This window comes from Telmatherina bonti (assembly GCF_933228915.1).
Source record: "Telmatherina bonti genome assembly, chromosome: 15".
Taxonomy (NCBI): domain Eukaryota; kingdom Metazoa; phylum Chordata; class Actinopteri; order Atheriniformes; family Telmatherinidae; genus Telmatherina; species Telmatherina bonti.
This window is the reverse complement of record NC_136613.1, coordinates 7,755,238-7,827,326: the sequence shown is the minus strand read 5'-3', so window position 1 is coordinate 7,827,326 and position 72,089 is coordinate 7,755,238. Positions and strand designations below refer to the sequence as shown.

The 72,089-nt window shown below is 41.1% G+C and overlaps 2 protein-coding genes across 2 annotated transcripts; both read right to left on the bottom strand.

Annotated features, from left to right (window-relative positions):
* Positions 1-16,104: 16,104 nt before the first annotated feature.
* LOC306766204 (ADP-ribosylation factor-like protein 4C) lies at positions 16,105-17,324 on the bottom strand. The gene has a single exon (XM_079253837.1). It carries the CDS (start codon positions 17,309-17,311, stop codon positions 16,733-16,735), a length of 579 nt encoding a protein of 192 aa, XP_079109963.1. The 5' UTR covers positions 17,312-17,324; the 3' UTR covers positions 16,105-16,732.
* A 32,554-nt stretch (positions 17,325-49,878) lies between these two features.
* On the bottom strand, positions 49,879-71,764 carry LOC306766166 (SH3 domain-binding protein 4; the record flags this gene model as incomplete). Its single annotated transcript, XM_079253795.1, has 4 exons — positions 49,879-50,152; positions 51,877-52,065; positions 68,497-70,856; positions 71,641-71,764. 4 exons carry the CDS (start codon positions 71,762-71,764, stop codon positions 49,928-49,930), a joined length of 2,898 nt encoding a protein of 965 aa, XP_079109921.1. The 3' UTR covers positions 49,879-49,927.
* Positions 71,765-72,089: the final 325 nt, after the last annotated feature.

The following is a 72,089-nucleotide window of genomic DNA, read 5'->3' as shown; positions in this document are numbered from 1 at the left end:
TTCTTCTTTGGTTTTTATGACAGTGACATCCAATCAGAGCAGCAGAAGATCAGCGTGAGTTTAAATAGTTATCTTCTAGAATCAAAAGCAAAGTAATAAATAAAGAGTTTGTTGTTGTTGTTGTTTTTTTTAAAGTAATGCAAAAACCAGGCAGGTCCAGCAGTTCGTCCCCTGGAAGTGTGAGATGTGTGATGAAGCCTCTGTTTTGTTCCAGACAGAAACTGTTTCCAAGAGTGACTCAAGAAGTGAGAGGAAAAGCTGATGGAAAAGTAATTGTAAATAGTTTTAGTTGTGTTTATGTCAAAATGTTGGGATATTTTTCTCCTGATAGCCAAAGCCTGATGAAACACATTTATAAATGAAAAAGCTCCACATTGTTAATCTGTCTTTTTTTTTATTATTATTAAATTCACTGACATTCAGTTTCTGTTTTGTTTGGGTTTTTTTTTTGTTTTTTTTGTTTTTATACTCATCATAACTATTGATCCATCCATGTGGCATCATTTTAGAATACATATTATGATTGCTCAGGTTGTCCTGGAAAAAAAAGTTTATTACTTGACTGGGTGTTAAAGGGCTTAGATTATACATGCATTAATAGACAGAGAGGTCAGGCGGACATAAAATAGCAATAAACGGCTTGGAGCTTCAAGGGTTAAATCAGGGGTGTCCAAAGTTGGTCCTCAAGGGAACTTTGTCCTGCAGGTTTTCCATGTATCCCTGCTCCAACACACCTGACTTCCATTAAATGGATCCAACAGCCAATCAGTTCTGCCCAATGACTGATTAATTTGAGTCAGGTGTGTTGGAGCAGGGATACACAGAAAACGGGCAGGATTGTGGCCCTGGAGGACCAGCGCTGGACCCCCCTGGCTTAAATTAAAAAAGATGTACTCCTTTATATTTAAATACACAGAGTAACATAAATAACAACAAACATCTCAATCTATGTCTCTAACTACTATAAAACTAGATCTTCACACAAATTAATAAAACATCAGAATATTTAGCTACAAATTTAAGCAAATGATTGAAACATTGTCCTGATTGTCTCCACCTGCCTGCTCAGCTGTACTTGGTTGGTTAATTAGCTCCTCTGAGTATTTGACGGGCGTCCTTCGGTCCTGCTCTGTTTGACTCTTACCTGTGGCATGAAGTCTGCACGCTGATGCTCTGTTTCCTGACTAGCAATGAGCTCAAGCTCCTCTGCTTTACCTGTGTTGAGTTTTAGGTTTTACAGAAGTGACCTCATATATAAAGCTGCACTATTAGCATTTAGGATGATGGATGTCCCATGGCAGCCTCACTGAGCTGCTGTTTGATTATGCACAGTCCGACGGGCCTCTTTTGTCATCAGATAAAATGCATAATTCATCCACACTTTACTAAGCAGGAAGCAAAAAGAATAGATTGTTGTTTCCTCTGTGTGTGTGTGTGTGTGTGTTGCACTGGAGAGGGACACGCTGGTGCCAAGATGAATAGTCTGGTCTGGTTACAGCAGAGGCTGCAGGAGCCTGTGTGTCCCTGAAGGCCTTGTCTCCATATAGAGGCATGTTTCTGCTCTTAGACTAAACTGCAGCAGCATGGCGACACATTCATCAGTCTGCTGCAGAGCACATCGCAGCCCTGAGGGGAATAAAAGCAACACATACTGCGTGGAAAGCCTCCAGTATCTCATTCGCTGCCTCTCTTTACTCTCACATGATACATGTGTGATCAAATGAAAAGTACCACACACTTAGTACAGACATGTCTTTTCTTACTTGGAGGTGATCTGTCCTGAAGATGAAGCGCTCTGTATGAAACAGCTGAGAGTCGTGCAGGAGAAGTTGGCGTTACTACTTACTGTACTTAGTATCGGAACAAATGCAGGAATTGTGCTTAAATTTGCATATTTAACATGAATTATAGAAACATGTCTTCTCTTATTGGTTTCATGTGTTCATTGGATGTTTAAAAACCAAATTTCTACAATTTTAAAAGGAAAATATCAGCAACTCCTGCTGACACAAAGTATTGAGGCGTCCTATTAAATCAGGGGTTCAGTCCTCGAGATGCAACCCTTGTTCAACACACCTCAGTCACATTAATGTCTCTTTACCAGGCCTCTGCAGAGCTGGATGATGTGGGCACAATATACCAGCATCCCCTGAATGTCAAAGAAAACAAACCCACTTTAATTCACAGATTAACTAAACAAGCTGATGTGTGCGTCCACAAAGTATTACAGCATGAAGACAGATGTTTAGTGTGGCACATTGAAATGTTTCAGACATCTTCCTTTTTATTAAATTATGTCAGGGGAAAGTCATGTCATTGTAGGACCCTTCAAAAGAAGACAGTGACACAAAGACATTTTAAAATAAATAGTAAAATTTTACCAAAAAGGAAAATATCCAAAGATGATCTGTTATATTTGGGAATCTAATGAAAAGTCATGTTTTTAAAATGAAAATCTGATACAGATGAAGCTTCTCCATCGCGCAGCAGCCGCAATGTTAATGAGCAGATGTATGTTTTATTAAATGGAGTCTTTCCTTCATAGTCACCCACTAAAAATGTCCACATGGTGCTGTCTGAATGCACAGAAACTTTGTAAAACCCCATTACAGGTCAAACCAAACGCGATCAATCTAGCCCCGCCTCTTGAGCCACATCAACCAATCAGAAGCCTGGAAAAATATAACTGCTTCCAGCAGCAAACTGTGAATTTATATGAAAGCAATTCACTTTCCAGCATTACCATCAGCGAATTATCGGCTACGTCTGCATTGCTGCGATATGACGGTTTACAGACAGAGGGGAAAACATGATGAAGGCCAATTCATAACAGCCTATATAAGGAAACCAACAGATTGAGTTGAGTCCAACTCAATCTCCCATCCTGAGCAAGCACACTGGCGACAGTGGGAAGGAAAAAACTCCCTTTTAACAGGAAGGAAACCTCCGGCAGAACCCGGCTCAGGACAGGCAGCCATCTGCCTCTGCTGTGTGGGGGGAAGAGGACAGAAAGACAACAGACAACAGGAACTGCTACTCCCGGCCAGAGAGACCTGCTGAGACAGGAGACATACATGTTAATGATGCAACACTGTTATGGGGGGGGGGTAAAAGAAAGAGATAAAGAGAAAAAGAAAGAAGCTCAGTGTATCAGGAAATGTCCCTCAGCAGTCTAAACCTATAGCAGCATAACTAAGGGATGCTAACCATCCCTAGCTATAGGACTTATCAAAAAGATAAGTCTTCAGCCTAGTCTTAAAGGTGGGGAGGGTGTCTGCTTCCCTAACACTAACTGGGAGCTTATTTCATAAGAGAGGGGCCTGATAACCAAAGGCTCTGCCTCCTGCTCGGCTCTTTGAGACTCTAGGAACCACAAGTAAGCCTGCAGTCTGCGAACGAAGTACTCTGCTTGGTATATAAGGAACTATGAGGTCTTTGATATATAGTGGTGCCTGGTTGTGGAGGGCTTTATATGTAAGGAGAAGGATTTTAAATTCTATTCTAGATTCAACAGGCAGCCAATGAAGAGAGGCTAAAACTGGAGAAATATGATCTCTCCTGCTGGTTCTGGTCAGGACTCTGGCTGCAGAATTCTGGATCAGCTGAAGGGTTTTTTCTGGTTAAATAGAAATATTTTTTTTAAAAAGCAAACAAATAAGATAATTTATTACATATTACATCAGTCATAAAGTAATATTTAGTTGAACAATCCTTTAATGTTTCCGCTCCAGTCAGGTGTTTTCTGTTCCTCTCAGTCAGACTTCTGCACCTGTTGACAGGTATTTTGTCCCACTGTTCAACAGAAAAGTGCTCTAATTTGTCCAGGACACATTTGTTTGGTGTTTTTTTTTTTTTTTCTTTCTTCAACTCAATTAAATGAAAAAACAGTGTCTTATATTACTAAATTATATTTTTACAAATTTTTTGTTATTGTTCCTTTTTTAATTCTCCAGTTATTTGAGTGACTGTTGTAAATTCAGCCTTTTCTTTAATGAAAGGGGATGAAAACATATGAACACAGCTGTACATGATAGCAGAGTGTGAGGTGATAATAATTCCACTGGATGTTACCAAATGTTTCACACGGGAGCTTTTAATGACCAAAGTTAGAAAAATCAAACTACAGTATTACATTATTTTACATCACATTACAGCATGTATATTTAATGCATCAGACCGAGCACTGGAACGTGTGCTGCATGCTGTGATGTTCAGGCACATCCTCACAATACTGTCTTGTTTTTTCCGCTTGCAGAGACGGTTACCGAGTGACGGCAGCCTCATCCCAACAGATGAAGAGGAGCTCGCCCTGCTCTTGTATATTGTTTAGAAAATGGTGACACGTACCCACACATGCAGCACATGCAGAGCTCCGAGGAGGCAGAACAATAAGAGCATGACCTATATATGCCAGGGATGCCCGAACAATGCTGGCTTATCAACCCTCAGAACAGAGTAACAGCTGCAAGAGCAAGAAAGAGCTGATCCACCAGGGACAGAAGCTTTCTCAGATAAACCTCCTACACAAAGTCCAAATGTGTTTTCATATAAGCAGCGGGGTGAACGCAGCCTTTCTCTCTCGCTCATCAGTAGACTGGCACGTAATTCTGATCCGGGATTTTTTCAGATAAATGTGCTTCACTGTGGAAGTATTACAAGAGATCTACAATAAGATGCTTTTTGTTTTTAAAGTTCACATGTAGCTTATGGGCGAAACTGCCAGTCTGAGGTCGACGGCTTCTACAGTTTCAGCTTATTATCTTCTCATTTCTGCAGCGACTGAAGCAGCACAAAGACTCTGCTCTGTAATCAGCAGTTTGTTTTGCAACAGCACACAGTTCTGCTCCTGCTTTAAGTAGATAATTGAAGAGCTGAAGAAGATAACAAAGACCAGAGAGGAGGAGGGGAAACGTATAGAGCCGACGTGGAAGCTGTGAGGAAAGAAGAGGAACGACTCGTCTTCTGCAACGTTACAAACGACTCACCTGACAGATGCACGTTGTTTTCCAGCTAACTGTAATGCAGCATCTTAATCCTGGGAAGCAACACCAGCTAGCTTTCCAGCAGTTATGTGAACACATCAGGCCAAAGGCTCGACTTCATATGAATTCATGAAAATGTTTTGTTCTCCAACTCCTGAATGAATCTTTTTACAGAAATAGTGGCATCATGGCAGCATAAAACTGCAGAAGATGAAACCACGTTGCCACCTCTAGCATGCTGATATTCAGTATAAGTCCAGTTAAAAGGCTCATTTATGCTCCTTTTACAGAGTTAAATGTCTAAATCTGTCAGACTTTAACGTTGGTGTCGTAGTACTCCCATGTGTACTCTGTTGACATCAAGCGGAAACTTCTGACGGTTAAAAGTGCGGAAGCGGCAAGTTTTCATCTACTTGAGGCTACAAAAAAGAGTCAATCCCCATTTGACCCCCACATTAAATGTAGTTTCTAGGGGCATTTTGCAGGTTGCCATGCATTTATTGCATGCAAACCATCCCAACTTGTTTAGGGAGTTGCGTTAGCTTTGGTCTGTAGCCGTTTAGCTTCAATTAGCCACATTTAGCTTTCACTAAGCAGATGAAATAATTAAAGACAGACGTATACTGCAACCTCCTGTAGCTCATCAGGCACTTACTGCCATTGTTTTGAATGAATGCTGGCTGAAAGCTGTAAAAAGGTTAATCACCTTTAGATATGTTTGCACAACAGGCAGAGCGCTAACTCAGCAGTCTGATAATACTGAAGCTAAAAGAGTGTGTGTTTTACATCCACAATGTCACAATGTTCTTTCATCAGAGTCCAACAGAGAGTCCAACAAGATATTTCTTCAAGGCTGACACAGTTTTATTTATAAAGCACATGTAAACACAGTATTTCCTGACCAGAGTGCTTTACAGACTTAAAAGTATCATAAAAAGAAAAGAAAAAGAACCCAAACAACTAAAAATGCAAAAAAAAAACAAAAAAAAAAACCACATACTCAAATGAACAGAAATGTATTTAATATGTGGGGAAAGCCAGGGAGTCGAGGTGAGTTTCTAGCCGGGGTTTAAAGGCTGAAATGGGGGGAGGTTGTATCTGATATCAGTTCGTAGCTAGTTCCGCAGGCGTGGGGCAGCCAAAGCTAAAGCTTGTCCCTTTTAACCGTGGCTGTGGAACATGTGAAAGCCTTGTGTCTGAGCAGTCTGCTGTAGACAATCCAGCAGTAACTGAATTGAGTCACTAGATTTTTGGGGTGGGTACAGTTGAGAATCATCTGCATGGCAATGAAAGAAACTTTGTTCCCTAATGATGTCACCAAGCGGGACCGTGTATAAGTTGGAGTAGAAGAACCAAGATGGATCCCTGCGGAACCCCGTAGAGCAGGGGTGTCAAGCTCAAGTCCTCGAGGGCCGGTATCTGGCAGGTCTTTGTTGTTTCCCTCTACCAACACACCTGATTCAAATCAAATGAATCCAGCAGCTTCTTGTCAACCTGTTTATTAATATCAGTCAGGTTTGTTGGAGCATGGAGACAACAAAAACCTGCAGGATACCGACCCTCCAGGATTGGACTTGGACACCCCTGCCGTAGAGAATAGGAGCAGAAGAGGAGGAAAACTGGCCAAAGCAAAGTGAGAAAGTTCTCTGCCGAAACAAACAGCAAAGTAGAAAGCTAATGGACAGTACTGGATCTGGTGGGACTTAAATGTGGTTCTTTTGGACGAGACAAACATGTGCAACATAATCATTCAGCCACTGTGAAATTTTATATCAGACTGTTTCACATAAACAAAAATGACCAACGCAAAAGCAGAGATGTGTAAAGTTTTTGGAGCTCTGAAGATTTCTATCCGTTGTGGGAGGCAGCGGAGAGATGTCGCCCTACACCGAGGAGGGAATTGGGTCAGTTGAAACCCAAGTGAGAGACGACTCAATTAGTGTCGTTTTGGTCTCTTCTACTCTGCAGCTACTCCTGACGAGTCGGGCCTCTCCTCTGGAGACGATGAAGCTTTCAGCATGACAAAGACCATGTTCCCTGAAGCCTGTTTGGAGCTTCATTTGCTGCTCCACACATGTGACTATGAAGATCTGAGCTGCAGCTTCAGCACGTCTCAGACTGACATATGGGTCAAATGAAGAGTTCTGACATCAAACCTGCTCCAGACAGCTGGAGTAAATTACTCCTGCTGTTATTCCTTACATTGGTAACTATATAATTAAAGATTTATATCTACAAAAACCATTTGCTTGCAGAAACATTGTGAATATTCAGTGGGAACCACAAGGTATGTAATGGCCTTAAAATGACATGCAGCACTTCAAAGACCTGAACTTTAGAAAAACCTCGCTGGTGAAGACTTCCCTCTCTGCTTAGGCAAGGCAGGTTTATTTATATGGCACCTTTCATGTACAAGACAACGCAAAGTGCTTTACATAAAACAAAAGTATTTCAGAGAGTGTAAGAAAAAAGAAAAGAATAAAAGACAACACGTCTTTAACTTCCTGCTGGATTGCTGCTGTATGAACCAGCGATCAGATTAGAGGCTAGTGGAGATGACTTCATGAAGATAACTCAGGAAAAATATGCTCTACATGCATTTTAAACGCTGAGAGAATTTTCCTTTTTCCTTTTCAGATGCTTGATTAACAAAAATGCAGATATAATCAGCAGGATGCAGGAAAAGCCGTTTTTTTTTTTTGCCCACATATTTAGTTAGTGTCACAGATAATCTGCCATTTGTCAGAAGAATAAATAAAAGGCCAGAAAATATGTAGAATATTCCCGGTTTTCTTATCTTAGATTCTTCCACCGTGCAAGATGCACGCAGAGGAAGTGAAAGAAGCAGAGGTGACAAAGCATTTCATATAATTTGGTTCCCTGCTTCTGAGATTCAGTTAAATATTGTGAGACAGCTTTTAGGTGATGTGGAAGTCTGCAGCCTTGCTGGTGACTGGCACGTCCACCAGCATCTTTCTTCACTTTTAACCTCACTGTAAAATCTAGTTCAATATAAAATACTTACATATCCCCTCACAGTTTCCCCTCATCTTATTCTATTTATCTTACAGTTTGGTGTCAAACACAACCAGATCCGTTCCCAGAGATCCTACCCCCTGGTGATTCCTGGAAATTTTAGGACTAAAATGGGAGGCAGAGCCGTCTCTTATGCAACCAGTTGCCAATTTTAGATCCAGCACAGAAACTCTTTCAGGTAAAAAAGACTCTAAATAATGTGTTTATTCATTTACCTGCTCTCTGGTACGATGATCCACAGGCTGTCAAACTGGGGGTCGAGGCCCCCATGAGGGGGGTGCCAGATAAATGAGAAGATTAATGGTCTGGATTTGTTATGAACTTGGATTGTTATCAGGACTGTTAAAAGCTGCGTTTCTGTCTCATTTTTTGCCAAATAAAAGCGATATTTGTAAGTTTCAACAAACAACAACTGCGATTTGCGGGTGTTTCCATTGAACAGGGTTTAGCGCATCAGCCTCAAGTCTCAGAAAATCTTGTTACTCATGTAACATTAAAAAAAAAAAAAAAAAAGAAAACGGACTATTTAAGGGATTATTTTAACAATAAAATTATAATTGTAAAGGAAGCAGGAACACATAGCATTGCTTCATCCTGCTCCTTTTCCTTTTTTAACCTGTTGATTAAATTGTGTTATTTTGTCTGAAATGAAGAAATATCTAATCTAATGTGAGATTTCATGAAATTTGCGGTTTATGCAAAGTAGGCACATGCTGTATTTTGGGGTTTTCTACTTGCTGCGGAAAATTTGTCACAGATTTTCAGAGCTTTTCTCCCTCATTTTCATTTCTAAAACTGAAATTCGCTGTTTGTTCCGCACTGCACCATCTTTACCGGAAATGAACTGGTCACGACCCCCACGTCATGTCTGAAGGAAAAAGTGTATTCGTTACCGTTTTGCGATGTTTTTATATCGAAACGTCTGAAAAACCACCTCATGAAAGCGTAAAAACGTTTTATCAATTTTTGAGACTTTTTTTTTTTTTTTTAACCCATTAGCATTTTTTTTTTTTTTTTTTTTTTTTTTTTTTTAGTTTGTGTGCAGTTCTAGGTGTAATGGAAACGCACCTTGTGAGATAAGAACCACGGCTTTCATAGCTGGATCCCAGTTTGTGAAAAGGGAAGCAGAGCCTTCAGTTTTCAGACCCCTCTCATGGAATCTGCTCTTAGTCTGAGTTCAGCTGGAAACATTTCTCTTCTTTTCCTCTTTATTCTCCATGTAGAAATAAGACATTGTTGTCTTAAGCACCAGGTCCAGATAACATACTGGCAGTGTACTGGTAAACTGGCAGGTGTCCTGATCATTAACACCCCCATCCCCCATTACATGGATGCCAATTGGGATGAAGTATGAGGTACTTGTAATACTACTACTTCACTATGGTTGAATAATCTTTACTCAACAATGCAATTAATCTAATAAAATCATGTAATTTAATCCTAACTTAAAATGGAACCATTGTGCAGCATTGATCATGTCCCTAAAGACATCACATGTGGAAAATATAAAAGCAAAGATACTCTGATCTGGCCACCTCTCTCCTCTCAGTCAAATTCAGCGAGCAAAATCCCCTGAACTATATGTGGCTGCCAGATATTTCCAAGTTACATGCAGGAAAAGGGAGGTGAGAGGACGCGAGGAGTTTAAAATTAGGCAAACAAGATGACCCCATTCGCTGTTCATTAACCAGCGAGGCTTCTGTGCACTAAAATAACCGAGGTGGGTGTGTGAAGTCTACGGTCGGCCTAAAGACTGCGATAACGGGAACACATGCAGCGTGAAAAACACCTGCAGACACACGACATACAAAGGCTCTGCCAGTCTTTTAATATTTAATATTTGTTATTCTTCCTCAAGGAGTTGAGATAATGCATTCAAAGTAATGGGTATCAATAAGTAGGGTCGCAACAGACATGGCACTTTAGTTTTAATTATTTGAACCCATGCTTGTTAATTTTAAATGAGACCCCTGGCTGTGAGGCTGATCTGCACGAAATGAAGTACAAGATGGAATATGTGGAATATGTCTAACGCTGCAGGCAGAATGTGCCGCGTCTCTTAATATTTAACTCCGTGTAAACATAGTATAGCTTCAAAGCCGAGCCGCAACAAGATAATACAGAATATTTAAAGCTGTGGAAAAGTCTGAAGGGGTTTTATTTCCGTGTTTAGATGTATGTTGGGGGCAAATCAACTGACAAAGACGTAATTTCTGTCTTCTTGTCAGAATATAAGAAGACGTTAACACTGAAGACATAACCAAGAAGGAGCGTCGTCTCTTTTCTGTCTGTCTGGAACCGCTGAAGATGCACTGGCTTGCTTGTTCTGTGCTGTTTCCATGGTGATGGTGGTCCTGAGATGATGGCTTCTTTTTTTTTTTTTTTTTTTTTTTTTTTTTGTGGGTAACCACACTGTTTTTAGAGCAGCATCAATCAAGCTGAAAGATAGATTTCATGAAACGCCATCTATTGTCTATTTGAAGCTTTTTTCTGTGGCTTAAATGAGAACAAGGAAGGATTCTCACTGAAAGTTTAAGGTCCTAATTCCCAGTGTTACCAAACGTCTGCTTCTGATTAAAACATGGTTTATTCCTGGGCTGATAGACCCACCAATACAGCACAGACCACTTATAAGTAAAAATGATAATTTGGTGTCAAGGAAATGGGAAAGTTTGCAACATATTGGCTCGTTTTTTAAATTGGTTTCTTTGTTTTCATCTATAAATGTTAGACAGAATTGTAGATTACATTTTGTATTTGTGTTTTTGTTTTCTTTTTTGAGAAATGGCTGCTTTCTAAGAAGTTATTTTTGTATTATATTTTAGTATATTAGGTTATATTACACACAGATTTTAATTTAAAGTCTGTTATTTAGCTTTTTGATGTGTGAGAACGATGAGGGAGGAAAGGTTATTTATGTCACGTCCGGGGGAAATCAGTGTCAGGTGGTGTGAGACAGGATGAAAGGATTTTTTGACCACTTTTAAGCATTTTGTTGGTTTTTTGTTAACTGGAACAAATATATGTAATGATCCACCTTTATTTTATTTTGTTTGTGGAAAAATAAATCATTTTATAATTTTCTAAATCCTTTTCCTTTTATTTTATTTGGGTTTTGGAAGTGCGTACACAACTCTGACAATCCCCGCTGCCACCGTGGAAGAGGCTGCTACCGTTATGTTAAACACAAAATCAAAAGTGAAATAGTTTGAGTGAAATCAGATGAAAGCTTTGTGCACTTTCAGGAAGTTTAGTTCCTTTTAAAACAGTTTTTTCTCCTGAAACACAAATAAAAATTCAGAAACAATCATTCAGTCATTCATTATCCAAACCGCTTAATCCAATGAAGGGTTGCAGGAATCTGGAGCCTATCCCAGCTGTCTTTGCTCACGACAAGTCTGGTTAAAGATAAAATGTTTTTCTAGTTTTTTCCAGTCATGTGACCTGGAAGTTGTCTCTGCTCTTTGACTACATGTCGTTTGATCCTGATGAATCCATACAAAATATTTCCCTTTTTCTTGCATGTGCATTTAGAAACCAAAATGATTTCATGTGTTGGAGAATTATTGTTTCTACCAAAAACAAAGTAACTGGACTGGTGGGTTATTGATCGGCAAACATTTTGCACGATGAGCTCGCTGTTCTTTTAGAAATGAGTTGAATCCCATTTATCTTGAGCAATTTTTCTTTTTAATCCATCTGTAAGAAGTAAGTCTGCCAAGACATCATGACAAGCATCCAATAGGACTTATTACTATCGTCTTGGTAGAAACACTCCGACTCCATCAGATGTTTATCCACAGCCTGGCTGGGAAGTGTTTTTCAGTGACATGAGGTGGTTTTAATGTTGTGGCTCATCCGTCAACATAAAACAGATTTATTCCTCTGCAGTGGCAGTAAATGCACCATAAAGAAATGCAGATAACTGTGTGTGCAGTTAGATTTTCAAGGTAACCATTCAGCTACATGCTGGCAGCAGCGCTGTCTCAGAAAGACCCATTTGGGCTCCGACGTCCCAGCAGACCGCCTGTACAGCACAACAGATTTATGTTTGAATGCACAGACAGTGAATGCACTGAAGAGAAACTATTGTTTCAGAAACCAAATGTGGCTCTTCAATTTCCAGCCGTTCAGTCAGCAGAGTTGCCTGTAATGATGAAAAGTAATTTTCCATCCATGCAGACGACAATGAAAAGCCGCCTTGTTTACGCGGCAGATTTATGGTGCTCTGACAGGTGACACAATCAGCGGAAACGTGCTGATTGCTCAACAAAAGTTGGTATAAATAAGCATTTTATTTATGAGACCAACATTTCTAACTGAATCTGAAAATATTTTCTACATTTCAAACTGATTCCTTTCACTCCTTCCACTCGTCGCTGATTCAGGCCTACCTCGTTGGACCCAATTTTCTTCAGAACTGCCTGCATTCTAATAGATTCAACAAGGTGTTGCATGTTGACATGAAGCATCACATTTGCTGCACATCATGATGATGATCTCTGGTTCCACCACGTCCCAAAGCTGCTCTGTTGGATGTAGATCTGGTGACTGTGGAGGCCGTTGGAGGACAGTGAACTCATGGTGGAGATGATGTGAGCTTCATGGTGCATCATCCCACTGGAAGTTTCCATCAGAAGATGCTCAGAAAGCAACGATCCCCAACTTCCCTACCCTGAAGGTGTTAGATGTTCCCCTGCTGCAACACACCTGATTCAAAGGAAAAGGATCTCTGAGAAGCTCTGAACAACTGAGCCATTCATCTGAGTCAGTTGTGTTGAAGGCGGGAAACACTGAAAGTCTGCAGGACAGTGGTTCCCAGAGGGCCAGAGTTGGGGATCCCAGCCACAAAGGAACAGACGCTGTCAGCAGCAACACTCTGAACCAACATGGCATGGTTTAACCACAACCTAACAGGCCCAACATGCCAAGGAGACCCTGCTCCACAGCGTTTGACCACCTACAGCCTGAACCACGGTACGATGGATCCATGCTTTCATGTTGGCTCCATTTCTGACCTCTTTCATCTGAAGGCTGCAGCTGAGATGGAGACTCATCCGTACCTGTTAAGTATCCCGTTTTGGTCCATCTTTCCTCCATCTTTCCCGCAGCATTCCTGCATTATTTCTCCCTAAATCTCCCAGATTATGATACGGGGAGAAAATAAACCAACATAAGGAGACAACCTCCCACCCCCACCCCCAGAACAATAAATATGTAGCAACCATAACCCTTCCATCATCCAGTCACACAGCAACCAAAGCAACTCCTCACCGATCGACCAGAGGAGAGGAACCAGTGTGAACTGGAGACTGGTCTGGCACCGAGGGACCGGTTGCCAGAGAACTTCCCTTATTGTAAAACCCAGAACTGGACCAGTATGGACTCCTCAGACCTTCCAGGCTGGACGAGTTGTGTGTTCAGAGATGATAATCTGCATATCATGGATGGAACCAGTGCTGATTGACTTCCAGTTGCCTTTCTGCCATGTCCAACCAGTCTGACCATTCTGCTGACATCAACAGGACATTTCGGACCAGATATGTTGCTCGCTGGATGTCTTCAGATGGTTCCGTGTGAAAATCCCAGTAAAACACGCCACATTCAAAGTCATTCACATCTCCGTTTTTCCTCTTTCTGGTGCTCAGTTTAAACTTCAGGAAGTCGTCTTCATCATGTCGACATGACTGATGCACTGAGTTGCTGCCGTGTGATTGGCTGATTATGCTGCCGTGTGATTGGCTGATTATGCTGCCGTGTGATTGGCTGATTATGCTGCCGTGTGATTGGCTGATTATGCTGCTGTGTATATGCTGCCGTGTGATTGGCTCATTATGCTGCCATGTGATTGGCTGATTATGCTGCCGTGTGATTGGCTGATTATGCTGCCGTGTGATTGGCTCATTATGCTGCCGTGTGATTGGCTCATTATGCTGCCGTGTGATTGGCTGATTAGATATTTGTGTCAATAAGAACGTGAACAGATGAACTGATCGAGTAGCTGCTACTAAATTCACATTAAGTTTCTTTAAGAATTTCTGAGCCTATAAAAACAAGCTAATTTAATTTAAAATCAAATTTCAGCTTCTGTTGGTAAAACATCATTTACAAACATTTATAAACAATACATTTATATTTATGATGAATTCTGGGTCTCAAACAGCAGAATATGTCCAGGTTTTATCCAAGTTCATCCTCCAGATGATTTATCAGGAGATTCCAGGTAACACTAGTTATGTGGCAAAACGTGACTCACTTCCTCTGAAGAGTTTTCTAAGGAAAAACAAAGTTATGCAATAAAACATGTAAAAATACAGCAGCTTACAAAAACATATGCATACTTCAAGACAAGTTTGTCCTCAGTGGGGTTAAAACAGTTTCTTCTTTTACATCTGCTGGTATTTTTATGTGGTGAAATGACCAAAAAGATTAATAATCTCCAAAAATATGTTTTCCAGTCCTCAAAAAGTCATTAAAAGAAACCAAATAAAAGATTTTCAGATGTAGAAAACCTATGTTAAGTTCATTTAATTTAATCGAAAATAATAGGTTTTTTTTTTTTTCTTTTTTTTTTTTTTTTTTTTGGTTTATTTATGAAGTGATGAAAGCAGTTTAATTTCTGCTTTTGAACATATTTCACCAAACGACACAGGAAGCAAATTTCATTGTGAAACACTGAGGATGTCAAACACATCTCATCTTGGTTCAGACTCACAACAAGCTGCTCCTGTTTGTGTCCAGGAAATGATGGAGCCTTGTTAGGGCTTTAATTCTTCATTAAAAACACAAATTCCTCTCCTGAATGACAAACCTGAGGTCTCTTAAGCTGCATGATTCTTTTTCTGTGTCGTTTTATGGAACTTCATGTATTTTTCTGAAGGTTTCTGGTTAAAGAAGTGTTGCAAGCAGGATTATTATTAAACAGTTCCCAACCTCGGCTCAGACTCTGAGCCTCACCTGCTGACTGATGGAGTCATGAGATGATGCTTAATGGCAGCAGAATGAGATGAGAACAGTTTTAACCTTGTTGCATCCTCTTACCCACCAGTAAATCCTCTCTGCATCACTGGGCTCCTTATCTCAGCTGATAAACTCCACGGCGGAGTGTATGTGAAAAGGTGGGTCACCACTCAGAAGGGTGCAGCTCTATCTTTGTATCTTTACTGCTTCACTGCAGAAACCGTCTCCCCAGTGTGCTCTGGTCTCATTTAAACGCAGTATTTCAGGTGTTGGGGGACAGGATCTTGTCCAGATGCAGCGGGGACACATTGGCTCCTACACAAGCTGCAAAAAGCTGCAGCTCTGTAACTTCATCTTAAGATTTACTTTCTACCTGCAGGAAGAAGGTTTAGGAATAAATATTACTGTGTTGATTTTCTTCATTTTACACAGTAAATCTAAATTTTTCTCTAAATTTTGTTTGATGTTTTATTTTACTTTATTTTAGAAGAAATCAGTGACTGCCTTCGGTTGAGACTATAAAAGTCCCAGCAGTGAAACATGATTGAACATCTTCACTACATATATCCTGATCTGTAGGAGTGAAGAAATAATCGCCTGATCAGTAAATTCTGCAGCTGCCAGACATGAAGTCAGATTCAGCATTTTTCCTCACCTGACAAGGGGAGACTACGTAATCACATGTGCTGAATAAGAATTCATGCTACAGGATAGACATCTACAACCTACAGGCCTCATTTCAGCTGCAGCTGCTGCTGGAAACAAAACACTGCAATGCAGATCCATAAATTTCACAAACGGACTCCAGCTTTGCTCTAAACGTCGTCTTCCTGTGCAGATGATGCAACTGACCTGCGTTGAAGCCTTTTACTGCACCACACCCCCCATTAATCCCCTGTGTGATCTGCGACCCTTTTGACCCTCGCCTGAGACTGGATCCAGGACCAGTCTGGTCCCTAAAGAGCTTTTTTTTTTTTTATTTTTTTTTTTTTTTATTTTGCCTTTTCATCCCACTTCCAGCTTCATCACAAGAAAAAGGAAGACCAGTCACCCAAAGCATGCATTTCAAATCTTTTTTTTTTTAATATTCCAAAAATACTTCAATTTTGGCTTCTTGGTACATAAACAACCTGGATCTGCTCCTCTAGTAATACAGTGTAGTTTTCCTACTGTTTCTCTAATGAAAAGTGCAAAGTAGTGGACGCTGTCCTCCGTCCACCATGTAGAGGAAAGGCTACTTCAATGCTCCAAAAACAGTCTGCCAGACACCCATAATACAGAGCCGATGCTACCGATGTCTAAAGGAAAACAAACCAAAGAGTGGGGGCACAAGAGACCCTCGCTACGTGCAAAATCAAACTTGTGATTCAATGAAAACATCCTGCAGATGAAATAAAAACAGTTTGAGTCCATAAAAGCAATCAGCAGTGAGTTTCCAGCTTTCTGGGAGTCTGATAAAGCAGCAGATAAACGGGCCAGCCCGCTTCTCCTCAGCGCTGTAGATCCATCCATTACTGTCTGGATTAGTCTATTCCGGCTCCTGCTTTCCTTTCTTTTCTTTTTTTGGTTAACATAACAGCGAATTCAGTATCCTGCAGCCTCCTGTGCACAAAAGCATCATTCAGCAGAGCTTCACAGGTCAAAGAGCTTTAATCCGAACAGGGGAAGGGAAAATAGACACTGCAAAGTCAAAATGTTTGGGCAGCACTGGCAGGACCCGGATTCCTCTCAGTAAGATCCACACTCTGCGGCTGTTACCGCTTCTTCTTCTGCTTTAGAGATTTCCTCCTCTTCACGATCATTTCATACAGCTTGTCCATGCCCTCGTGAAGCCCCTCGCCGATGATGGCACAGGCGGGCTGGATGTGGTAGCTGGTGGAGGGGGTGAGCTCGTGCAGGGCCAGCTGCTTCTCAATGTCCGCCACCGGGAGAGACTTGGGCAGGTCCTGCTTGTTGGCGATGACCAGCAGCGGCGTGCCCTGGTTCTCCGCAAACTTGGTGACTTTGTGCAGTTCGGTCTTGGCCTCCTCCAGCCTGTCCACATCCACAGAGTCCACCACGTAGATGATCCCGTCGGTGCATCGGCTGTAGGACTTCCACAGGGGCCTGAGCTTCTCCTGGCCCCCCACGTCCCAGAAGTGACAGCTGATGCCCTTGGCGGTGCCGTTGCTCAGCCGGATCTTCTCCGTGTTGAAGCCGATTGTGGGAACCGTGTTGACAAATTCATTGAACTTGAGTCTGTAAAGAACCGTGGTCTTCCCCGCAGAGTCCAAGCCCAGCATGACGATGTGAAGGGACTGGAAGGCAGAGATGTTGGAGAAGCTGTTTCCCATTTTGCCTTTTTAATGGCTGTTTTTCCCTGAAACTCCAGGAGGATTTTTAACAACCCCCCACCCCCCCACCCCCCCTGAAAATGTAAATAAAGGGGCTTTAAAGCTCAGATCCGGCTCATTAATTCCGAGGTTGGGGCGTAAAATTCCTCAGGTCGACAGAGTGGGGGTGATTGCGCACGCCCTGGTGCGCGCAGGATGACTGATCGGCCCTGCTGTGGCCCGCAGCAGCAGCAGAGACGCAGGCGGTGCGCCTCGGCAGGACGCAGCGCGCCGGTGATTAGTATTCTCCTCACGCGCACGCATCCATTTGATGACAAGGAAGCTCCACAGATGAAACACTCCTCCGCTCAAGTGCCAGAGCAGAAAACCTCCCCTGCGTCTTCAAACGTCCACAGTTTTCTGCACACAGCGTGCCGCAACCTGCCGGGACGCGGCGGCGCTCCGCTGACAAAAAACACCCACAGCGTCCTTCAGTGGTCGGGTCAGGCGCAGCCCTCCTCTCCTGTCGGTCGCTGCAGCTGCACTGATGTGAAACCCACAAAGCAGAGCAGGAAAACAGGAGGCAGCCCCGCTAAGCTCCACCCCGCCGGGACGCGCGCCAATCAGCTGCAGGATGCGCGTCTCCAAAAGCGCAAATATGCAGCGTTTTCACGTCAACCTGCAGCTAAACGCGCCACTCTGCCTGCTGAAATGAATGTAAAAACCATTTTCCACGTTTTTAGTCCGAGCTGGATGAAACCTGAAGGCGTGGAATGAGCCACGCGCGGAAACAATCCGCCATGTTGAGCAACAGCGCCACCGTGTGGTGGCTACAGGCTGGCTGCAGAGGCAGGAGAGTTAAGTTTCGACACACAGTTGGAAGACATCCAACACCTGCAGGATGAAGTTCAGCATATACATGGATAATCTGGATCTATGAATCCAGGAATTATGTCGCGCTGCTGATACTGCTGGGTCTGTCTGGCTGGGCTGGGAGATTCTTAAAATGTTAAATTCAGTTTGATAACAAGTCATTTCAGTCCAAATATTGCAGATATGATCCCGTACTAAAAGTTTTTGCTTGAAATTTCACAATCATTTCATGATTTTCAGTTTTTAATTTTTCACCAAGATTATGATCATGTTAAAACCAAGTCCAAAGATTCGCTTAAAAAACATTTTTATTAACAAACTGAATTAAAGAACTAATTTAAGCTTTTTTTGTTAAGTGTAAAATATTAAGAAAGTAACAATAATAAAAGGATGGTTATTCGCTTTTATCACAAACAACTGGTTGGAGAAACAGTGGGAAGAAGCTAGATAAAAGAAAATCTGCTATTAGTTGGTTTTTTTATTTGTATTATTTGGATTTTTGCCCCCTTTAAGAAAAATATCATCATATCAATGTGTTGGTACGGAACGATACAGATACTACTTGGTATTAATACTATCAATAATTGACCGTTTGGACCTGATCTTCCTTTTTAACGATATCTCCTTTTCTCTTCAGTCTTATTTTTTTATTCTAAGTGTGTAGCTTACTTCAAAATCAGCCAACAGCCTTGCTGTTGTGTTTAAATGATGTGGGATCATGAAGCTCCAGCCAATCAGCACAAAGTAAACTGAAAACTGAAGTACTCTTTAAGCATCCATGTAGTTTATTTTCACAGCCAGTGTGAAAATCTAGATTAATTGACAACGCTGATGTTAACGTTGTGCAGAACAAATTTGCTTTGCCAATAGGAGCTTTGGGGATCCGAGACCCCTCTTGGTAATTAATTATTCTTTATTTTGAAAATTGCCTGTTGCTTAATTTACATATTATTGCTGGACCTGAGGGGGGGGTGCGTAAAGAGAGAGTAAACAGAAGAGAGAAGGAGTGAAGACAAAGTTATACCAGATGGAAAATAACAGCATCAGTTTATGAAGCTAAACAAGAAAACCAGATGACCAGGCGTTGAACTTGGAAGGAAAGCGAAAATCCATTCCACAGGAAAACAAAGCTCACAATCATCAGGAGCACCTAAAGAAACAGATGAGGAAAAGAAAATCATGAATCACAACAAAAACATCAGCACAAAGAAAAAACAGGAACATAATTGTAGTTGTTGGTGATTAAACCCACAAGACGACACAGTGACTCGCTCAGCATGCATGTGGGGGAAAATACGCCACTGGGTTTTGCAAATATCATCGGCAAATGACGACAAAAAGAGAAAAGTAGGTCTGCACTCTACAATTAGCTCCCAATGTTTTATTAACTAAAAAACCACTGAGTGACGTTTTGGGCCACAGCCCATCCTCAGACTGAAAAACACCAGGTGATGTACCTACTCAAGTAATCTGTCTGAACGCCCAACCAATCAGATAAAGGCGATCAGCAACATGTGTGTGTACATATATACATGAAAAAATGTAAAACGATGACACGATATATACAGATAGAAGTGCACGCAGAAGAATATTACTATATAAAGATCAGTGGAAGACCAGGACCTAGGAGACCACCTGTCTTCCCAGTGCACGTCCCAGTTAGCCCACCACGGGGATCACCATGCCTCGGCTAAGAAGCCGGCAGAGGAAGGGCTGAGCTAGAGCGCCACATGGCCATGAAACACAGGCCCCCAGAGGCCAGGCATGGCGGGGGATGTGTTGTGTCTGTGTTCATGTCCAAGTCGGTGCAGGCAGCAGCAAACAAGGCCAGTTAGATGGTCCCATCTACAATTTTGATTTCTTTTTTTGTTGATTAGTTGTCAGGAACGGCTGCACGGTGGCACAGTGGTTAGCACTGTGGCCTCACAGCAAGAAGGTCACTGGTTCAATCCTTGGCTGGGTAGGGGTTTGGTCAGTGGCCTTTCTGTATGGAGGCTGCATGTTCTCCCCGTGTGTGCGTGGGTTCTCTCCGGGTACTCCGGCTTCCTCCCACCATCCAAAGACGTGCATGTTGGGTTAATTGGTTACTCTAAATTGCCCCTAGGAATGAGTGGTTGTTCGTCTCTCTGTGTAGCCCTGCGATGGACTGGCGAGCCGTCCAGGGTCTACCCTGCCTGTCGCCCAAAGCCAGCTGAATTGGTCCCTGAATTGGACTGCGACCCTGAATTGGATTAAGCCGTTCAGAAAATGAATAGTTGTCAGGAACCATGCATAAAAACATTATCAAAAAATGCCTTACACCAGACTTAATCTTAGTCTGAAGTGTGCAGATGGAAACTGCACAAAAAAACCTTCATTTAGGGGTGTGTGGAGGAGTTTAACATGCAGGACTACAAGGACACCCAACAGTTAAATGAACTTTCCCCACCAGCGGGTGAGCCAACCAACAGCAGCATCCCCATGTTGTCCTAAAACTAATCTGGTGCTGTATGACTGAGTGATGAGTACATGATATGGCCTTCGGTCTGGGGATCTGGCTCCACTGTGGCAACAAAGGTCCTCTTTGGGCCCTTAAGCTGGATGTCCTTTCATGCATCTGCTCCTTCGCCACCAACATCTAGAGCTGGATAAAATGCAGCCTAACTTTCTTATCAGGATGATAATTATCTTCCTCTTGTTACCAATCAATCACCCAGGGTGTCCATCCCTCTCGCTCTGTCCCAGTTCAGTTGTGGCCCAGAGATTTATGGTCCCAGGAGACTTTAAAATTATAAATATGCTTCCATTTTGTTCAAAAGTAATTTGGAGGATAAATGGCAAAGTCTAAAGCTGCTACTCAGAGGGACAGGAGTCCATGCCAGCAGAACATCATATTTATAACAATGTATGAAGATAAAATGGACAAAAAGGAATAAAGGAGAAGTGGGGGGAGGGATGGAACAGAGGGCTTTAATGGTAGAAACAGCAAAGCCAAGAACAAAACAAACAATTCAAATCCATATAAACCATGGTGGACTAGAATACTGAATCTCATTATCTCTACAGGGTCAAAGGTTCCCACAAAGGCCATAAATCAGTTAGGATGATGCTTCAGGATTGTGAGGACTCTGAATGAATTTAAGCCACAAGTCTCTAGACAAACATGCACAATTTGTGGCAGAAATAGAATAAAACACCATTTTAGGTGTGAATGTTTGTTTACATTTACAAACCGGATGTGTAAGGTCAGCGTGCAGCGTCCCTGCATGCAACAGAGAAGCTCAGCTGGTCTCCTTCAAAATGTAGCTTTTTCATGGTTATGTTGTATTGTGGCGTTGGCACATGCACATTTAGTTTTGTGTGTAGTTTTATGCTACATACCTTTTTCATATAACGCCACTTCTAAAATGTGAATCAGTGCCTTGCTTGTCATTCATATTGGAAAGAAATGTTGTTGGAGGATTGTTCAAACAAAACAAGCCTCATTTACACTAAATTCATCAAGATGTAACACCAGTTTCACTTTCTATATTTTTTCTGTAAAAATGCTCTTTTCCTTCTTTATTTTTACTTTGTGTGTGTGTGTGTGTGTGTGTGTGTGTGTGTGTGTGTGTGTGTGTGTGTGTGTGTGTGTGTGTGTGTGTGTGTGTGTGTGTGTGTGTGTGTGTGTCTTGTCCAGCATTTAGGCAAGCAGAATAATGGTCTGGATGCTGTGTTCTGCTGAGCAAATTTACTTTGCCAAGGGGAACATTACTGCTATGATGATCCCCTTGATTTTCTGGATTTTTATTTTATTTCTTTATTTATTTTGTATAATTGTAATACAGAGTTTCTACTGCTGGACCAGACCGGAGAAGATAGAAGAGAGACAGAAAGACAATGGGAAAGAGAAAGAAAGCACCTCAGAGAGAGAGAGGAAAAAAGATAGAGAGAGAAAGAAAGAAAAGACAGATATTTGCATAAACATACGCATATAAACCCATACACATTCACCTATATAAAGGCATGTACACACACACTCACACACAGACACAAACAGCCCAATCTTAGATTCATATTCCCCCTGTGGAGGACTAGACTATCAAGGAGCACCATAAACTATCAGGTTAAATATAAATGAGAGACAAAGAAAACTAGGTATTATTCTAATTGTTTTGATCTGTTATTATTATATTTGAAATCTGATCTTTTAAAATATGTCCGCAAATATTCAAGCACAGTAATTGCAATACCTAATGTTTCCACTAGATGACGTAGTCAAATAAGAAAAGGATTTCTCTTCCACATCCAGTTTCATTTCTCCCCTCATCTTTTATGTGACATGATAAATAAGATCTTTCCCCCGTATTTGTTTTTCAGAACATTTCCTGCTCTACATGTGCCCAGAAACAGTCAGCACACAGATTACTGAAAGGCCAACATGGCTCCAGTTTATGGAGGCATGAGGGGTCTAAGCTACCGGTAAAGATGTTTTCAGTTTTAAAGCCATTAAGCTGAAGACGCAAAACAACCATTAACAGCAACACAAAGATTCAGAAATGCCTCAAAAAGTCCAAAAAGATCAAGAAAAAGCAAAAACACAAAGAAAAACTGCTTGAATCTAAATGCCCAGAAGAGCCAGGATGGAGCTGAGACTCATGATTGTGGTATAGAGATAAAATCAAGGTGAACAAGAAGGTGGGAATCTGAGAAAACCCGTCTCATTCACACTTCCAGGAAGTGGTAGTCAGGCCGACCTGCTAATGTAATCATAGTTGATGTCTACGCATGTTTTGGTCCTTGTTTAATTCTCTTCCATCACTATTCCAGAGAGGATACCTGCGGCACCAACAGTCCACCTCCTCTTCTCTCTAATCAAATGCGCACACACAGGGAACACACACATAAATCTCCCTCATCACACACATGTTCATGTTACTGCCTCTGTGAGGGCCCTCAGCTGACTGCGTTTGGTCCCTGAAGGCCTGATTCCCTTCCAGGGACGTCATTACCGGTAGAACGCTGGAGGTAAATAAACTCCATTTGCCTTCCTTACAACACTGAAATGGTTTTCATACGTGTTGTCAGGTATTTTTTAAGGAAGCATAGAAGAGTTACGAACCCGCCATGCACACATGATGTACACTAATACATTTTTAAGAATATTTCACTTACTCTTTTTTTTTCTTCATCTTCATCTTCTGCCGCTTGATCCGGGGTCGGGTCGCGGGGGCAGCAGCCTAAGCAGGGAAGCTGCTTGTTACTTTTTTAAAAAAAATTTATTTCTAACAAATAATAATAAATAATAAAGCATTTTCTAGTTGATAAAAATGTGTGGTTCATAGTTTCCTCTGGCCTCAGTGGGTGTAGAAACAAAATTTGCTGCGTGACAATGATAACAAGATGAATTTGATTACAGTTCAATTGCTGGGACAAGCGTCAGCTTCCCGCAACCCCTACCTGGGCTGGGTGGTTTAGAAAATAGATGGATGTTAGAATATCTATACTTCCTTGTCTCATTTTATCTTATCTGGTGCTTTTAAGTTGGCTTTGAGGTTATATATATTTCAGCTTCAGTAAATGTAATACAATACATATTCCATGGCCAAATGAAGAAAATACAATTTTTCATTTTAAACAATGACTGAGAATATGTTTGCTGTATAGTAGCCATGATGTATTTATGTTTTAGTCAATTTGTACACTTCACACAAAAAAATTAGTCCATATATCACATATCATGGCCTCAGATAAAGGACCCTGGTTCTTATTGGTTCCAGTCATATTTATCTGATTTCAGTTTGTAAATGTAAAAGATGAGTCTTCCTCACACACCAGTGTAAGTCATGGAGTTCCTCAGGGTTCTGTACTTGGACCAATACTTTTCACATTATACATGCTTCCCTTAGGAAATATCATCAGGCAGCATGGTATAAATTTTCATTGCTATGCGGATGACACTCAGATCTAACTTTCCATGAAGCCAGATGAAACCAATCAGTTTCATAGATTACAAAGATGCCTTACAGACATCAAGACCTGGATGACTTTGAATTTTCTCCTTTTGAACTCAGACAAGACAGAAGTTGTTATCTTAGGGCCTGAAAAACTTGGGAAAAACTATCCAGTTATGTAATTAATCTGGATGGTATTAATCTGGCCTCCAGTACCACTGTGAGAAATCTTGGAGTTATTCTTGACCAGGACTTGTCTTTTAGCTCACATTTAAAACAGGTTTCTTGAACCGCCTTCTTCCACCTGCGTAATATTGCAAAAATTAGGGGCATCTTGTCTCAGAAAGATGCAGAAAAATGAGTCCATGCCTTCATTACTTCCAGACTGGATTACTGCAGTTCCTTATTCATGGGTTGTCCCAAATATGCCCTGAAAAGTCTTCAGCTGATCCAAAATGCTGCAGCGAGGGTTCTGATGAGGACTAGCAGGAGAGATCATGTTTCACCAGTTTTAGCCTCTCTACACTGGCTCCCTGTTAAATCCAGGATAAAGTTTAAAATTCTTCTCCTCACATATAAAGCAATCCATGACCAAGCTCCATTGTACATAAAAGATCTTATAGTTCCATATATTCCAAATGGAGCACTTCGCTCTCAGATTGCAGGTTTACTGGTGGTTCCCAGAGTCTCAAAGCGTACGATGGGAGGAAGGGCCTTTAGCTATCAGGCTCCTCTCTTATGGAACCAGCTCCCACTGAAAACCTTCCTTTTCCATGATTCTTATAGTTAGGATATGAGCATCTCCTGAGTTGGAGTCTGCATGTACGGGACCCAACTGTCCAGGTTCTGCTCATTGCTCTTATAGTTATGGGTAGTCTAGCCAACCTTTACTTATGTAGCAATGGGGATGTTACCTGATGCACTTAGAGGTACCTTGCTCCATTTCTCTAATATATTAATGTATAAATACATGCCAATATTGCCGTCTCTAACTTATTTCTCCTTTTTTCCGCAGGTCTTCCTGAATAAGTGCAGTTGTACATGTTGATCTGTCTTTCCTGTCCTCTCCACCCCAACCAGTGGAGGCAGATGGCTGCCCTCCCTGAGTCGGGTTCTGCCGAAGGTTTTCTTCCTGTTAAAGGGGAGTTTTTTCCTTCCCACTGTCGCCTCGTGCAGCTCAGGATGGGGGATTGGATTGAAGTCATGACTCGATGCAATCAGTTGGTTTCTATTATAGGATATGTATGAATTGGCTTGAAATTATGTGTACGTAAAGTGCCTTGTGACAACATTGTTGTGAAGTGGCGCTATACAAATAAAGCTGAACTGAATTGAAATCGAATTGAAATAGAATTGGCTTTTTTACAGCTATTGCGTCGTTAATAATTCTGTGTTAACATGCTAAATTGATCAAATGACTAATAATTTAAAACTGTACTTTCTCTTGATGTTTTATTGTCATTAAGCATCTTAAGGAATTTTTTTAAATTCTTTTAACAGTCTACATATAAGTAAGACTATCTAGTCAGCATGCCATGTAGGGGGCCCATAAGGATTAAATATGGGACGTGGATAAGGATCCTAAAAGGGTGAAATTTTGGTTATGGGGTACTGAGCCGGCATGAGCCTGAACGAGGTAAATTTTACAGGTTTCATGTGGTTTTAGTTACATGGGTCCCATATGTGAAGTCTACGTAAACTGTATGAACCCAATAAGGGATGTAGGTGCTAAGCGAGCATGCAGACCTCATGTGGGCTGGCTAAATAGGCCCTGAGTTGGTCCACAGCCAGAACCGGCATGAAACCCATATGGGGTGAAGGGACTGTGGAAACTGAAGACAAACCCATGTAGGCCACTTAACTGCAGTCCATATTTAACCCTTACGCCTCCCACAGGGGCATGTTGGCTTGAAAATGACTGACTATCCTAAATTTGTCACTTTTTTTCCTAATTCAAATCCAGTTTTAACACTTGCATGAATTTTGTCACGAACATATATTTAATATTTTTACTCCTCATGCAGTAGAAGTGATTATTAGATTGTGCATGCTAATAACTGGCTTCAGGGCTGTAGGAAGCTACATTCCCAAAGGGCTAAAGAATGCTGCTAAATTCAACCAAAGGGTTGAATATCTAGTTCATATGTGTGTATGAACTAGATACTTAAATCATGATTTATTCATATTATTAGGCATAATTTCCAGAAGAATCTGTTTTTAGTGGAAGTGTTTAATCTCTTCATACAAGTAATTTGTATTTTGTGGGTATGCTGACTTGTGTGTGTCCAAATCCCTCTTCTCTGCATACTTTGGAAAGGGTTATGTAAATTTTCTGCCCTTCATAAGTTTAAGCTGTCTGAGGAAATTAGCATATGAAGCTCAAAGTGCAGAACCAGCCATGAGAGGATGAAGTTTTCCTAAATGAATTATGTGTAGCTGCCTTGAATCAGTAAATCACAACAAAATGCATATTTCAGATGAAAGTGCAGAATGGAAATGTGGAGGAACTCTCCTAAAAGGACAAAGAACTGAGAATTGTGTCCAGTTTGATAAATTGGTGAAATGTGATGTGAGATCAGTTTGTTTTGACTGCTCAGTCTGATCTAGAAGATATCACATCCAAACATTCATAATGATCCTCAAGTTGAAAGAGTCTTCCTCAAAATTTTGACAAACGACCACAGAAAATTAGACGGCTGCAGCCGCGGAGGATGACTGATGCAACGGAGCTCTTTGGCTGTGAAATTCTGCTAAATGACTCCAGGCCAGCCAGATTTCATTCAAACCTCTGCGAATGAAATGCATCAGGAAAACTGACTTCTCTGCATCCTTTGGGAACAGCTGTAGTTATGAGTACATTTATTATGGTTTAAAAGCCTCCGAGACACACTGCACACATAAAACTTTCTCCTTTTTTGTTGGAGAAAGTTTTTGCCTGAAGGAAAAGGCATGATTCAGTCACATTTTTTCCATTCAGATGACTGTAAACAGCCTGCTGGAGGATGTTGACAGAGCACATTGATGGTTGCTGGTGGTGGATGAGCACGGCGGGTCCTGCATTATCCAAACCGATAGAGCAGTGAGCTCCATCGCAGTGGCTGCCATACGCTGCTTTGCACAGATAAAAGCATCAGTGGGCCTGCAGCGGCGTGCACAGTCTGCAGTGAGATGCACACAAGTCACATTTGGAAGCCAGAAGTCGATCAGATAAAGAAGTTGCAGGAATTTGATCTAAATTCTTAGAAATGAACTCAGTAACTGGGTGGACACACACTTTTAATGAGGTCAGAGCTGCAGGAGTTTTTCTTTACAGAAACACACACATCTGTTGGCAGCAACAATTCAAAGAAAAAGAACAAACTGAGACGTCGTCTGTCGTCTTCTTATTCTCTGTCCTGCTCTGTAGACTGAGCTTCACAGTTTATTCAAAGATCTTAAATAAGTTTTTATCTTGGCTGTGGTTATCAGAATCTGGTTAAATGCAGTGTTACAATAACATACTGTCATGTTATGGTTACTGAACTGGGATGGATGCTAAGCCTGTTCTGGGTAGACTGTTGCTCTTAAGGCCCATTGATGCTCACTGCAGAAGATGGATACGCAGACGGACGAAGAGTTTCCTCTGCTTCCTGTGTCGATTAATCCGTTGCATTGTCAAGGAGCTTTGCTGTTTGTCACTTGATGCAGAAAACGGAGGAATACCACAGGAAATGGAGGGAGTAGTGTTGAGTTGTGTGGCGGAGACGCAACCAGGAAAAGTAACAAAGCAGAGAAGAAGATCTTGACTTCATTTGATATTAACTGCATTCATATGTTATATTTCCTTGTGATCTGTGTTTTCATCAAGAAAGATGTTTCAAATAAATCAAATAAAAAGCACCAGAAGAAGACGGTGAAGACGTTTATCTTTGGTAGTTTATCTCATGCCACACATAGCTATTAGAGAAGACTGACTCTGCACCATGAAGCAGATTCAGCATACCCAGAATCTCTTCCGGTTTAATAAAAACATTGATTAATTTTATTCATAATACTACTTATAATATTACTCTAATATTACAGCAACATCATTTACTCTTTAATACACTCCTTTTATATATGGATACGTACATATGTTTACTTTGTTTCCATTTATGTGTTTACATTCTAAATATTAAAAACAATGAAAACTAAGTGCACTTGAAAGACTTGGCCCTTTTTTTTCATTGCAAAGACAATTAATCTAATCTAATCTAATTTTAAGACCTGCATTTATTTGCAGTGAAATAGAACAAAATACTTTAAAAAAAAAAAAAAAAAAAAAAAAATCTCAAAATAAAGGACTAAAAATAAAATAAAGCAAAAATTAATATTAAATAATAAAAAAGAAATTTAATATATTCCTAAATATATTTAAATGAAATGTTACATTGAAATAATATGAAAAGACATGCATAAATGTGAGTGAAAATAGCAAATAAATACAATAAATTGTATAAAGAAATGAAAAAAGGATTTTTTTTTAAAAATTTGTTGTTATTCCAACATGTTGTTTTATATTTATTTATTTATTTATTTTGTTAGATTAACAACTGTGAATGTCCAAGTTCATTTTCATCCAGACTCTGAAATAAAATAAAGCTTGAATATTTACTCTACATTCACATTAACAGTGCTTTTAGTCACTGTGGGTTCTCTTTGCTAAGCACTGTGACTTAAATGTAATTTCCAGATTTAAACCCATAAAAATGTGAAAAACAAACATATACAGTAAGTGTATTTGTAAATTAATTGTGTATAAAATCAGATCTTTTTTTAACCTTTCATAAAAGTCATATATAGAAGAGTTGTTGCAAAGTTACAGGTGACAATTAATCACTTCTTTGAGCATATAATGACACTTATCTGTAGAGACTGTCAACCATGAAAATGTTGATGCTGTTGTATTAATATTTAGTGTTATTAAACATGTTGAAAGCTCAGATGATGAAACCTGTCACTCAACGCAGTCCCTGATGCATCTCTAGATCCATGACAGGCACGAACTTCCACCACTTTCTCTTTATAGAGAAAGAGAATGTTATTAATACTTTTTAACTTGATAAATATAATTATGGTTACTTTTTCAGTAGTCCAGTTGTTTTTTAGTCTTGTTACCAGTATTCAACACTTGGTTCCCTGAGCACAGTGTATGATGGTGTATGGTGGAAATGACGGCTTTGATTTCAATCTTAGTTCCAAGTTATTGAAAGTCGGCTGGAAAGTGTTTCTGAAATGTCAAACTCATCTTAGCTGAGGTTCCACATGCACCACAATTTAAACCAGAGTGAAATGGGGCAGTGAAATAATAGCATAATAACCCGTAAACTCTAATTATTTCTTTTTTTATTTTAAGGCAAAGATGAACATTAATAAGATGTTTACGCTTAGTGAGAAGTCCTGTTATAAACAACAACAAAGAGCAATTTCAGCCATGTTTTACTTCAGTTCATCGTTCAGTCGCTTTCCAACTTCCAGATAATAATTACAGAATCACAAAGCATTAAATCAGTTATCTGAAACTGACTTTGATTACAGTAACTTATTAACAGAAGTTGTTTAAAAGCTGCAACAAAATCAAAGGTCAATGACAGAAAAATTGAATACATCATGAAAAAGTGTTTCTATAGGTATCTAATCATTTCAGTCAAAGCTTTTGTTTTAATTCTCTCAGAATAAACCATTTATTTTATCTAGCTGTGAGTCAGCATAAATGGTAGCAGCCATATCTGTGCCTCTGTTTTAACTACGGCGTCGCTGAATGGACAAGCAGGCTTAACGCCAGAATGAACACCAGATCACTTCAAGCTGCATCTGAGGCCACTCGCAGATGTTTATATGTTTATATCTGGATGAATTTGGGCTCAAATTAACGTTTTGTGGAGAAGGTACACTTCCTGAAAACTATTTTGAAGCAAAACTCCTGAACTTTAGCAGATTTTCACACTTTGGGCCTCCTGAAGGTTAAATCAGAGCTTATCTGGTCTCTTTTCTCTCCAGCCAGTAAGTCGGTTCCACGTTGACACTTGTTCTGCTACTTTCTCTTCCTCTCATCCTCGGATAGTGTCCTCTTGCATGTCTTTGGCTGTTTTGAAAGTGCAGCAAGGCTGATTCAGCAGAGTTGATATCCAGTTGCTAGAATGTGACATTAGTGCTATAAAGCAAAACACAGCTGTCATGTGACGCACTGGCCTGGAAAAAGAGCTGGAACATGCTGCAGCCGATGACTTTCTGCACAATGACAACGTTTACATGGGAGTTTTAATTCCAAATAAGTTCATTCTGCTTTAAACTGATGATAAAATTAATCTGAACTGATCAATTCCTATCATGTAAACCTTCATTCCTGTCTAAGTTAATTCTGATTGTTCTGCGCGTGTTCGTTACCTCGTCCCGTCCCGATGACGAACACATTCTGCGTCTTGTTCTGCCTCCCATCTTCAGTGCTCTCCCTTCCTCCTCCTCAGCTGCAGAAAAATAGTGTAATATGCTCATGTCGAGCTGGTGCTTCAAAAATATAATCAAAATAACAGCAAAACTGGTTCTCATGATGTAGTTTTCCATGTTATGGCCGAAAAGACAACAAGCAGGAAGCGAACTTTGGTGTTTTCTAGTAAACATCAGTACGTCACGTCCATCTCTCTGTCCAATCAGAACCCTTCCCACCAATATAAAGCAGAATAAAAACAATGTTTTCATGTTTTAATTCAGAATTTTTCAATTCTGATCTCTTGTCTGAGTTAGTGCTGACTACTGATAAGGTCATTGTACTAGGTGATTTTAATATTCATGTTGACGATGAAAATGGTAGTTTAAACATTTCCTTTAGCTCTATTCTAAACTCAATTGGGTTTTCACAAAATGTCAATGGAGCCACTCACCCTCATGGCCATACTCTTGATCTTGTTCTAACATATGGTATTGAGACTGATAAGCTCAAAGTATTTCCTCAAAACCCTGTCTTGTCCGATCACTTCTTATTAACCTTTGAATTCACTTTATTTGATTACTCACTGACCAAAAATAAATTCTACTATAGTAGATGTTTATCAGACAATAATATTACAAAATTTAAACAATCAATTGAATCAATTTTTTCACATCTACCATGTGTTAGCATGACTGAGAGTCCCCCTTTAAGCCTTACTCCTGCTCAGATTGATCAACATGCTGATACTATAACAGCTTCAATGCGTACAACCTTGGATAATGTTGCTCCCCTAAAGAAGAAGAAATTAGGTAAGATTATGAAGGCTCCCTGGTTTAATTCCCAGCTTCGAGCTCTAAAACAGGCATCAAGTCGTTTGGAAAACAGATGGCGTTCATCAGGACTAGAGGAGTCTCACTTAACCTGGAAAGAAAGTTTAATCGTATACAAAAAAGCCTTACGTACAGCAAGAACAGCTTATTATTCATCATTGATAGAGGAAAACAAAAACAACCCTCGGTTTCTTTTCAGCACTGTAGCTAGGCTTACTAGGAGCCGGAGCGCTGTGGAGCCATGTATTCCTTTCTCACTTAGCTGTGATGATTTCATGTATTTTTTCAGGAATAAAATTGACACTATTAGAGATCAAATTCACAATACTCTTCCTTCTACCTATAATGTTGAGCCTGTTGTGGTCTCTGAAGCATCCTTAGAACCAGGATCTGACTTGTGTCTAAATAGTTTCTGTCCTGTCCAACCCTCTGAATTAACTAGAATAATAGCTTCATCTAAACCATCCACCTGTATCTTAGACCCTCTCCCAACGAGCCTCTTTAAGGACATTTTCCCTTTAATTAATACATCACTACTAAATCTTATCAATATGTCTTTAGTGACAGGATATGTACCACAATCATTTAAAACTGCTGTAATCAAGCCTTTACTTAAAAAGCAATCTCTGGATCCAGAGGTGATAGCAAATTATAGACCTATATCTAACCTCCCGTTTATGTCCAAAATTCTGGAGAAAATAGTTTCAGCTCAGCTACATGCCCACCTGAGCAGAAATAATTTATGCGAGGAGTTTCAGTCAGGATTTAGAGCTCATCATAGCACTGAGACAGCATTGGTGAAAGTTACTAATGACCTTCTTATGGCCTCAGACAAAGGACTTGTGTCCGTACTTATCTTGCTTGATCTTAGTGCTGCATTTGATACAGTCGATCATAACATTCTGTTACAAAGACTAGAACAGGTGATTGGAATTACAGGTACAGCGTTAAGGTGGTTTAAATCATATTTATCTGATAGACTTCAGTTTGTTCATGTAAATGACAAGTCCTCCTCCCAAACTACAGTAAGTCATGGAGTTCCTCAAGGTTCTGTACTTGGACCAATACTCTTCAAGCTATATATGCTCCCTTTAGGCAAAATTATTAGACAGCATGGAATAAACTTTCATTGTTATGCAGATGATACTCAACTATACTTATCCTTTAAACCAGATGAAACAAATCAGCCCAATAGGCTACAAAATTGTCTCATAGACATAAAGACTTGGATGTCTAGAAATTTTCTCCTCTTAAACTCAGATAAGACTGAAGTAATTCTCGTTGGATCTGAAAAACTCAGAGCTAAATTTTCCGGTTTTGTAATGAACCTGGATGGCATTACTTTAGCTTCCAGTGCTACAGTGAGAAACCTTGGAGTAATATTTGACCGACCTGTCCTTTGGTCCACATATTAAGCAGGTTACTAAAACAGCCTTCTTTCATTTACGTAATATAGCCAAAATTAGGGACACTCTGTCTCAGAGTGATGCAGAAAAACTGGTTCACGCTTTTGTTACTTCGAGACTAGATTACTGTAACTCTCTATTACTGGGCTGTCCTAAATATGCCCTGAAAAGCCTTCAGCTGATCCAGAATTCTGCAGCCAGAGTCCTGACCAGAACCAGCATGAGAGATCATATTTCTCCAGTTTTAGCCTCTCTTCATTGGCTGCCTGTTGAATCTAGAACAGAATTTAAAATCCTTCTCCTTACATATAAAGCCCTCCACAGCCAGGCACCACTATATATCAAAGACCTCATTGTTCCTTATATACCAAGCAGAGTACTTCGTTCGCAGACTGCAGGCTTACTTGTGGTTCCTAGAGTCTCAAAGAGCCGAGCAGGAGGCAGAGCCTTTGGTTATCAGGCCTCTCTCTTATGGAATAAGCTCCCAGTTAGTGTTAGGGAAGCAGACACCCTTCCCACCTTTAAGACTAGGCTGAAGACTTATCTTTTTGATAAGTCCTATAACTAGGGATGGTTAGCATCCCTTAGTTATGCTGCTATAGGTTTAGACTGCTGAGGGACATTTCCTGATACACTGAGCTTCTTTCTTTTTCTCTTTATCTCTTTCTTTTACCCCCCCCATAACAGTGTTGCATTATTAACATGTATGTCTCCTGTCTCAGCAGGTCTCCCTGGCCGGGAGTAGCAGTTCCTGTTGTCTGTTGTCTTTCTGTCCTCTTCCCCCCACACAGCAGAGGCAGATGGCTGCCTGTCCTGAGCCGGGTTCTGCCGGAGGTTTCCTTCCTGTTAAAAGGAAGTTTTTTCCTTCCCACTGTTGCCAGTGTGCTTGCTCAGGATGGGAGATTGAGTTGGACTCAACTCAATCTGTTGGTTTCCTTATATAAGCTGTTATGAATTGGCCTTCATTATGTTTTCCCCTCTGTCTGTAAAGCGTCTTGAGATGGCATTGCCGTGATTTGACGCTATATAAATAAAGTTGAATTGAATTGAATTGAATTACTGTTTCCTTGTAAACTTGTAGGAAAATACTGTTTATTCAGAGTTTTTTAATTGCAAATCATTAATTCTGAATTTTAAAAAAAGTCATGTGACCGTACCCAGTGACTCATGACTTTAAGTCAGGTGTGTTGCAGCAGGATTGAGGCCCTCAGTGATCGGAGCTGGTCTAATGTCGCCGCAGAGTCCTCATCGCTCCTCTCTGTGTTAACTTGGTAAAAAAAAATAGCTCCCAATAAAAAGTAAAGCCACTTTCCAGTCATTTATCACAGCAACAAAAGATGCAGCAGGAGTGCTGTGAGCTGTTTGCTGCTCTGATAATGTTGTTGTTTATCTCCTTGCTCTCCTCCAGCTCTCATCTCTCCCCTCCTGAAGCCGAGGTTCAGACTCCCCGTCGGCAAACACAAAAATATTTGTCATTTGTCTTAATGTCTTTCAAACATCACCTTTCTTTCTCTCCCTGGTACACACACACTCACATGCACACACAAACATGCAGAGGTTGCCATGGGGATTTGCATGCTGTCTGAGGGTTGCCATGGTGCCAGTGTTTACCAGGAGTAGAGTGTTTTGTGGCGCGGTGGTGTCTCTGCCTCCTCCAGCAGCTGAAGCCAGTGGACAGTGTCGCTGTGTGTCTGTTTACCGACTCCTGAAACGGATCCTAATGACTGACATGGAGGATGAGAGTGTGGGCGAGTTGCTGAGATGATCTACGATCTGCCGACTGCAAACAACCCTGGAGAGCAGGGAGCAGAGGATGTGTCGGAGGAAGAGGAGCAACCGTGTGCCGAGCTGTAGAAGGGAGAGCAGGTTGCTGGCTTTTCATCTCCTTCTTATAAAGGAGTTCATGCATCGTTTTCTAACACAGTGGACATTAAAAAAGCAATTTTCACTGTTATTAACTAGACGTGCTATATTGTTTACGTGGAAAGACTGGGAAAAAGATAGTATGCTTTGTATGGATTCAGAAAAAATGAGATATACCATCTGTGGATCTGAAAATAAATTCTACAAATTGTGGCACCTTTTTTAGAATTTTTTGAGAGATCCCGTCTAATTGTCTCTGAGTAGCTGAGTAGTCAGTCACCTTTATTATTATTATTATTATTATTATTGTTATTATTAAATATTATTTATTATTAATAATAATTATTATTATTAGTAGCAGGTGGCGCAGTGGTTAGCACTGTGGCCTCACAGCAAGAAGGTCGCTGGTTCAATCCTTGGCTGGTTTGGTCAGTGGCCTTTCTGTGTGGAGTTTGCATGTTCTCCCCGTGTGTGCGTGGGTTCTCTCCGGGTACTCCGGCTTCCTCCCACCATCCAAAGACATGCATGTTTGGTTAATTGGTTACTCTAAATTCCCTCTAGGAATGAGTGTGAGCGTGAGTGGTTGTTCATCTCTCTCTGTGTGGCCCTGCGATGGACTGGCGAGCTGTCCAGGGTGTACCCTGCCTGTCACCCAAAGCCAGCTGGGATAGGCTCCAGCTTCCCCGCGACCCTGAATTGGAATAAGCGGTTTGGAAAATGAATGAATGAATGAATATTCATTTATCATTAATTATTCATTATTTTTTATTATTTTATTATTAATGGTTTTTATTTAATTTTGTTTATTGTTTGTTTGTGTTATGTATTTTGTTGGGTGTGGGATAGTAAAACAAAAAATTTTGAAAATTTCTATTGTACATTTCATCGATACTTTGTGTAATAAAAAGAGCTTTGAAAGAAGAAAGAAAACGGCGAGTCGGAGAAACCTGCAGGGGAGACAGAAAACATCTGAGCAACCAGCAGGACGTCACTTCTCATTTTCAGATAATGCCATGAAAAGCCTTTCTCTCTTCTTGGTGCTGCTCTCAGACTCTGATATTCTATTCTGTTTGCCACTTTGTTCTGCCCAAAGCCCGACTGCACTTCATCCAGGTGTAAATAAATAAATAAAAAAGTGGAAATGCACTTAAGACTAGAAGACTATCCAGAGAAATAAGTTAGATAGAAGTCTGATGGTGGAATGTGCAGCGCTGTAGCGTACAGATGATAAAAGGCAGCGTTGCTGCAGCTTGGCCTCCAGTGTACCGCTGATGAAATGCTCTTATCTCTGCCAAACCAACCCTCCTTGAAACCAAGTAGGTTTAAACCTTTGAGGTTTCCTAGGAGACAAACGGGTAACGTCACCCACAGTGGTTTTTTTGATGTTGGAAAGAAAGAGAAAAGGCAACCGTCCCTGATTTGCAGCATTAGTCCCTAGCATCTGATGTTCGCAGTAAAAAAAAAAAGAACTTACTGAAATTGATCAGTTCTGTCGATTCCAAGATGTTTGTCTTTATTCTGTTTTCATATCAAACACCAAAGACAACAGTGGTGCTTTCACAGCTCCTAAATCTAACCATACGGTGGCTGTAGTTTAAGAAAATACAATTACACTGCTGCAGTTTGAAGGTTTTGGTGGAAAATCTGCTTAAATTCCAATTTAACTTTATTTATAGAGCGCTTTAAAACAACACAGTTGACCAATCCCAAGCTCAACCACATTATCCTACAGAATAAAACAGAAGTAAAATAAAATAAAAACAATAAAAATATTAGTCACAGTAACACACTATATATATAAGAAGAAAAATCTAACATATTAACTGGAACCTCAATCCAAACAAACAAGATGGGGAGGGCTTCAAACCAGTCACACACTGGGCCGTCTCATTCAGATTTCTCCAATAAACCAGTAAAACCAACCCAACAGCAGGATTGTCTTTATATCTTAACTTATCTAATGATAAACAAAACAAAACAGCATTGATGCAAAACCGAGGGTTTAAAGAACAAATGACCAGGAACAGTCAAAGGAAACCAAGGTTTACGTTGGAGAATGACCCAACAGAGGAACGACACCTCCAGCAATAAATGTTGAAAAGACGCAACGATACACCAACATGCTGCGAACCCTGCACATCAAACCCTGCTTTCAGTTTGTTCCAGTTGTTACAGCAATGTGTTGTACGTTATACTCCCTTCCCAGGTGTTCCTCATTGTGCTGATGAGTGGCAGCCTCCTCCAGCCAATCAGGTGTGGGAGTGGCCTTTAAAAGACCTCAGGATCTGCGCGTCTGGGCCTTTTGGCCAATGACCATTCACGCCATGTCTGCATTGTGCATCAGCTTAGTGACATTGTGGGTTGTCTGTTGGTTAGTGTTGCTTGGTATAACCCTGAGCATTTTTCCAGATAGGCCTTGTAGGGGAGAGCTGCCATTTTGTTTTGTCATATGGGGTTCTTTTCTCTTGTTTATGTTACTGTAGAGTAGGTTAGATGTAGGTTTGTACTTTTTGTTTGGTGGGTAGGTAAGTAGTCCTTTTGTTTTGTAGGCAGGGGTGTTTTGTTTATGTTGGCCTCGGCTCTCCCTGATACCAATGGCTGTCTGGTGTTGACTCTGTGACTGTGAAGCTGTCTGTGAAGAGTGAATAAATGTGCCCAACTCTGGATTTTTTTTTCCTCTGTGTTTTCATCTGAGGTTGTAACCTTGCTTCTTTAAGTGTTACTCCTTCTTAAAGATGTAACATAATCAAAATAATCGTGGTTACCATGCCTCATTTACCTCCAGTTAAGTCCTACTCTCCAGTTTATAAAGTTTTTGGTGATTGACAGATGCATTCGTCCAATTCCTCCAATATTAAACTCAATCCTACAAACACCTGAGTGTCCTTTTGCTTGTCGCTGGTTGTTTTAAACTCTTAGCGAGGCTGATTCAGCAGAGAGCTGGTATCCAGTTGCTGGCATGTGACATTGGTGCTGTAAAACTAAACACAGCTGTCATGTGGTTCACTGGCCTGGAAAATAGCTGCAATGTGCTGCAGGGCAACAATGGTTCCAGAAATGTGCATATTAACCATGAGAGCGTCGTCAGAACTCTTCAGTAGCACAGAGGTTTAAAGTCGGAAACCTGCACTTCTGCTTTAAATTATCACAAAATGAGGAGCAATATCCGGGTAGCCGAAGGAGGAGGAGGATATTCCTGTTTCATTGGTGGTGCTGTTGTTGGTGATTACTGTGTTGATTTGAGGTTAGTTTGTGTCACTGGGTCAGACTTTGGTGCGCTGCAAGCAAAATGGTCATTTAGAGCTCCCCACTGAAAACGGCAAACAGAAATGTGAATAAAAGCCAACCATCCCATCTGAGTGACCCGAAAGGCACTTTACGTTGATAGTGGTCACTGTTGGCTCACAACTACCTTTAAGGAACTGGAATCGTACCATTTGGACGGGATGAGAGCAGGTGTCACCCTTTCAGAGTAATGGTCCACAGAAACAGATGCTGAAGTTTGACAGTTTGCATGATTTTTATCTACTTACATGTAAAATTCAAGGCCAACCAGATCAATGTGAAGCGCTGGGATATGAACAGCTGGTTTTTGTTTTTAGAGGCGTGGGAGTGTCGGGGACGCAGTCCAAACAGCACAATGTAATGCTGCAAGCTGAGAAGTCCCAGTTCTCCCGTCTACACACCATCAGAGGAGCTTTTTTCCTCATACATAACGATTCAGTGCTTTACAGCCATGCTTCACATGCAGTCTGAGCTGCTAAAACTCTTCATTCTCTCCTCCAAAATGTTGCGTTTCAGTGTCAAAAGTGTTTTTTTCTCTGAACAATAAAACACAAACACATAGAGATATACCTCTGCTCAGCATTACGTCTGACGTGAGACATTGATCCGCTGTTTGAAAGAAGAAATCCTTCCTGCACCTGTGTACGTTTTTCTTTTGCTTTCTCCTCTTTGCACTCTTTATCTCCTCATGCATGGGAGGAGACTCTGCTTTGCGGAGGGGGAGACCGGTGCCGGGTAAACAGAGAGCCTCGGCCTTGCTGCCAGGTTTCGATCTTGCTCACCTTTCTCATCAGTGAGCTGCTCTGAGAACAAAAAGCTTTCTGTTCTACCTGAGTCAGCTGCAACTCTTTCTGATCTCACATGTTGTCCCAAAAACATTCAGCAGGCAGAAGCAGCTGATTAAATTCATGCTAGTCTGAATAACGTCCACTTGAAGTCTTTCTAAACTGATATTTTTACTAAAACAGCTACCAGACGACGTGGCTCCAAAGGGATGGGATGAAACCAAACCAAACCTCTGCAGGGTTGATGGGCCAAGATTCCTCTTTTAAGAAACATAAATACATACAAACACTGGAACCATGCAAAGAGACAGACTCTAACAGAGCAGCTTTGGCTGCTGCACCACCCAGAAATCAGTCCGAAGCGGATGTCAGAAACACTTTGGATGATCCAGCAGAAGATCCACGGTGGCCATTTTCTCCAACAGCTTTTCTGCAGATTAGCAATATGCTGCTTTGTCCGTTCGAGTCGGTGACTAATAAATGACTTCTAGATTCACCTACAGTGTTGTTATGATCACACTTCCAGCTGTTTGCTGTTGAACAGCATCTGGAGAAATTCATTTTTAGACTGGAACTGCTGCTTCCCCATGTGTTAAGGCATAAGATGCGAACTATGTTTAAGATGAATAAAATATCTGAATAAGTGAGTTACTGATGACTCCTAGTCTGATTTCCACTACAATGTGGGAGAAAGGCTCAAAATCTAACAGCCTCTTTTTTTTTTTTGTTCTAATTCAGCCTCTGTCTTGTCTCTTCTCTGAACTCTCTCCAAGCAGTAAAAGTCAGTCCATTGTTGACTCTTTTCTCATTATCCTCCTATCCCTTTTACATCCTTATTTTTAATTTTCTATTTTTTATTTTATTGTCTCTTCTACTCTCCTCCTGCGTTTCCTCCGGAATGTCCAGTGTGATGATATCCAGTTTCTGCTGTGACACACACCGCTGTGAAGAAAAACAGTTTCTCGGCCTCAGGGCAAGGCAGGTCAACAAAAGCTGCATATTAAATGTCAGCTGCCATCAAAACTGGTTAGAAACTTGGAGTTTTATGCTCTGAAAGTTCACTAGTGTTGCTGCAGACAGTTTTAGACTGATGAAGGGAACATTACTGCGCCTACAGCTTGAGTTAACTGTCAACATGTTGCATCAGGTCTTAAGCCTCCGTTTTTCTTTATTTTAGAGACTGAATGTCTTGTTTGCAGTGAAAAATGACCTTCCAAGTTTTAATGCACAAATTTCTCAACAATCAGGTTACCATTCTGATACCTGTCAATCCAAAGGACAGGCTCCTAATTATCCTTACTTTGAGATTAAAAAACATCGAAACTAATAATTTAAAAAAAAAAATAAATAAATAAATAAAAATTATATATATATATATATATATATATATATATATATATATATATATATATATATATATATATATATATATATATATATATATATAATGTGTATATATATATATATATATATATATATATATATATATATATATATATATATATATATATATATAATGTGTATATATATATATAATGTGTATATATATATATAATGTGTATATATATATATAATGTGTATATATATATATATATATAATGTGTGTGTGTATATATATAATGTGTGTGTATATATATATATATATATATATATATATAATGTGTGTGTATATATATATATATATATATATATATATATATATATATATATATATATATAATGTGTGTGTATATATATATGTGTGTATATATATATAATGTGTGTATATATATATATGTGTGTATATATATATAATGTGTGTATATATATATATGTGTGTATATATATATATATATATATATATATATATATATATATAATGTGTATATATATATATATATATATATATATATATATATATATATATATATATATATATATAATGTGTATATATATATATATATATATATATATATATATATATATATATATATATATATATATATATATATATATATATATATATATATACATATATATATATATACATATATATATATATACATATGCATAGGCTTCACTTTTAACCGCCAGGGATTCCTGCTTGGTAGAAACATATAAACATGGATCCATCCTGCCTTGTATCAGCGATTGAGTGGAAGCTTATAAAGTGTCCGCTGAGTGGACAGCTTAGTACTTTAGCACAGGAAATGACTTGTTTCTCACGTATATCTACAGATCAACATAAAAAGCTTTTACATTTGGTCGACTGCTTTAAAATGTGCCTTGCACAGAAGTGGTATTAACTAGAAGAATCAGATGAGACAGGATGTTTACAAAAACCTGTTCATCTCACCTCCAACAGAAGATTAGATCTGTAGCTCTTTGCAGAGATGAAAGCCATGCGACTCCTTTTCAGCTCCACAAAATGAATCCATTAGGTGTCTCTGAGGGTCTGAGGCTGAGTGCTTCATTCACACATTGACCTTTTCTGCTGATAGCTGCCATGGAGAAATGACAGCTCAATGGCCAAAAAAAAAAATAGACTCAAATAAAGCAGAGCAGCTCCTGGGCTGTCAGCTTTCGCCACACGCCCAGCAGCAGTCGGACTGACATTTGGCTGCTGATGCTGACGTAGAGCCGCCGCTCCTCATGAGAAACGGAACACCACAGTGTCAGAAAGGGCTGGAGTTCCTCATCTTCATTTCTTTGTGTTCAGCTGGGAGGAAAAGTAAATTAAAATTCACATTAAAGGGAACTCGGAGGCTGTCAGCACTCTATTTCTTTTTGCCTAAGCTGTCTTGTAATAGAAAATTGGGAATTTCATGCTGTGTGTATGAAGTATTTCAGTACACAGAAGTATGTGGACACACACTGGTTGTGACCATTTCCTCTGGGCTGTGTTTGATGCTCTGGGTTCCTTCCTTTCAGCAACGAGACGTGCATGGATCACAAGACAACTCTGACATTTACAGACCCCCTCCATGATGGCGAAGTGAGCTGCTGAAGTCAGCAACAGATCTAACCAATGATAAACCAGCATTCATCTTTCTGCTACTCAGTTATCCACTGAATTAGTTACTGTCTGCTGGTACGACTAGAATTACTGTCTGACATGCTTTCCACTGATCTGAAAGTATTTAAACATGTCAGCGTTGTTTCTCAACGAGCATCCGGCTACTTTAAAGCTTTTGTGCAAAGATGGTGTTATGTGAAGAAGAAGCCATATATATAGTTTACTATCTTTAGAGCGCGATTTGTCTGATTTTAGAGCAAGACTGCTTGTTTTCACACTTGCATATTGTATTGCTCTCTCCTAAAAGTCTTAAACGATTAACTCGGTCAGCTTTTATCTAGTATCCTACTGGCTGGAAGCTCAACAGACGACTCATTCCCCAAGAATGTAAAAAAAATATCCAATAGTTCTGAGAGAACAGAGAATGTGTCTGAATGTGAGGCAAACGGACCGAGCTTGAGCGCTGGAGGTTTCAACCTGCAACAGTAAACTTGAGAGCAAAAAGGGAGACATATTGTGTCTAACTTGACCTTTTTTTATGTCACTGTGTGAGAATGTTTCTCATGATGATGTCCTCCATCATCACTGTTTGCTGTTGTCTGACACCAACATCAGAACTTGGAGGTAGATTGAGGTGTACTAGAAGATTTGTATTATAATCAAATATATAGGTTGATATCCAATCACGAGTAAGCGTATTTTTGTGAATGAATAGTTTATACGATACGATGTAACATGAATGAACATGACATGCATTTAATGTGAAAAATAGATGTAAAGAAATGGGTTTGAATATGCAAATAGGTTGTATTCCAGGATTGCACTGAAGTGCTGATGTGCTGTGTAACTTTTTACAGCTTTTTGTTTTTTGATGTTATAATTGTGCCGGACCCCAGGAAGAATAACTGTAGCTTACTACAGCTAATGGGGATTCTAAATAAACTAAACTAAACCTCTGAACTCTTAATGGATGTATCACCAGCAACCATGCGAATGTAAAGGACACATGAAAACAGGAGGGTGGGGGTGTTCAACATGGACGTACCTTTTCACATCCAGAAGTAGGTACTTATTAGGTCTCATCTGCATCTTTTGCCTTGGTCAGATCATCCATCATCATCGTCTCCGTTTCCACTGTTATGCTGACGACATCCAGCTGTTTATTTCCACCCAATCGATCACCTGCCATCTTCTTACTGCTGAACTTTTAGTGCTTTTTTTTTTTTACCATTTTTCTGACATTTTGATGTTTTTACATATTTTTAAAACTGTTCTTTTATCCTGGACAGCAGCTTTGAGATTTCCTGAAAATGATGTATGTTGATGCAAAGCCTTCACACAACACAAAGCTAAACCGCTGCTAGCGGGTCGATGCATGCCGTCTCCTTATTTAGCATATGATCAGGGAAAAGAGCGAAGTCCTTTTCCTCTCCAAACCAGTTTCCTTTGCATTATTTGCAGCAATAAAAAAGAGCAGAAAAGAAAGGGAGAAAAGTTTGTGCTGGTTGAGGTGCAGCTGAGGCTTTTTCTCTGTCTCACACAGTAAAACAGAGATGATGGTGAAGATGATGTTACCAGGTGAAAGTTAGTTCAGTTAACTGGTTGTGAATAGGAATTTACAACTCTTGGAGAAAATGTTAAATGTTATAAAACATGAAGAAAAAACAACGTAATGATGATGGCCTTTATAGTTACATGTATTGTAGAAGTTGCTGCTTTGCCACCACTGAGCAGCCTTATTGGACTGAAATGTAGTTTGAGTCTTCTCTCCAACTTGGTCACATACTTAACATATTTATGAGGCCAAGTCATCTTGAGTTCTGTCTGAGTTCAAATAAGGATAAAGAGAAAAATGACACGATGGCGCCGCCACATTTCTGGGAAACTTCCTGCTTCATGTTCCTTCACTGCAAAGAGCTACATTTAGAAGAAGCAATATAAAAAGAAGCACATCAATCAGTCAGCAGCAGCAGAGAGAGACCCACACATGAAGACTTGCTTCCCTATAAAAACGGTGTGTGTAAGAGTGTGCTGGTTTTTAAAGTGAACCTGGCACGGTCATTCCCAGTCAGTTCAATCTAGAGTAACACTAAATTAAATTTGCACCATTATAACTCTGAATAGTTTGTCATTATTTCAGAATGAGGGAGAGATTTGTCCCAGGGGGAGCATCCTCATGAGAGTGAAAGGATCTGGTCACGTCTTGCGATTGGTTAAATCTGTGGAGGTTTGCAGAGGGCCAGGAGGAGAGGACGATGGGGAACATGTTCAATTTTAATTCCAGTCTCTGAAACAAAGAAAACTTTGGCCAAAATTAGCATTTTTATCATTCAGCCATTCAGCTGTCCTGTTGTCTTTAGCAGCTTTTTACATCATTAACCTTCACATAACAACTTTCTCAAGATAACAGGAACTATTTTAGGACGGTGGGCTCATTACTTTATAAAACTCTACTTGGTTTATATTCTCTGAACATATCAGAGATGGATTCTGGGCCGAAACCGTTCTGGGATTTATAAACCATCAACAGGGTTTTAATCTATCTTGTACCTAACTGGAAACCAGTGTAAAGATGTTAAACTGGTGCGGTGTGTTCAGGTACCTTGGTCCTGGTTAAAGCCCCAACAGCAACATCTGGATAAGCTGCAGATGTTTAATGCTCTGTTCAGGAAGTCCTGTTAAGACAGTCCAACAATCCAGTCTGCTGGAGATGACTGCCTCCTGGTCTTCCTGGGAACTAAACTTTCCATTCGGTTGTTTCTGAGTGAAGCTTCGCTATGGCTGCGGGAAGATCTGTTTATCAGCGCAGACTCTCGTCTCTTTGCTACCAAACAGAATAACCTGTTTTGTCTTCATTTAATTGGAGAAAACTCTCTTTGATCCAGGTGTTTATTTGCTCCAAGCACTGACACAGTAGGTCTACTGGACTGCAGTCGTCTGGTGACAAAGACACAGAAAGTTGTGTATCGTCTGCATAACGGATAACTGTTTGGGCTTTCCTGCTTTAGCTGCTGACTACCAGACCTGACCTTGGATAACCAGGAGCGGATGAATGGGTGGGTGAATACATGGATGGATGGATGGATGGATGGATGGCAGGTGGGTTGGTGAACGGATGGATGGCTGGATGGATGGACGGATGGATGAATGGATGGATGGATGGTTGGAGGAATGGATGGATGGACAGGTGGGTGGGTGAATAGATGGATGGGTGGATGGATGGACGGATAGACGGATGGATGGACAGATGGGTGGGTGAATGGATGGGTGGGTGGATGGACAGATGGACGGACGGACGGATGGATGGATGGATAGACAGGTGGGTGGGTGAATGGACGGATGGATGGATGGATGGATGGACAGGTGGGTGGGTGAATAGATGGATGGGTGGATGGATGGATGGACAGGTGGGTGGGTGAATAGATGGATGGATGGATGGACGGATGGACGGATAGACGGATGGATGGATGGATGGATGGACAGATGGGTGGGTGAATAGATGGATGGATGGATGGACGGATAGACGGATGGATGGATGGATGGATGGACAGGTGGGTGGGTGAATGGATGGATGGATGGATGGATGGACAGATGGGTGGGTGAATGGATGGGTGGGTGGATGGACAGATGGACGGACGGATGGATGGATGGATAGACAGGTGGGTGGGTGAATGGATGGATTGGGTGGATGGATGGATGGATGGACGGACGGACAGAGGGATGGAGGGTGGGTGGGCTATTCCTATTCAATCTCAGATTTATTTTTTAATTTAGCCACAATAACCAATATAATATATTTATCATAGTTGAACACAACTTTTTTTTTTTTTTTTATGTTAGCATCGTTTTGGGTGTAAAACGTAAAACAATTCTGTTTTTTCTTTATGTTTATGACTTGGATCTGTGTTATGTATAGATGCAACTTACCGTACTGCTACACTTCCTGTGTTAATAAGGCTGAAACTCACAACTTTGTGATGTTTTAAATTAAAGCCTGGAGCTAACCATGTATACTGAATAAAAACTTGAATCCCAAAGAGCAAACCTGGCGAAGACGTTTGATGCGACGATGAAAAGTCAACACGTTGAATGGGCGGCCCCCGAGTCCCCCGTTCAGCAGATTATCCTGGATTTTGAATCTGAGAACAGAGCTGCGTGCCGTTCTGTAAACCCCGTCACCCTGGGGGAGCTCATTACCGGCACTACAGGCTGTGATTTGAAGCCTGTCAGCCTGCTCTGTTCTGTTATTAATTCCACTTCTTGCCCCCTCTTTTCCTCCTCCATTAATCGACATATTTAATTAAGGTCTGCTTGCTCAGTGAAAACTGAACTCAGTAAGTTGACACAATAATATTACTTCAAAATCTTCCAATATGTCTCAGAAAAAGAGGACTGGAGTCTAACTGGAAGAGTCGTTTCATACACTGCAGGTGAAAATAACCACAAATACAGACATTCTGATCATTTTGTGGTGGATGTTGGTTCCCTGCATGCTTGCAAAGATTTAAACCATCCGGCACAATCCGACTGAAAATTATTTCGGATCGGCATTGATCGGAACAGCTGAGATGTTCTCATGACACATTTTCATTCTGATCAGACATTTGATTGGATCAAAGTGGTCTACGTACATGGAGCTGTGAAAAACTCCAGCCTCTTTCTAACAGGTTCAGAAGTTTGATTTAAAAGAATTACCACCTAAAAAATGTGTAATATCTGAAAACAAACCACCTAATTACACTGTTCTCGTTGGATTTTTCTTTACTTAGTTTTAAATTTAAAAAAAGGACAACAATCAAGGGGGGAAAAGGTTTGCAAGTCAGAAGCCTTTAACAAAAAGAATTTGGTCCATTGAGATCACTGTAGACTGGAGACATTTTATTTTAAAGAAACAACCGTGTCAGAAACGACTAGTCACAACAGGAAAAGCCTATTCACTGTGGATCACTTTGTTGCCTTTACCTGCACAAAAGCTTCCTCTGCAGGTTGGATCTGGATGCAGAGCTGAAGCACAGCAGAGAGGAATGATAAAATCCACTTTCCATTCATTTAACAGATGCTGAAAGCTAAACAAGTTTGTTTTTAGTTCAAACTGTTTTGGAATAATGAGCCAGCTTTGCCCGACATTTACAAAAAGAAAAGTTGACAAACTATCAACTCACTGATTGAATTGAGGCAAATGATTCTTCAACTGCTGTGTAGTTTAACCGAGGATGATGCCACCCAAACTACGTGTTTTCTTTTTCTGCAGGCTGCTGATCAGGACTAATGAAATTTTAGGGCACATTCCCATCAGCCTTTTTGATTGAAATCCAAGTTTATTTGCTCGGAAAGTCTTTGTTTGGGGAAATGGGAACGTGCCAAACGAACTCTGATTCAGATCAAATAAACAGACTCGGTCTGCCTACAAACGCAGGTCTCAGCCCGTTTCAAGTGGACCAACTATCGGAAGCGGACTACAAAATGAAAAGTTACTTCCTGCATTTGGCGTTGCATTGCATTGTGGGTAAATCCATAGCGATGGCATTAAGGGTCCTCTGCCTCGTCTGGTGTTCATACTGCGTCCATTGTTGCAGTGGATTTCTGCAGTATACTTGCATAAGACACAATAAAAACCCAAAACAGTCATAGTTTAGTCTCCATGTTTAACTAGCAACAAAGTTTTCTTCTTCACGCCCATCTTGTCCTCTTTTATTTGCTAAATATTAGTTCAGCGCCACCTCTGGTGGAAATGGGGATATATTATTGTTAAGGTTTGGTGTGTTTGACCAAAGTGCAGCATGAACGCGATGAATGGATACACCCCCCTTCAACTGAGCCGAGTCACCAATCAGAACAAGTCTAGCGGCTTTTAATGTGAGAACACCCTTTGAAACCTGTGATCTGAACAGTGATGAGCTAGCGTTATATTCAGGAGCGCAATACAAAATGTCAGATTTGATTTCATACTATTTTAAAGGCTGTGAAAGTTTAATTTCTGAAATGTCACCCATGCACCCCTGAGGCCTCCTGAAAAGAAGTGTCTGCTCAAGGTCATCCAGCAGGAAGCTTCTTTTCTTCATTCGACTTCTTCTGACCTCACACTGGGTATTACAAGTAAGCCTCTAACAGCATCCGTCCACCTTCCACGTTCTCATCTGGTGAGGTTTTCTGTAAACGGCACGCTGATAACACATGAAACGCCGCAGCCTGATGCCTGCCCTTCAGATAAAGTGTGTTTGTGTGTGCAGCCAACAGCAGGTGAGATTCTCACAAATGGTGTGTACAAATATTTACATTTTATTCAGTCTTTTCCACAAAAGTAAGCAGTCAGAAAAAGGTTTTCGGGCTCAGCGCTGGCTGTTACTACCACATGGTACGGTACGCAGCACTGAGACAAAACAGCCACAAGCTTTGATGGACAGTGTCATTACAACAGTGGTCTCAACAATGAACATCTGTGGAGAGTTTTGGCAAGCTTTGGTACAAACATCCATTTTATCAGGCTATAAGAACTCAGAGAAGGCAGGAAGGTTAATGTCTGAAAAATCTATGACCAACACTATAAACAATCCTCAATGTTGCAACTTTAACTTCCAGTCAGTTTTTAAGCACGTTGAAAGTCTTCACCGGGAGGCTGCATGTGAGTAAATATGTATGCATGGAGGTGAGTGGGGGGGGGTCGGACACAGCTGAGCAAACTGCAGTAGCTGACAGATGATGGGAAGTGGTTGAGACGTCTGGCTGAGACGCAGAGAAACAGAAAAATACGTTTCAAATGGGGGAAAAAAAACATGTTTGTGCAAATGGATCCAACAAATCCTAGAAAGATGTGACAAGCAGGACAGACGATACGGACTGGGTGTGGACACAAACCATGACGTGTTTATTTCACTACTTTTGGTTTAATTAGGGCTGGACACGGTAAAGACACACTTTTGCCATTTCACCCATCACACCACCTTTCGACGGCTGACTTGGCATCCATCTTGCATCCTACCTGACCTGCAGCGAAGGACGATCTTACGATTACTCTTGTTTTGACTCTTTCTGTCTTTTAATCTTCTTGTGTTTCTTTGCTGAATCAGCGACGTTGCGTGTTCAAAACAGCCAGTTCCTTATAACATCACGTCGCGTCCTGGATGTAAAAGTTGTACCGTGTCGGTTTCTCAGCCGCACAGGGTTTTAAGTAAAAATTAACAGATGCGTCTTTAACAGTGTGTGATAATTACTGCAGACAGTTTTCTCTCTAACTGCACTGTTGTCATGGAGTTTCTACGGCAACTGTAAATCCCCAAAATGTTTTCCTTTGTAACTGGAATTGTATTTACGGTAACGGGACTCTCCATCATCTTGCTAATCCTGCTTTTTGTCTGTTTCAGCAGGAAAACACACGATGTCTGCAAATTTATCACATTGTTTCCCCGTTTGCAGCTTCACACAATGTTTTACACATCCTGCTGGCTTGTTTCTTTTTAACAAATAAATCCAAAAGCTCATCATGGAGGATGAATCAACTGGTTCAAAACAGAGTTCTCGTTTCTCACGGAGTGTGTAAGAAACATGAGAGGACCTTGAAGAGGTTTTTGAAAATAGATGCTTACAAGGTCAAACTGACAGAAAACTTTGAAGTGAGTCTGAAACCAAAAGATGTCTGACGATGATGATGATGACACAAACAAGGAGAAAGGTGGTTCATTTCATCAGATCTGGCTGAATTAGTTCAGTCATGTTTGGTTGGATTAAGAGCTTTTTTAGTGCCGATGAAAAGCTGGATTCAAACATTTTATATTCAGTCCCAGATCTGAAAAATAATAATATGAAAATATTTAGTTCCATGTAATGAGGACCTTGGTGAAGAAACAGGAAGGACAAATAAATAGCGGGTTTGACACGCGTGAAGGTTACAGCCGGGATGCGATATCTGAGAAAATGTCTGTTTTTGTAAAAATGTCTTTCTTGGCGATCAGTCCACAGTTTTTAACCAAAAGTGTTGCTTTACAAAACGTTGTGCCATAACTGGAGTACAAAAATACATAACTGTGCAAGACGGGAGCTGTTGGGGGGGGGACGGCGAGCTGCATACAGCGTTGTGTTGTTGGGGTGGGGGGAGCAGTCGGGTGGTGAGCCCCTGAAGAGCTGAAGGCAACGCTGCAGGAGCGAAACCGCAACATCGGCTCGGATGGACTGACAGCTGAAATGCAGTGTCTTAAGGGATGCTCCGGAGGAGCGAGGTGAGCTGGTGGTTTGGGCTGAACAGTTCAGATGGCGTAGTCTTCCTGAGCAGCGAGGCTGAAGGCGGAGCTCCGCAGCGCGTCCAGGCAGTTGACCAGGATGAGCGTGCCGGTCAGGTGCTTCCAGCGTTTGGTGATGGGGTTCTTCATCTTATCCAGGCCCATGTGCAGCTCCTGGATCACGTCTCTGTAGCTGTCACCGATCTGAGCGGCCCATGTGACCAGGAAGTCGTATGCCGGCTTCCACATGGCCTGCAGGTAGGAAACAAACTTTAAACACTCTACCAATGCACAATATTGATTGGACACGATGTAGAATTAGTTGATGATGTCTTCCGCACAAACAAGGCGACAAATGAAACAAAGACTTCTGATTACAGGGACATGTCTCATCACTATGGGACAAACTTCCTCAGCTAACATGAAGGTCCTGCTAGTTTCCATGGAGATGGAGGCTTTACCGTTTAGTTCTAACTTGGGCTTCACTTCTTTCCGGATCCTCACAATGTTTCAAACGTAAATTTGGGGGCTGTCCCTGGATTATCCTGAGCAGTGATTTACAGAGGTGTCCATCATCACTGGTTGTTTCTTGAGATATTTACCTTTGAAACACCTCCATTAAAACAATAGACTGTATATAAAGAGATGGATGGAGCCTCTGTGATGTCACCAGTAGATTTCTGAAGAGCTGAATTGAAACTCGGTGAGCAGTTCCTACCATCACCATCTTGGCAGCGTCATGCGTGTCGTCTTGCCCTTAAAATACAAATATGGGCAAAGAGGTGGAGCTGAGAGGGGGGCTGTGAGCGTCATGGTGGATGATTGACATGTAGCGAACTCCGAGCTTTATTTAGCTAAGAGCTAACCGAGCTAACCTGGAGATAGCAGGAGCTAACCAGCTAACGGAGGTAAGCGGGCTAAAGCTAAGTCACGCTGTTAACCGGCTAAAAACCGTGGTTGTTCTACGTTCTTCTGACTGAAAGTGGGAGATCGGGTACCTGTCAATCAAAAGGACACACATTTAATTTGCAGACTTCAAGATTAAGTTACTTTTAAATGGGCAAGTTAGAAAAAAATTCACTCCACCCACAGTTGTCATGAAGGTAAACCTGACCTAAACCGAAAAATGAATTTTTGTACCAGGCAGTAAACATGTTTATTTCTGCTGTGAAGTTGGTCTTTTTAACATAGGAGTCTATGGGGATTTGCTGTGTTTTGGAGCCCCTAGTGGATGAAGGGGAAACTGCAGTTTTATGCACTTCTGCATAGGCTTTACTTTTAACCGCCGGAGGCTCCGTCCATCTTTCATATACGGTTTATGATTAAAAGATTTGTGAAACTGCAACTGCTCCAATGCAACACCTGTCTGTAATAGGAAACTTGTCATTTCAAGTCCTGATGGTATTATCATGTTCAGACACCCTGTCCCCTGTTCGGCTTATAATGCATGCCAAATGAAAGAAAAAAAACTACACTCATACTCCAACCTGTATGTGATATGTGTAGTGTAACAATGAATGAATGAATCGGATGTGGTTTGTACCAGGTCCATGAGTGACTTTAAAGGTTTTACTTTTTTGCAACGTGACGACCGGAGTTGTGACCTGGCTCCTGTAAGCAGGCCTAGCTGGCTCGCCATACTCACATGCAACCGTCCATGCTGGAGTTGCAGCTGGTCATAGGAGTTGCATCCTTATGACTGATTTGTCACCAAGATAAAGACAGTCTCCAGCAATGCATAGCTTTGTTTGCACGTTTATGTTTAAGGCACTTTTAATAAAAGCTGTTTAAAGTTTGTGACCTCAAAGTGCCTTGTAACCTTTTTCTTTTTTGTCACAGTTATTACTCCTGTATCAAAGAGCACCTTGGAGACTTTTTAACCATTAATCGCAGAGAAGCACTACTTTAAGTTTTTTCTGCACTAATTACAAATGCCCTGTTAATCTGGGAAAGCAGTTATCTGCTGGCGGGTGTACCTCGCTGTCCACCACCCCGTTCTTGTCCCTGTGCGGCGCCTCATAAGCGTCCATCTGCTGCCGTGAAACCTTGGCGAGCCTCTCAGCCAGCTCCCTCCAACGTACAGCCACCTCCACGGCAGTGGTCAGGAGGACAAAGTCCATGACCAGTCTGGCCACAAGTCCCTGACAGTCCATCTTCAACAGAGCCTGTGGAGAGAGAACACATTAAACTCTGGTTCTGGAGACAGATGTGGCCTGAAAAAAACCTCTGACAAGGAGTCAGCAGAAAAAAAAGGAGAGGATGATGCTGGGTTGTTCAGAAAGAGGAGAGAAAACTTTTCTTGAAGGCGTACACATCAAAGAGACTAGTAAATGAACATCAGCAGGTTTCATTCCTCTGACTTCATCCTATTATTTCCTACATCCTGCCTCCACAAATCCCAGCCTCCTGCATTTTTCAAATGTTTCCTGCTGAAAACAAAAGGAAAAACCTGTTGTTGTCATCTCAACAGAGGGAAGGCAGTTAATCAACACTGACAGACACAACGGAGGAGATGTAGAGCACTAAAACATCCAAACTTCATGTCCTTAGGTTCTAAAAATAAAAATGCCCTACAAGAATGTCCAAATTCTCAACCCATTACTTGTGATATGATCGTAGTGTGTTCTGAAAAAGGCCTTAGAAAGCATCTGCTTTAGAAATGAACACTTCTTCTGGAGAAGTTTTAGGCCTCTCAACATCATCCTGCTGCACTGCAAGCGAAGAAAAAATAGAAAAATGAGTCATGCCAAAGTGGCTTTTGTTTGTCTGGGTTTAACTGGTCTGGACAGGAGCTGGTTCCTCCCCATCAGCCCCCAAAACCTTTCTGTCTCTGTCAGTTCTTCCCAGATGACTGCTGACGGTGGGAAAAGAAAATGCTGCAAAGACGTGGGCTGTTCCTGCAGCGCATCACCGCGGATTTGCACATAGAAATGTGTCAAGTGCAAATTTAAGCCGTGTTACACATGTATTCACTCATGCAACACATTTACAGGTGCACACACATCTGTGAGGACAAATCGCACGCCACTGCCTGTCTTTATTTGTTTAGCTCTGAAGCGGCAACAAACAGAAATAAAATTGGATATTAAACCGGAAATGCTGCTGTTTACCAAAAGAAGTCGATCCAGACTCTTGGAGCCAACCACTCAACTTCTGTCCCTTCATGTAAAGCCTGGACATCGAGACAACTTCCTCATACCCACAACTGCTCACTAAAAATAAATCTTCATCATGTAAACCATTGAATCCTTTGGAAGGAGGAGTACATGGTGTTTCTATCACGCACCATGCCCTCCCTCTCACTGAGCAAAACTTCCCCAAAATGTCTAAAGATATTCTGTGTAAACAAGACAAGTGATCCTGAAGAAGACAGAGGTGAACACACACATTCGGACGAGGCTTTAATGTCAGCAAAGGAAAGGTGATCACATGGCTTGGCTTTGGCAGAATGTGAAGGAATGTGTGGAACGACAGGATATGAAGGAGGGGTGAGGACGGGGGAGGAATGCAGACTCCATGATCCAGCAGCCTCTCGCTGTCGGACCAGAGGATGAGATAGTGGAAGCTGTGAGCCAATCACGTCCCCTGTCTTAATCTGCAGGAATGGTGGAAAAAAAAGTTCAGACTTTGTATAACGTGAAGATTTTTCAGGATGATGAGAGGAAGAAGCTCCGTTTCTGTTCGACATTTCCTCGCTGGATAACTGGACAGGAAGTTCCTGTCAAAATAAAGGATTTCACCTTCTGTTCTAACTCTGTCTGTCCCAGACACAAGTGTTACTGTGGAACAATAGCAGCCATTTGTTTACAAAACAAACACAGTTAGACAAATAAATAAATATAAATATGATCCTCGACATAGTTCCTTGTATCAGGCGGGATTACATCCAGCTGAAGCGAATCTCAGACGTGCAGAGTAAACACAGAGCTGCTCTTCTGAGTGTTTTATGGATGAATCAGCAGGAAATGCTGAATCTCTGAGTTAATCCAACGGAAAAAGAAGAAGCAACAAACAAACCCATGAAGAAAACCTGGGCAGAACTACGGGAGCTGAGAGCAGTCATGTTCAGCTTTCTGTGTTAAACATCATTTTCCTGATCAAAATAGACCCTATGAGAGCTGGGGAGAGGGGCTACCACCATGGTGTACATGTGCAATTCCATCAATGAGTAGTAGGGTAGTGTAGTAGTGAGACAGGCCAAAATTTCAGTCTTCGTCATACTTAATGGCAGTAAAATCAGATGTATTGATCATTGGATGTTCCTCCATCTGACGTCAGCTTGCTGGCTTTACTGTCCTGGCCCAACAACTGAGGTGTCGGGAGAGAAGATCATGACTTCTGTTCATGCTGAAGGACTTTAAGTTTCAACTGCAGTTGATACACGTCATGGTGAAGCACAAAATATTCTACTTTAACTTGTAAATATGTTGCACAGAAAGACATAAAGAACCTTTTTCAGCTACCTGCATCCTGCTGCTGACCATGACCCTTTCTAAGCACAGTGTAGCATCTTCTGATGGAAACTTCCAGCAGGATGATGCACCATGTCACAAAGCTCACATCATCTCCACCATGACGATGAGTTCACTGTCCTCCAACGGCCTCCACAGTCACCAAACCGACAAATCCAACATGGAGCGAAAGGTTGAACAACACCTTGTTCAGTCTATGACACCGAGAATGCAGCTCTGGAGGCCACGCGGGTTCCAACCCAGCGTTCTGCTAAAAGTGTGCTACCTTGTTAAAACCTCCTACCAAGTGAATTTACACTTTTATCTGTAGATCTGAGCATATTTTCACACAGTTCAGTTTTCTGCTGCCAAAACAAAGTTTACAGATTATTAATCCACACAGGTATGTTTTAAAGACAACTCAGGAGTTCAAATATCTAAATGTGAATAAGAAAACTGAGGATAAGATGCAACAATCATAATGAAAAACTCAAAATATTTCAACTCAATTATTATATAAATACTAGGAGAATACATGGAAATATATAAATCAAGAGTGATTTTTTTTCACAACACCATCAACATCGCATAGAAACGGTTTCTGTGTTGTGTGTGTATGTGTGTGTGTAGATGGCATTAGCAGAACATCTCTATGGAAACATTACAGCCTATGTACTACCAAGGTGGTCCTAATAAACCGGCAAAGGAGTGAATATTGTTATTGTTCAGAGTTGTACCATATAATAATTTGAAAAAGGTGCGTTGCTCTCAATGCTGCCTCCATCTGCCTGATCCTGAGTGGGCGGGTTATACTGGAGGTCATTTCGACATAGTAGGATGACGGTTCAATGACAATAAAAGCTTCTGATTCTCAGCTTTGACGATATCCTTTTGTCCTGATTTGATGAAGATTTTTTGGGTGACGATTTGATTCTCACAATGCTCAATTTTGTAGACTTAAAAAAATGTATAAAATACTTTTTTGCAAGTCACCTTTCTTCATTTTAATAAGAAAAGAAAAACAGTAGCCAGACCATCATTGTGCTGCTATAATGCTTAAAAAGACAAGTAAAAAGTAAAAATATAAATGACAAAAATTTTATAACGGATTATTTTTCATCTATTTGAAAAAGAAAATCAATTTTAAAATTGTGAAGCAAAAAATCCTGATTTTCGATTTGATTTCCCACCTCTAATGTGAGCTGTCGGTGCCAGATCAGGGCTCGGTTTAAAGCAGCGGTGTCCAGCTCCGGCCCTCCAGGGCCACAATCCGGGAGGTTTTCCATGTATTCCCGCTCCAACACACCTGACTCTAATTAAACATGCAGAACTTTATACGTCGTTGGATTCATTAACGATAAGCCGAGTGTGTTGGAGCAGGGATACATCGACAACCTGCAGGACCGACTTTGAACAGCAACGGTTTTCTTGTCTCTGTTCTGTCATACGTCTCTACGTCACATCGACAGAAGCTGGTACGGACGTACGAGATCATTTAGGAGAAAAAATCTCCATCGTTTAGAGGATTTTGAATAAACAGTCCGGGTTTCATTTGCTTGTCTCAGCTGCTGCTGTCGGTGATCTTCCAGGCCAGACCACCACTCGGTGGTCGGAAACATCCAGGCTGCTGTAAACTGTTGATGACTTCTGTGAAGTATTTATCACTGACCCGTGTCCTCTGTGGGTGTCCGAGTCCGGTTTTAAACGTTACGTTGTCGCGCTGCAGAGCTCAGCTCAGTGATTACTGCCACTTACACAGCTTCCACAACAGTCCTCAGGAACTGTGGAGGAATTATACGCTGCGCTGGGTTTTTCCAAAATGTCAGCTGGTCTGCATATTATGGACTCGCTGAGGATGCGCGTGTGTGTGTGTGTGTGTTGGTTAAATGCCAAAGAGTTTGCTACACCAGCTCAGCATTCAGCGCCCAGAAGCCCTGCAGCTCCCTCGCTGCAAAAACAATCTGCTTGTCAAAACCAGAAGTAAATTCCTGCAGACGTATTTTCGGAGATAAGGTTGGTGAGGAAATTAACGAAGCGGGCGGCTCAATCACGTCTCCGTGCACCAAAACATGAACAGTTTGTCTGCATTCGTACAAGCCAGAAGCAGGAAAAGTGAGCCCTCGCCGTGACCTGCAGTGAGGCTTCTGATAAATGGCTTGTTTCTACGTTTCCTCTCAGCGACATAACTGACAATCTCCCCACTTCAATCTCCTCTTTATCATTTCTCTATCCCATCTTCATTTTCCATCTGCTCCCTCCACTCTTCCCATTTACAGCCTCTTCACTCCATCTCAGCTGCTCTGTAGCTCTGAAATATCATTCCCCACGACCTTCTTTACCGTTTTGTGAGACGTGAGCTCAAGAGCAAAACTTTGGGGAGATTAAAGATTGCGGCTCGCTGCTTTTGACCTTCGTGAACCCTCCTCATTCTTCGTCAACGGGTTCCTGAACGACCCCAAAGAGCAGCCGGAGTCTCCTGAGAGTCAGTGATGTGTTGTTCAGTCAGTTATTCCAAAAGCAGCAGATCGCCACACCCAAGCACTGGAGGGGGGAGAGGAGGAAGCAGAAGAGGCCAAGAATCTTGAAGGAAAAAAAACCAAAACAAAACAAAAGAGCTGATCTGTGTACAAAAATGGCAAAGCAGAGAGCTAATTGTAGATAAGGGGTCTCTGGTTTGCAGTCCTCCTCCAGAAATAGGATGTTATTATTATTCCCAGGATCTATCTGCCGCACCGATCTCACTGCAAATAATTCACAAGGGGGTCGGACGCCCGGCTGCTGGGCTGAGTGGGGGCTTTGAAATGAAAAATCCCCTTTTAGCTCAAATATACAACAAAGACACCCCCCCCCCTCCGTGGGCTCAGGCCTCGACACTCGGTGGATTCTGGTGTCGGTACAGCTGTGTGTGAGCGACGACGCATTCAGAAGCAAAGCTGACAGTTTCCATCAAAGTACTTTCATGTGGATTTTGAAGTTCAACATGAATCAGTGGAACTGGTTTAACTGGTATTAGTTTGGTTTGCTATGTGGGGGGCTCTGATTGATGGTGTGGGGGGGGGGGGGCGGGGGGGCGGATGTATTCATAGCAGATACAACTTACAGACTATTTGATATACTAACAGTTTAACAGTATTTCTTTTTACATTTTATATAATTTTACTTGTTAAACAGTGATTGTAAACCAGCTCAGGGACGTCGACTCTGTGGACTGATCAGTCAGGAAGGAGTCCAGATGTGGTGGAAGCAGAAAATACAGCTGCTGTAGTCTCCTGATCACGAGCAGCTTTTCTGTTTCTTGGTTGGGATTTTTGCGTTTTCTTTTTCCTGCATTTGGAAGGAGGATGTATGCGCAGACGCAATCTGAGCATAACAGAAGTGTTTTTCATCACCGGAGTATGTTTTATTTACTTCATTAAAGCTCATCCCCAAAAAGTTAAAACACCGACATGAATGAGTTCGTCATCGAGGAATAGAAACATCAGTTTTACTTACTATGACGTTCGTTTCGTTAGTTGTTGAAATGACATCCGCAGTGACTGGCTAGTTGTTATGGCAACGGCTAAACTAGCATGTGTGTGTTCTGGGAACACTTTCCCATGCGCAGAGGGTCGACACAGTACTCGTGTGGTCTGCTGACATTTCCTTTGCTAGCTACTATTATTTTAAACACAAGTTGTTCACAACGTATCATTTCTTTATAGCGAATCGACAGTAAGTCATCGTGTCCTTTCATTTTCAACGTGTCTAGGAAGTGTAACTAGCAACAAGAAATAACATTTATCTGTTTGGCAGTGATTAAAGCCACACAATGCAGCACAAGTAAACAATTGTTTATGAAAAAACGTCCTTGGATGTAGAGCTGCAAAAAATTGACCAAAATAATAATCACGATTATTTTGAGCAATATTGTAATCACGAATACGATCATTCATTGTGTCTGAAAAAAACATGTATTTTAATCAAGTTACTAACTATGTCAGACATCGCAACATGGGTGAAAACATCAGCATGCTCTGCTGCTGCTAACCTTCTCATCGTCACATATACAACTGCAGGCTCAGTTCTCTTAAATCGTGATTTAGTCCGAAGGCGCCGCAGTTACAAAATCAGGATTTTCCAGAAAGCAGTGACGTGAAAATGCTTTAACCAACTGTAATTCGACATGTAACCTCGATGAACCCGTCTTTAAAGCACATCTTTAAAATGGTTTTAGCTTCCCAACAGAAGCAACAGAAAACATGGAGCTCTCATATCTGGGTGCGTTAATCCGGTTTGGGAACCTGAATTTTGTGCAGTTTTTCCTGGACTAATACTTAATCATCTCCACCACTTGGTTTGAGTCTTAAAAACCACAAATGTAGATCAAATCCCTGTTTCCAGGTATTTAAGGTATTTAACTATTATCACTATATTATTAGCTGTTATTTAAACCAATAGTTTTTGTTCCAAAGAAATGACATCAACATTAACATTGAAGGGCTGATGTGCTTTTTCAAAAATAAAGTTTTGGCCAAAAGCAATCGTTGTTCTCATGTAAACATACAGTATTCCAGAGGGAAAAAAGAAGCTGGACCTGATTAATGTCCAGAAATACCAGGGCTCACCTCATCCATCAGTGTCTGAACTGAAGGTGTCCAGCTGCTGACCAGGACACAGCATGCTAACAAACTGCCTCTTGTTTTTACAAAGGAGGGCTAGAAGTCTAAAAACAGTGTTTAAAGGATGCTGTCATAAGTTATCACATTTAAAACTATAAGAATGCCATCAAATGTATAGTTAACTTGTGTTTTAGCTAAATTGTCATTCAAAGAATCTGAATTTAATTAATTTTTTGATATCTAAAGAGTCAGTCTCCTACAAATCACATGAAATCAGCTGTTTCGGCTTTTTCATTACCTGTATACAGATATATGGCACAAAGCTCCACCTGCTCATCACACCGTAAAACCTTTTTTATGTACTCAGAGTTACTGCAAAGTTCAGTTTGACAGTATTTGCCATAATATTCTACATTATTATTACATTGTTTTGCAACTAATTATCTTTTGAAAAACAAAAGTGAAAGTTAACTTTAAAAAAAAGGCTAAACTCTAGATTAGAACATTTGCTGTGGCATCATTACACTAAACCTCTGCAGTGTCACAACATTTATTTCCATCCAGTGTTGCTTTAAATATTCACCGAAACCTTCCACTGAGTCCGACCGCTGCACAAAGCCTTCACCAGCACATCCTGAAAATGTTCAACTTGGTTCAGGACTGGACTCTGTGGTGGCCAAACCATGTGTGAAAATCATTTCTCCTGTTCCCTGAACCACTCTTTCACAATCTGAACCCCATGAATCCTGAAAAGACCATGTCAGAATAACCTGCTCATTTATCGGCTGACCTCATTATTTGGACACATAATGAACCTGAACCTAGACCTGAACGTAGACCTGACCGACTGCAGCAAACCCCCAGATCATAAACTGCCCCCACATGGTGGCTGCATCACTTCATCTGCCTCTCTTCTTACCATGATGCTCCCATTACTCTGGAGCGGGATAAAACTGGACTCATCAGACCACAAAACCACCTTCCATTGCTCCAGAGAAACCCGGAACGATGGAAACTAGCAAACCGAAGCCTTTTTCTCCATTTAGCTTCACTGTTTAGTGGTTTTCTTACGGCTACACAGCTGCCCAGCCCCAATCCTTTCAGTTCTCTTCACCTTAATCATGTGGAAATGTTACTTTCATTGATAAACAAAGCCCTGAGTTGTACTACTATTTTTCTTCCATGTGATTCCACCAAACGTTTATGTGATGATCAATCATTTGAGATTAATTTCTACTTTTCTTCCTGGAAGACGACGGTTTCCCCGCGATCCTTCAACTTTTAATAAAGGACAGTTCTTAACCCAGTTTCCTCATCTCCTTCAATGTTTGTTTCTTTGTTTGTTTGTTTTTATACCAATAATTTGATCCTTCTCATGTGGTTGTTTGAAAAATAAGAAGCTACTCTGCATCAGTTCAGGTTAAACAGCTTCATCCATACAGTAATTATCCAATGGGAGGGTTTTACCCGCATCTTTACGTAAATCCAGGTGGTGACTGGGGACAGGCGGTGTATTATGTTTCAGGTCATTATCTTTTCTCATAACGCAGAGAAAAACCCATTTTCCTTTTTAGCTAAGAAATTTTCATGGAGGAAGTTTAACGTTCCTCATGCAGAAGACGGTCTTACTGCAGATGAGCTGAACTGAAACATCAGTGCCTCATTACTCTTTATGCCATTTACATTTTCATTAAGAAATGTCATCAGTTTTGATTAAAACACTTCTGTTTCAGTAGAAGCAAAGAACAGGACGGCCTTGTCGCTGATTTGTAGTCTATGTTGACTATTAAGTGAAGTTTTTACACTTTCCTAGGCTTTGCCATTAAAATGTGCATCTGACTTAATGAGCCGCCTGCAGGCTGGTTTACATTGTTTATTTGTTAAAAAGCAAACCTTCATGAGGAAGATTTGCCCAGATGTTCCTCTAAACAGCTGGATCAAAACCAAACTTGTGTTGAAACTGTGTCATTTACGCACATCCAAAAAGACAGAAAAATAAATCTGAAGCAAACTGAGATCTGAAGCTGAAATCCTTACATGTAGTGGTTTTCCAAACAGTCCAAAGGGAGATACCGTACCTCACTGTTGTAGCCAATCAATCAGATAATCAGCTCATTGATCTGCCAAGCCAAAATAATTTCTAAGTTGCTGGTTATAAAAACTTGTTTTCCACCTGTATGGTGTCCTGCAACGTCAATAAATACACTTCCAACACACCACCAGGGTATTAAAGCGTCTTTCTGGGTTTGGTATTTGATGCATTTAACAGATGAAAGCTATTTGCTTCCTAATTTTATGTGTAGAAAATGTGTAATAAGCATAAAGGAGACCCAAAAAGGATTTCAGTAATTTGCTCTTAAGGATAGTCCAATTTAGAGATCAATGAGACAGAGCTCCGCATGAATATTAAACTGTTTCTCAGATACACATATTAGAAAATCCACACTGGAAAAAAATCTAATTTGTTTTTTAATCATGAGTGGGAAAGAGAAGAAAAAGCAAAGCATTGACTGATGCTTCTGTGCAGATGTAAAAACATCGACGTCTCAGTTTAATGCAGCTGTAAACCAAAAGACACCAACTGCTGTTTTCAACACTAAAAGTCGAGGTATTAATGCATCCTGATAATTAATTAAATATTAATCACTTGTTAATTACAGTTGATGCCTCCATCTGCACTCACAATCCAGAGATTATTATGTTATGGCAACGATAGACCTGCCGCAGAGCTTGTGACTGGTCTTCTGCGCGGTTCTGACTGGGGTCAGGGAGGATTACTGTAGGCGCCTGCAGGTCCACGGCGGGAGCTTCTGTTTAGTTTCTGAACAATGAGGCAGGAAACATCTGCAGGCCTGAGTTCCAGCAGACACAACCTGGATGCTCGCCATCGTCCGCCAACAACAAACAAAACCTCTTCACAAAGCAAAACTCGACTGAGTCCTCTGCAGTTCCACTCCAGGTATTCTTACCCGGAACCTTCCAGAAGGAATTCAGTGATTGGGCAGATTCAGGCAGGTCTTGTACAGATCACGTTTGAAGATCAGGGTGAAAAGAGACTCGTTCAAAAGCGTCTCATGATTACACACTCGCGCTGTGAATACTATCAGGGAGATAAATGTTATGATTAGTCTGCATGAATTAATTTCACAACACAATTAATATTAAATCCCATCAAAGCTCCTCCTAGCGCTTTAAGTTTTGTTTTTATCGTCTGATGTCAAGAGAAAGTAAAACAGAAACCAAATAAAGTAACTCGTAAATATTACTGTAGCTAAATACTCTGTAATGCTCTGTAAACAATAAATACATGTTCTATTTTAATCCTGGACTTCAGGACATTTACCTGGGCTTCTGTAAACGGCGTATTGGAAATGCTTTTGAACACTTATTCTGCTACTGAGCTAGTTTTAGTCTTCAGCAGAAAAGCTACTCTCACAACGTAAATAAAAGCTAAGAAGAAAATAAACTGGGCCGTATGCCTCAGAGTAAATTTCTCCTACAGACCTTTGCACATTGACGACAAAACAAGTCAACAACAGTGAGTTTTGTCATCCTGCAAAAAGAATCTTGCTGAAAATTAAGTCTTTCAGTGTGCAAAGATTTGGACTCTTGTAAAAAAGATTTGCATTTGTAGAAAAAAAAAGATATTTTTTTGTAAACATCAGGTCCACAGTTGCAAAGCACAAAACTGCAAGACGCTCAAGTTGTGAATGTTGTCCCGTCTTGATACCTCTATCTGATTGGATCGTAACAATCCAATTAAATGTACACACACACACACACACACACACACACACACACACACACACACACACACACACACACACACACACATATGTATGTAAGTTGTATGTGCAAGTGGTGTTTTTATTTTGTTTCCAGCAGGCTTTGTGCTTCTGAAAACTGATTGTGTATGTGCTCTATTTGGAATAAACATAAACCTATAAAGGGTCATAATGCAGGTTTCATCATGTAGCTTAGTCTGCTGTATTAGAACTCCACTAAATTATATTACCCCTGTTTAAGTAGATAAAATAGTAAATAATTAAGTGAAAGTCAGGAGAAAAAGTTAAGCCCACCAAAGAACATTGAAAAGTTGCAGGCAAAAACATGAATCCTGTAGCAGCTGTTTAAAAGATAACATTATAATTATTATTGTTGCATTATTAGCATTGTTTTAAATGGAGAATATAATGACTAAAAGGACAAGAATCTCCTCTGATTTTCATTGTTACATCTAGCGAACATAAAGATGATTTAATTTAACCCAGTTTTTAAGCATCTGTCTTTACTACAAAGCAGCTTGGTTATCCTGAAGGTGCTGAAACAAGTCTGGTTTCCTACTTTAACTGCAGCTTTTTAATGACATGCTTTACAGGCCGGCGAGCCATTTATCTACAGTGACACCTGGGTCATTTTTTTCTTAAAACAAAACCATTTGACCACAAAAATTCCACACTAATGACTTAATCCCGTTGTGTGGAGAGATTAACTACTTTCCCACTGCGGCATGTCTCTTCTGCAACAACCAACGGTACCGACGCGAAGCAGCACAAGCAGTAGCACAAAGATGTTACGTAACTCAAACTGTTTGCTTTGGACATCAAATTATCTTGAGGATTAATTAATAGCTGTGATTAATACCACGATTCAACCACAATCTAACCGTGAAATTGAGTAACTGTGACATCTGTTCTGGAAAAAGCAAAGTTCACTCAACCTGCAACTTTATACATTGTTTCCTTGTTCATCTAAAGCTCTGTGCAGCATTTCAAAGTGTAACCTTCAGCAGAAAAATCAGAATTACACTTCAATGACCTTATGTTTCAGTCCAACTTTATGACTCATGAGTTTTCAGCTCACCACAGCAGCAACATGTCAGGACACACACACCACATGTGAATCATGCAGTTATATCACGAGTAAGGCGCTGCATTCCCCCTCTGCACCTGCTTCGCTGGTTAATTGCAGAACATGCACACTGGCACAGCTTCCTCCAATTGGAATGCAGCCCCGTTCCCACCCTGTTTCAAGACAAAGCGGCTCTTCTACATGGATTCTGTGCAGGTTGATACAACAATACATGTTTGCTGTTTTATGCATCAATGCTGTGCACAAATTACAGCTGTTGTGATGCTTCTGCCTCAGCCTCAAAGGAGAAAAAAATGTCCCCAAATAATCATGGTAAAAGAATGTTATGGTGCAAATATAGATTTTAATAAGGTGTCTGCAATGAAGCTTGATGAAAAGTGAAGCCACTCCCAGTTTGTTACTCTTTATAATGCACTAACTTTACACCTTACAGACCAATCTCTGTGTTTACTCTGGAAATTGAGTCCACTTGTGAAAAAAAAAAACCTGATGTCTCTTTTAAAGCACAATCACACATTGAACCACAGACGATGTCCTTTGTTGCTTCTGTTCAGCATTTTCTACAGCTGAAAGGCGGGAGCAGCATGAACCTGATGGGTAGCTGTTTGCACATGCCACATGGTGATGAAAAATCTCAGGTCTGAGCTTTCCACTGGCACTTCAGGCCTGAACCTGCCTCCTACTGAAAAACAAACTCCACCATAAACCACTGCAAGCTGCAGTGTACGTGCAGATGTGTTTCTGACTAAAAACAAGCCACATGCAGGTCTTATGAAGTAATACACATATAACCCTTAATTAATATTAAGATGAAGCTATTTCATCACAGGACATGCTTCCCACTGTGCTCAGAAATATGATTAAAGAAGCAGACTCGCAGTTTTGCTATTTAAGGTCTCATCAGTTTTAGAACTAAAAAGTTTGTGTCTTCATTAAAATCAAAAGGTTTCATCGTCTCAACAGCTCCTGTCCGTCAGAGTTACGGCTGCAGGAAATAATTACTTTCATCATTAATTCATCTTTTTCCTCACGTGACTCTTTAATAGCGTTGTCAAATATAAGATGAGGTTTAATCTAAGAGCGCTGCAGAAGCAGGTTTGTGTTGAAAAGAGCAGACAGAGGCAGGAAAGCTCTCCTCAGAGCTCAGATGTGCACATGCAGTTGTGATGTTGCTGCACTCCACTAACAATCAAAGCAGACCAGAATGGGTTCAGACAATCTCAACACAAAGGCGGCTCTTTTGGAGCGATCACAGTGCTTTTGATTTGGTTCTCTTTCTTCCACAAACAGACTTCTGTCTGTGTCAAAGACACGCAGGCAAACTGATGAAGAAACCTGTTCTTTTTCAGAAGAGAGGCTGATTCTGTGTTACAGTCACTTCTCTTTATTCTAAGGCCCCCACACTCAATAAAATCTACTTTTCAGGAGGGAAAAAAAAAACCCACTCCTATTTCAACATAATATTAGCCGGATATTTGTGTTGTTTAAACAAAAAAAACATTGTTATTTAGTGTTTTCTTTCCATTTTTATTTTAAATAGCTGGATTTCTCTATGCAGTGATTGTCTCCAGGAGTAATGCAGACAGAAATAACATGAAACAGGCCTACAGTCAAACTTTCCAACAAGGCATATTTTCTTTCACCACCTTTTATTATGTCCACTTCCACACTGCCGTTTCTCGCTCTATAAATGGTTCTAACTAGTGTTTACGAGCTTGTGTAAATTACAGCGTTTCGGTTCTGTGTTGCTTCAGCTGTATACGTCTGTGACCTCTGACGGAGACTCGGCAGGATTATAACACACACAGAAACAACGTGTAGAAACTGAGGTTGAAGACAAAGGAGGATGGACGGTCTAAAATGGCTGCAGTGTTAAAACGGGCGAAAAAATAAAGTAAATACGGTGAAAATGCGACATGTGAAATCACACTGAGCTGTCAGAGTGAAGACTGGACATGATGGGAGCTTTTTACTCTGGGATGGGGACTCGCTACCAGCCTGAGGCAGTGCTGAAAATTCACATTTCCATGACAGAAGATAGACAACCAAATACTAGAGAGGGCTGGTTTGCATGTATATGGTGAACACAGCTCAGCGGTCTGTGAGGAAAAACTTGAATATGAAGTACCGTGCTGTGTGGTCATCTCCCACCTTCTTTAGTTTATACCGCCAGAAAACTGGGAAAGGTGCAGCAAATGCAAAGAAACATAAGAAAAAACTGCACTACCGTGTTCAGATCAAAACGTTAGTTTGTATTGGTCTGATGAATCAAAACCAATATTTAGTATGGGCACCTTGTATCAGGAAGCTTAGACAAGCACCTTGCCATTTCTTTAAGTGGTCTTCAGGAATAGATTTCCAGCTTTCTTAAAGGGGTGCTATTCTGGTATTTGGAGTTTTCTGAGCTTTCTACAGTGTTACAGAGTTGAATCCTCATCAGACATGTGAACGGCACTGTTTTTTATCACCTAAACGCATGTTTGAGTTTGAGTTCCAGCACGCTCTCCGTTCGGTTTCCATGGCGACGAAAAACGCGTCGTTTTAGAGAGACATCCTGCTGCATTCGTTGCTGTGGGTTGCTGTTTTCCACTTCGTTTTCAGGGTCTGATTCAGGTTCCAACATGTAGGGCTGTATGCTATGTGTTGACATTGTATTTTGTTTTCTTATTGAGTTCATATCAGCCTAATCCTTCTGTTTATGAGACGTTACAATGACGGCGAAAGCAGTTGCGGTGCGCGCTCCCGATGTAGTGCAGTGGCGGGAGGCGGGGCTTAATGCGGAAGAGTCTCAATCCACTCGTTTTGCCCACAGGCTGATCTGACAGCCTACGGAGAGGGTCGGTCTGAAGTAAATAAAGCCATTTTTGACAATAACTCGATCAATCCCAGCCCTTCTGGTCTCAGAAATAAAAATAAATTAGCCTGAAATGCACATAATAGTTCCACTTTAAAGAACGTTTCAAAGCTCTTCTATGGATGTCTCTGCCTCCTTGTCCTGTTCTTTATCACAAATATTCCACTCTGGCTCTGGGGGGGTTTCATCCCTCCATCCATCACACCTGTTGCCACTGATTTTCAGTCCAGTTTTGTTACACACCTCACCTTTTCCTCACTGTTTCCTTTCTTTAAGAATGGCCTCTTGAGAGTCACCTATCCAAGGAAACAGTTTCTGATGAGGCTTCGTCTAAAGCAGTGTTTTTCAACCACTGTGCCGTGAGGGATTATCAGGTGTGCCCTGAGAAATTACCCAATTTAACCTAATTGTTCTAAAAAGCCACTCTGTCTTAATCCAAACAGGTCCCAGTGAAAGACAATAATATTTCCTTCTTGTGTTTATCTGATTTCTATTCAAGAGGCTTTGATGAGATGGACTTTATATTAATTATATGGACTTAAAAAAAAAAAAATTGTTTTGTGGTGTGCCTTGTGATTTTTCAGTGAAAGAAAGTGTGCCTTGGCTCAAAAAAGGTTGAAAAACACTGGTCTAAAGGTCTAGATGTGTCTCTCAGGTCCTGTGTCAGGTGTTTGCTCTTTTTCTCCAAGTCATCTTACTATCGATATTATTCATCAACAGCAGTATTTTTAGTCCAGACACTTTATTTGTTTTCCACTTGTCCAGTTTCCTCGGATGTTTTAAGGACACACTGCACACCATGCTGAGATATGCAGTGCTCTTTAAGAAGCTCTTTGGAAAAAATACCATTTCTGACTGAACAAATGGGAGAAATGGGAACAAATTGTGTATTTCCATGACAAACTGCACAAAGATGTCATTTAAATTGTTTCTTTGCTAAGTTTTGTTTTTTTACTTTTTTGTGAACACAATACTGGCTTAAACCTTTAGTTCAGAGCATTTCTTTTGCTTGAATGTTTGATAGATCGGTGAGAAGATTGGTGTGAAGAGGCTCAACACACCAACACATTTCTCTGAAAATGGTCAGATGCAAGAACTGGAATAAAAAAAAAGAAGAAAGCAGCAAATTTTCAAAGAAAATAATTGAAAAGATCATCAGAAAACCTGGAGACCTATTGATCAAGACCACTTTAAAGACTGCAAAAAGCCAGAATAATTGCTGGTAAATAAAACAGAAAACATTTTAGTCATTAGTAACTCTCATCCCACCATAACACTGGTACACTGAAGTGGTTTTAAAATGACCTCGAGTGCTACACGAGTAAGAGTCCGTTTCTTTAAACTGTTTCACTGCCTGGTTTAGCTTTCCTATGGCTTGATTTATTTGTCCATAAAGATCAATCGATTTATCAGATCAGCATACTGTGTTCACAGTGCATTCGCTGCAAGTCAAGCAACACACAGTTATGGGGACAGTGTTCTGCTGTTCTCCACAGCTTCTCACTTCCCTATTAGACCTCGATGCCTACACAGCAGTTATCGACTGCACTCCCAGCTGATTTAACAGACTGGACCAGAGCCTGAAAACCAAAGCAGCTGGGGGTAGACATCATTGTAAAGGCACAACTGTGCTCTGAGAAAGAAATCTATCAGGAGGATACACACTGAAATATATGGCCATTTAATTGGACACATGAAGGATAGAACACATCCAACTGAGACTAAAAACGGGGCAGAACAATTTGCATTTTTTCATACCAGTGCCTCAGGGGGAAGCGCTAAGTCAATGCAACAGAAGAGGATGCCAAGCTTGTAACTTACTGTCAGGAGCTCTTTTTGGAAGGACTTCCTGTCTTTGCTGTCTGCATTGTTGCAGTCCTCCTTCAGCTTCTCCAGGACGGATGCAACCTTCTCTGGCTCGCCGTCCAGCTCGGTGCGGCAGAAATGCGTCAATGGTAGGTTGACGTATCCGAGGGCATCGGCGAATGCCCGCCAGTTGCCGATGTTCTCCATTAGTATAGTCCTTACAGAGGCGTAGATGTACGTGAGGAATTTGCAGGGTTTCAGTATCTGCTCTAATAACAATGACGTTGTAAGGTCAGGCCCGCTGAAGTAAATGGGCTTAACTTTGCCGACCACAAGCACATTTTTAGCATGAACAAGCCCCATTTTACCCTGATAGTATCCAATGTACCATTCTTTTGTCCACAGCTGGCCCTTCAGTCTGATCTTCTCCTCACTTAACAAAGCAACAAAGTCTCCTTTCTTGTACTCAAGCAGGTACTGATTCTTTGTTTGACGAATGACGGTTTTGATTAATTTCCCAAACTTCAGGTTGTTTATTCTCCTGTCCTGGAAAACAGGGTACTTTGTGGCAACGGCAAGAGGAGATAAAACGATCTTTCCCACTTCCTTCTTCTTCAGGAAACGCCGTTGTCCCGATGTCTTTGGGCCAGTTTTGGGTGGCGGTGTTGGTGTCTGGACGCAGAATTGAGCCAGTATACACTCTTGGTCATCCTTAACCTGGATTCTTAAGGTGAAATCAGAAACATCGTCAGCATTGCGTGAGGAAATTACGTAGACCAGGCGGCTCACTTTGCCAAGTTTCACCTGGAAGCCCCGAACCACTCTGGCTTGCTCGCTAGCCTTTACCTCGTAGTTGGCCATGTTGGAGTAAACGCCAACGCGAAGATCCTGTGGTCTTGACAATACAAACTGGTGTTTACCCCAGAGCTGAAGCGCAACTGGCGGTGCACACTGTGCCTGTTTCCCAACCTCGCTTACCAATAACGTCTTTGGAGCACAGTCATGGCCAAACATGGCCACGACTGTCTTGAAGGACGGGTGAATGTGTTTAGGACCATACACTCCTAATGTGATCTTTTTGACTACATGCTCCCAAACTGTGGAATCTGGAGGGATGGACTGGGCCTGGGCCACCACGCACACATACATGCATGGTTCAGGATTGTCCAGACAAACCTGTACTGTGTCCCCGTACATGTACGCCGGAGGAATTGGAGTATAAGGTCCTTCTTTGCAATCACTCCTCACGCATAAGACTTGAGTTGTTTGCCGACTCTCCATTTTTACCACAACTGACACCTTCATCTCCAGGGTGATGGTGGATTTGGTCTCCATGTTGCTGAGTTTGATCTCCACCACAGGACTGACAGTGGTACAGCGATCATTGTTAAGCTCTAGCGGCAAGTCAAGCAGTGCTTTAATTGAGATCTGTTGGGTGTCCCCTGGTGCTACGTGGCCCTCAGGTAAGTGGATGCTAATGTTTGTGTCTGGAAGCTGGACAGCACCTCCTGAGCTATCCAACCGACAGACAATGTTGGTCTCCACTGGCTGCGTTTGGCCCCAGCCAGGGTTCTGGCCCAGAGAATCCAGATCGTGGCAAGACCTGGCCAACTTACGGTGGTTGAGCCATGCTGTGCGGAAATCCTCCCTGCTCTGGAACTGCTCCGGCGCTGGCGCTTTGAGGCCTCCAAAGAAACTAGTGGAGACCTGAGGGGTGTCAGTCTGGGCCTGCAGGATGGACAGTTCGGACAGACTGTAGGAACGTTTGCTTCTAAAAAACGGGTTGTCCCTGCGCAACGTTTGACCCACCCCCATTGTGGGACTGAGAAGGTTCAAGTTAAGAGCACCACTGCCAAAACCATTATCGGCAGTGCTGCTGGTGGAGTTGGGCACAGACGGAGTGAGCGTATCAAACAAGAGGAGGTCAACCGACTTCTCATTACTGTTCTGATCAAGCGAACTCTGAGGACCTCCATTGAGAAAAGGGTTGGTAGAGGTATTGTTGGTTGCAAAAGGATTTCCATTTTGGAAGGTGGTTGGTTTCAAAATCACTCCTGCCCACTCTCCCAAGAGGTCCATTTCTTTGGCCGCTTCCTCGTGACATTCTCCCACAGTGTCGATCATCCCACTATCGCTGAAGGACGAGTCTCTGTCTCTGATGGGCTGCACATAAGCTGCAGGGATGTAACCCATCTCAGTGTTGTTATGGGCGTACCACCACTCTCCTCCCGAAGAGTCGAGAACATAGAGGCGGTCTCCCTTAGAGAACTTGAGGGTGGTGAAACTGGATGGGCAGTAGTCCTTAATGGCAATGACTTCCCTGGCAGCGCCAAAAGAGGCAGTGGTGTCCAGTCGTAAGGCACTTGGAGAAGGCACTAGAAAACAAAGAATCATGTGAGAGGTGGATGATCTTTATGTGTATGTATAAAAATTCATTATATTATATCTTAGATGGGATAATGAGTTACCGAATTTTTCCTTTAACAATATTTCTGGATCAGATCAGCGTTTGTCACAATGTTTCTTTAAGCCTGGAACACTAAGATTGGGTGATTGTCACCCATGCTACATTGATTTTTGACTAGCAAAATCATGCTACGTTAGTGTTCCAGGGTTAATGTTCTGGTATACTTATTTTTTTGTGAACCTGAAATTTAACTTCAGGATCCATGCGTCTAACCATTGTCTATATTCACTAACTGGGTATACCTTAGTATACTTGTCTATACCCACCAGTGCAGGGCAATGGGGGTCTTAAGTGGAGCAGATACTACGAAAAGTCTGGAAAAGGGATGCATCTAAAAATGGCATGGGCACCCTCCTATACGTAATCACTTTGTTGCTATATTTACCAAGTATTGAAGGCCATTTAGTACTCTTTTTCAAATTAACGTGTCCCTGAGCAGAACTTAATCAGCTGTAGGGTCCAATTCATTTGAATCAGGTAAGTTAGGGTGGGTACACATCTAAAGGTTTTACCCCTGGACTAAGTTGATGCTTCAGTAACCTGTGGTTCAGTTTCCTAGATAACCAGAGGCAGCCCTCTGTCCTCTGACTAATTTAAAACCAAAGCAAAGATGTCTTTTCCCAGTATGGAGTTCTGATGAGTCACTGAGGGCGTAAATGTTAAAACCCTTTAACAAGCGCTGGACTGCTGACCTTTGACATCAGTAAGACTGGCTTCAGACACTCCTTCACTGAGATCAATGAGCGTCCCCTCAGACTTGCAGCGAGGCAGAGAAGTGTTGTTGTTGGTGGTGGTTCTGATCCGATGGGCGGCCATGATGGAGCCCGTCACTGTGCACCACTCAGTGAATTCAGGCTACTCGGATGGACTTTTTATAAGTTGAAGTCAGATGTCAACAGTCGTCCATGATCTCTGAAAAACAGAGAAAATATTCAGTTACACAAAGTGATATTTTCTGTTATATACTACATAAAATACAGTTTCCAGTTTAAAACTACACTCCATTAAAGACTCTCTTTGGGCTGCTGCAAGACCTCTACCAACTTTAAAACTGAATATTTCTAGTTTCTTTCATGTACTACAGATCAACATAAACCTTGCAGTGCAGAAAACTCTACACAGAAGTGCATTAATATGAGCA

What these genes read in the sequence shown, in the direction of transcription:
- LOC306766204 (XM_079253837.1), bottom strand. Translation starts at nt 17,311, where the DNA reads ATGGGAAACAGCTTCTCCAACATCTCTGCCTTCCAGTCCCTTCACATC.